At 43.3% G+C, this 72,089-nt stretch overlaps 1 protein-coding gene and 1 non-coding gene across 2 annotated transcripts; one reads left to right on the plus strand and one right to left on the minus strand.

Annotated features, from left to right (window-relative positions):
- The first annotated feature begins 7,337 nt into the window (after window positions 1-7,337).
- LOC128543506 (U1 spliceosomal RNA) lies at window positions 7,338-7,501 on the plus strand. The gene has a single exon (XR_008365733.1). It is a non-coding gene; the product is annotated as a U1 spliceosomal RNA (small nuclear RNA).
- Window positions 7,502-13,323: 5,822 nt separating this feature from the next.
- Window positions 13,324-59,548, minus strand: ccdc102a (coiled-coil domain containing 102A). The gene is made up of 9 exons (XM_053512945.1): window positions 59,422-59,548; window positions 39,673-40,417; window positions 37,317-37,534; window positions 36,725-36,833; window positions 35,888-36,004; window positions 34,344-34,553; window positions 18,133-18,303; window positions 17,576-17,679; window positions 13,324-14,835 (listed from the first exon to the last, which is right to left on the minus strand). Exons 2-9 carry the CDS (start codon window positions 40,324-40,326, stop codon window positions 14,694-14,696), a joined length of 1,725 nt encoding a protein of 574 aa, XP_053368920.1. The 5' UTR covers window positions 40,327-40,417; window positions 59,422-59,548; the 3' UTR covers window positions 13,324-14,693.
- Window positions 59,549-72,089: the final 12,541 nt, after the last annotated feature.

The following is a 72,089-nucleotide window of genomic DNA, read 5'->3' on the forward strand; positions in this document are numbered from 1 at the left end:
TGTTGTGTAAACGGTGTTTAGTTATGAGGGTTGTGTTAATGTGCACATTATTTATAATTTATAATAGACGAGTCGTGGAAATTTCTCGTGTTTCAGACATGAGCGGTTAATGAAAGAAAAACTGCTGCCTGAAGAACTGTAATTATTAGAGATTATCTTTATATAAAATGTACGGTAGGTGTCGTGGTCGAATCCGTACAGACCTACTCTCACCCACGCTGAGACCCGCAGTTAGTGTCATTAACCACTGGACAACACCTGGGACACGCCCACTCATACAGATAGTTACACCTCACAGTGCTGTTACTGTCTATTATCAGCACTGGTGGAATAACGCCTCTTGTCCAATCAGAGCACTAACTGTTTATTAATGCTGTGTTCTCGATCTGGAACTCTAGAGTCGGCATCTCACTGATGTCTCTGATGTCTGATCTCTCGTCTCTGATTTCAGCTTCCGTCTCCGCTCTCTCTGAGCTGATCGTGTTCCATTAGCATCCATTTACAGAGCGTGGGTTAGTGCAAATTTTTTAATGAACTCAAAAACGCCGTAAAATTTCCTTTTTGACCGACACTCTAATCGCCGCGCTCTTAGAGGCACTAAAACCCGCCCCCTCTTCGTTCCCCCTCATGCATCATATCACTTGAGATATCTGCTAGCATTAATGCAGGCTAAGCATGAAGTAAAAGCAGAGCATTTATTGGTTAATGCCTCAGCGCTCTCACACATCAGTCAGAGAAGTTAGCTAACATGTTAGTGTTCAACTTGTCAGATTGTCTTTACACCATTCTCATTTTGAGAATTTGCTGATTGATACAATTAAAAGTAAACTCGAAAATTCTAAACTCAAACCAGTGAGACACTAAACTTTAACACTAAACAAATTGAATAACTTTTTTTTTAAAGACTGATGTCATGACGTACAGCAGCTGTGTGACGGTTCGTGTATTACAGAATATTAAAGATGGAACGTCCCTGTACCTCTGTAAACCCTGAATCAGAAACAGGTCAGGGATTAGCTCCGCCCCCAGAGGGAATAGAATCAGTGCTTAATAACAGACAGTCCCGGGTGTAGAGGTGCAGCTGTGTGCAGGAGGTCAATTAAAAACTAAATCACAAAATATTTCCCAAAAAAACTAAGGAAAACTGTAAGTGCAGACGGAGTCTTTATGACGATCTACGGTGCTGTAGACGGTCAAATCATCTCCAGAAAGGCCCGGTGTGTGTGTGTGTGTGTGTGTGCAGGCTTTCACTCCGACCCAGCAGCAGCCACACCTGATTCCTCCTGGTTCGCTCTCCATGGTGAATAATTTACTGTGTGGCTTTCAGCAGACTATCAGGTGTAACTTCTGTGTGGTCAGAGTGAAATCCTGTACACACACACACACACACACACACTTCTGATCTATAGCTGTAATTGCAAAAACAGTAGAAATTATAGATTGTGGGCGTCAGGGATTACCAGTGAAGTTCATCAACATCTCGTCTCGGGTCAGGTGTTTCCCAGGGCGGCTGAAACCTCGAGCCCTTTAGACTCCCTATAAAGGGCAGTGTGCGTGTGTGTGTGTGTGTTTCTGTAATTTTTTTTAAGTTTTAAGATTAAATTGTAATAATTATGACAACAGATGAATTAAAATTAAAAGGTCTTGAGACAATGGGGGAGGTCTTACATCAGGGGAAGTCAGAGCTGTGGAGAATCTAAAGGTTCAGGTTCAGGACGTGTGTGTACAGTAATGTGTGTGTGTGCGTGTGCGTGTGTGTGTGTGCGTGTTTTCTAAGTTCAGGTAAAAACACCAACCAGAGGGTTCAGTGTGACCGGCGTTAGTTACAACACGAACAAAGTCTTTGACTTTTAACGTTCCTTTATTTTACAAAGTTTTTTGTATCTACATTTTCTTTCTCCATTAAATAATCAATAAAATAAAAAAATTAATAAGGCAAGGTGGTTGAGTACAAAGAGAAAAAGGTAGACTAATTATTAATAAGTGGAAGAGGGGGAGAGGAAGAAATAAATAAATAAGTGAAAATAAATAAAATAGATAAATAAATCAAAGGGCACAAAAACATTTATTTAGCAAATAGCGGGAAAACAAGCTTAGCAATGGGACTTTCAGTAAGTTCAGTAAAACAAATCAATGAAAAGTTTGGAACTAAAAATGGTCGAGTGTGTACAGTACTGAGCTGGTGTATTAGGGCAATGTTTAAAAGGTACCAATAGGTACAGTAATACACATGGTATATAAACCAGCACATAAAAACGAAATAAAATACAGGTAAAAAGGTGATAAAAAGGATCTCACATTTATTTTAAAAGTTGAAAGTTAAAACCTCCTCGTCTATGGAGCATAAAACGTCCCCATGTCCCCCCATCTGGTCAAACTCTGGTAGTCTGTGGGTCATCTTTAGGAAGGCGGACTCAACTTTTGGTCTCTAACCAACGCCATCAGCATTCTCTCAGCATCGTGTTCCCCCCCACGGGTACACCTACGGGCGGTTTGTACCGGGACCTCCAGCGTCCTCGTGGGGATGAGCCTGGCGTCACCGTGAGTCCATTATTCCAGCCAACAAGCCTCTGTGTATTACCTTCACACACGTTCCATACAGCACTTTCTTCGAGGCGGCCTCAAAGGTTGTTGAAACATGAGGGCTCCTTCCTCTTGCTGAAGGTTTTCAGCTGCTGGGCGTATGGATAAAGGTAGGGGAGGCTGCTGATGCTCTCTAGGGCTCTGAGATGGGAGAGCAGTGCTGATATCACCTCGCCAAGAGTCTCTCCATTAGACGGCTGGATTTTAGCCCAGTTTCTGTACACAGTTTGCCGTCCATCTTCCACTCCGTTTCATTCCTCAGATCCTCGATCTTGGTGATTCCTGCTTTTGGGAAGCGGTGTCAAACGAAAGTTGGTGGCAGCATTCTGGTGTTTATGAGCGGGTTGTGGAATAGTGGCTCCTTATCGTTGCTTTTGAAGGGTTGTGTCAGCTCTGCTTGTCTTTATCACTGATGTCCAGGTTTAAGTAACGATTGATAGAAGTGTATAGTGGCTGATAGGTCCATTTCATTGAGGTTAAGCGCAAACAGGTGTGTGTCATAGTTCAGGCCCTCTACCACTAGGAGTACGGCTTTGGCTACGCCTGTCCATGCTAGTCCTTCTCAATGGAAGAGCCTCCGTGCAGCCTGCAGTCTGAAGGTTTTTATTCGGCAGGACAGGTCGATCAAGCCCTGCTCCCCCTACTTGTACAGGTAGATATAGCACCGAGGCTCGGGTCCAGTGTTGGCCCAAAAGAAATTCACCACCTTCCTCTGCACTTCTCCGATTAATGTCTCAGGGGGTTCAAGGACAGTGAGGCGGTGCCAGAGCATGGAGGCAATCAGATTATTGATGACCAGTACTCTCCCCCTGTAGGACAGCTGGGGCAGGACCCAGGTCCATTTTGACAACTTTCACTTACCTTCTCCACCAGTCCCTCCCAGTTTTTTTGCAATATTTTTCATCCCCTAGGTAGATTCCCAGGTATTTAATACCTGTTTTTCCGGAAGTTTGGGAAACAGTTTCCCCTGCCACTGAACTGAACTTTCACATTTGCCCCAATCGACACGTGCAGAAGATGCGGCCTGATACATTTTAATTCTCTTGGAGAGGACCTGAATGTCTTAATGTTTTATTAATAAAAAATAGTATATTGTCTGTGTAAGATGATGCAACTCCTTTGTCTGGTATGTCACATTCTGATGGCTCATTCATGTTTCTCCTTAGTTGGTATAAAAGAGGTTCAATAGCCAAACTGTATAGTTGCTCTGACAGTGGGCACACTTGTCTGATCGCTCATTGTATTTTAAAAGGACATCTAAGTCCTCCTTTAACTTTAAGCATTATACAAGCATCTGTGTATAAAAGCTTGGTCCATGCTATGAACTATGTTCCCATTCCAAATACATTTACAGTGTTGTGTGTGTAAGAACCGGTGTGGTTTTGCGGTGTCAAATTATGCATGCACACACATAACACACACACTCTGCAGCACAAGAGAAAGAAAACACACACACGCACGAATGTTGATTGTGTGTGACGAGCACTAAGACCCAGCAGGGAAGATGATTACCCGCAGCGCAAGAGAGAGAAAAACCGTTGGCTCAGTTGTGATCACGTGACACGTGAGTCAAATCAAGAAGTGCATGCGTGATACATGACACTTGACAATGCTCGGTTTTCAAGTCAAAATTTAGTAAAAATCTTTGCTCGTTTTGCGGAACACTCGCAAATCATCTTACTCGTAATCCGAGGTTTTACTGTAATATATAAAAGAGATTGGTGTGGTCCACTCTATCGAATGCTTTTTCTTGGTCTATAGATAAAAACCCCAGGTCATAAGAATTAATTTTACACAGGTCCATCATATCACTTACAGTAAAAACTTATGTTATGTGGTTATGTTAAAATGCTCTTCGATTACAGCTCTGCATTTAATACCATAATTCCCTCCACACTCACCACCATGCTGGAGCACCTGGGACTTATTTATGTGTCAGTGGATCTCCAACTTCCTAGCTGGCAGACCACAGGCAGTAAGGATGGGCGGACATGTCTTAGCCTCCCTCACTCTCAGCACTGGAGCGCCCCAGGGGTGTGTTCTGAGCCCCCTGCTGTACTCTTTGTACACATATGACTGTGTGGCCACTACCAGCTCCACCACCATCATTACGTTTGCTGATGACACCATCGTGGTGGGCCTGATCTCTGATAACAACGAGACAGCCTACCTGAAGGAGATTAGGAATCTGGAGAACTGGTGCCAGAGGAACAACCTCCTTCTAAACGTCAGTAAGACAAAGGAGTTGATAGTGGACTTCAGCACTAAGCAGAAGAGGAACTACCAGACTTCCGTCATCAACGAGAGCCCAGTGGAGAGAGTGGACAGCTTCAAATACCTCGGTGTTCACATCACGCAGGACCTGTCATGGTCCTGTCACACCATGGTGAAAAAGGCCCGGCAGCGTCTCTACCACCTCAGACGCTTGAGAGACTTCCGACTGCCCTCCAAGGTGCTCAGGAACTTTTACTCCTGCACCATAAAGAGCATCCTGACGGGAAACATCTCAACCTGGTTCGGGAACAGCACCATGCAGGACAGACGAGCTCTACAGAGGGCGGTAAGATCAGCAGAGCGCACCATCTGCACCAAGCTCCCTGACCTGCACTCCATCTACAGCAGGCGGTGCTGGACCAAGGCCAGGAAAGTCGTGAAGGATCTCAGCCATCCCAACAATGGACTGTTCTCTCTGTTGAGGTCAGGAAAGCGATTCCGCTCCCTGAAGGCCAACACAGAGAGACTGAGGAGGAGCTTCTTCCCGCAGGCGATAAGGTCTCTCAATCACACCACCACACAGTACTGACACACACATATGGTTTTTACACACACACACTGGACATTCTGGACATTCGTTTACACTAGTGGCCACTGCACAACTACACCTGGTGGTCATCAATTCACTACATCACAGGTCACTTTAAATAAATCACTTTTAAGCATATTTGCACTGCATAAGTCACTTGAAATATGTGGATTGCACAACCATGGACATTACTATTCTTTCATTACCATTTATTCTAACTCCATTCCACACAAAATTACATAAATATATACCTACTCGTACAGCTGCTCTTATTGTTCTATATTTCTTCATATACTTTCTATATTGTGTATTTTTGTTGTACAGTTATTTTATTTTTAACTTTAATTTTTATATTTAATTTTATTCTTTCCTACTTAAATTTACCCTTTATTTTAATTTTCATATTTATTTCCTATTACTATTCATAGTCTTTTATTTTTAGGTCACGAGCAGTTGTCTAAGCATTTCACTGCATAAAATTTTAATTTGAAATTTGAAAACATTGTCCATTATTGTGCATCCAGGTATAGAATAAGTCTGATGTGTTTAGTCTGTTTGACAAACACTTTGATAGTATTTTGTAGTCTGAACATAAAAGAGCCACAGATCTCCAATTTTTTTAAAAACACCCAAGTCTCCCAAGTTCAGCAGAGATAAGACGGCCCGTGTGCAGCTTGTCGGTAACGTGCCATTGTTTATAGACCAGTTAAAAACCTCGTGTAAATCTGCTCCCAGTGTTTCCCAGAACTGTTAGTAGAATTCGGCTGGAGTCCATCAATTCCCGGTGCTCGCCCAGTAGATAGCCGCTGTACTGCAGTAGCTAGTTCCTGATGTTCGATATCTGTGTCTAATGCTTTTTTTTGTTCTTCTGTTAGCTTTGGTAGTTCCTTTGCGAGTTCCTCTCTGCATTGCGGATCAGTGGCCTCCTCATGGTATGGTTCTTTGTAAAAGTCCACTGCAATTTTTCCTCATTTCTTCACGAGATGTGGTTGTTAGTTTTTCTGTCAGTGGTTTTTATCCATGTGTGTAGTTTTATTCCCTGGTTATTTTCTCTCAAAGGATCTATAAGTCCTCATGTTTTGATTATGTCATTTAGAACTGTAGGATTGAACGTGCGGTTCTTCTGCGTTCCTTTCTACTGTGAAATCCACGGTGTAGTTTCAGTCTCCACCCAGGACTACAATGTGGTTGTTACCATGTTGTGTGACTGCGTCTCTTATTTTGTAAAATGTTTTTAGTCGCTCACTTTCTGTGTTTGAGGCGTAAACATTCATGAAAAAAAACCCTCTTTTCTACCACTGCGTTATAGTGGTTGATTTTTGTACTTTTGCTATTGAATCAAGAAATTTGTCTGTATCTGAGAAGTAATCAGATGCAGCTACAGAACGGCGATACGTTGCATCGAGAAAGTTATTGATTTCTTCTAACGTGTACATTTCAGTGGTTCTGCTAGTCTTCTTCCTCTCTTCTTGGCAGTCGCAGCAGCATTGTTCTCTGACTCGTCTTCCCTCAACACGTTGTCTTCATTATCCTCATCGTCCATGTCCATATCTGTTACATTTACATTACGTCATTTGGCAGACTCTCTTATCCAGAGCGACTTACATTTTTATCTCATTACACATCTGAGCAGTTGAGGGTTAAGGGCCGCGCTCAAGGGCCCAATAGTTACAACCTGGTGGTTGTGGGGTTTTTTAACCTGGGATTTTCCGAACTGTAGTCCAATGCCTTAACCACTGAGCTACCCCTGTCCCTGTTAGCTCCAAATCAGGTTCACCGTCCATACTGGCTTCTTCTGTGGCACTTCTGAGATTCTCTTCAAACATCCGACATGATGTGCCCCAGCTCCGGGTGTCTGCAGTTTAACAGGACTAATTTAAGGCCGCTCGCTAACTTCCCGATGCGAGAGAGCTCACGCTCGATGTCCTCGTTCACTATGAACGGAGCCACGTTAGAGATCGTGACGGGGTGATACCATGATCAAGAAGGTGGTTTGCCCAAGACGAGGCTCAACCATTGCACTTAGGTTGTGCTGACTCTTGCGAATTCCCCAAATGTGGGAATCTCGACTGCATAATTTCTGGTAGTGGGGGACTGCGTTCGCGCTCTCCCCTGATGCTTGCCAAGATGGCGGCGCGGCAGTAGCACGCAGCGGCCGCTCCGGAGCCAAAATGGTGCTACGTTGTTTACGTTGTTTACGTTTTGTGTGTAACGCGGTTATTTTACTCCGTGTATGGATACCGTCGCGACTGGTGTCCGTACATACAACAGCCAGACACTTTTGTTCCTAAATAACCCGGGTAACAACATCCACGATGAGCTGCGGGAAAAGCTACGCGACCTCGGCTTGCTGCGCGAACCAGGCCTCAAAGCCTCGGCGTTGCCTGATGCCGGCGGCCGGAGGAAGGGTCATCGGAAGCGGTGCGCGAGGAAGCAGAAGCGCGGCAAGCGGGCGGGAGTCTGTGCTAGGCTAAAAACAAACCCTAGCCGGCCGGCTCTCCCGTCCATCATCCTATCCAACGTCTGCTCCCTGGACAATAAACTGGACTACATCCGACTCCAGCAGGCTACACAGCGTGAGGTTAGAGACTGCTGTGTCTTTGTTTTCACGGAGACATGGCTCAGCGACAGAGTACCGGACGCCGCTATTCAGCTAGACGGGCTAGCCTCGTTTCGCGCCGACAGAAATGCAGCTCTGTGCGGTAAGACTCGTGGTGGCGGCTTGTGTGTTTACATCAACACGAAATGGTGCAAGAACTCTGTGCTAGTTTCTAGTTATTGCTCATTGCTAGTGGAGTTTGTGATTGTTAGATGCAGACCTTTTTATTTACCACGGGAATTCACCACTGTTTTCATTATCGGAGTGTACATTCCACCTAGCGCTAATGCTAAGGAAGCGCTATGGGAACTGTATACAAAGATCAGTGAACTGCAAAAAACACACCCGGATGGACTGTTTATTGTTGCTGGAGATTTCAACCATGCAAATCTCAAGTCAGTGCTTCCTAGATTCCATCAGTATGTGGACTTTGCAACGAGAGGGAAAAACACGCTGGATCTTGTTTACACAAACATCCCCGGCGCATATCGGGCAGAGCCCCGCCCCCACCTCGGCTACTCAGACCACATCTCTGTTATGCTAATTCCAGCATACAGACCACTCGTCAGGCGCTCAAAACCGGTTCTGAAGAAGGTGAAAACCTGGCCAGCAGGAGCCATCTCTGCTCTTCAGGACTGTTTCGAGAGCACTGACTGGAACATGTTTAGGGAGGCTGCAACTTACGGTGACTTCACTGACTTGGAGGAGTACACGTCATCAGTGACCAGCTACATTAACAAGTGCACCGATGACGTCACTGTCTCCAAGAACATCATCTCACGACCCAACCAGAAACCCTGGATTACTGCGGAGGTGCGTGCACTTCTGAGGACCCGAGACTGTGCCTTCAGAGCGGGAGACAAGGTGGCCCTCAGAACAGCAAGGGCCAAACTATCTCGGGCCATCAGAGAGGCAAAGCGCGCACACGCCCAGAGAATCCACAATCACTTCAGGGACAGCGGCGACACACGGCGCATGTGGCAGGGCTTACAAGCCATCACTCACTACAGGACGACATCACCTGCCTGTGACGGTGACGGCTCCCTCCCAGATGCGCTGAACAACTTCTACGCTCGGTTCGACAGGCAGAACGACGTGGCGGCGAGGAAGTCCACCCCTCCTCCGAACGACCAGGTGCTGTGTCTCACTACAGCTGAGGTGAGGAAAACTCTACGCAGAGTCAACCCACGTAAAGCTGCTGGACCAGACAACATCCCAGGCAGAGTGCTCAGAGAATGTGCTGAACAGCTGGCAGATGTTCTTACCGACATCTTCAACATCTCTTTGAGCAGCGCCGTCGTTCCCACGTGCTTCAAAGCCACCACCATCGTCCCCGTGCCCAAGAAGTCTACTGTGTCCTGTCTCAATGACTATCGTCCCGTTGCACTTACACCCACCATCATGAAGTGCTTCGAGCGGCTCGTCATGAGACACATCAAGAGCCTGCTGCCTCCCTCACTGGACCCACTGAAATTTGCGTATCATCCTAACCGCTCAACGGACGATGCCATCTTCACTACACTCCATTTTGCCCTCACACACTTGGACAAGAAGGACACATACGTTCGAATGCTGTACATAGATTTCAGCTCAGCATTTAACACTATCATCCCCCAACAACTGATCGGGAAGCTGGGCCTGTTGGGCCTGAACACCTCCCTCTGCAACTGGATCCTAGACTTTCTGACCGGAAGGCCTCAGTCAGTACGGATCGGGAACTGCACCTCCAGCACCACCACACTGAGCACTGGGGCCCCACAAGGCTGTGTGCTCAGTCCCCTGCTGTTCACACTGCTGACTCACGACTGTGTAGCAACACACAGTTCAAATCACATCATTAAGTTCGCTGATGACACGACCGTGGTGGGTCTCATTAGCAAGAACGACGAGTCAGCGTACAGAGAGGAAGTGCAGAGGCTAACGGACTGGTGCAACAACAACAACCTGTCTCTGAATGTCGACAAGACAAAAGAGATGGTTGTTGACTTCAGGAGGACACGAGGCGACCATTCTCCGCTGAGCATCAACGGCTCCTCTGTGGAGATTGTCGAAAACACTAAATTCCTGGGTGTCCACCTGGAGAAGGACCTCAACTGGTCCCTCAACACCAGCTCCCTACACAAGAAAGCCCAACAGCGTCTCTTCTTTCTGAGAAGACTGAGAAAGGCCCAGCTTCCGCCACCGATCCTGATCACCTTCTATAGAGGGACTATCGAGAGCATCCTGAGCGGCTGCATCACTGTCTGGTTTGGGAATTGTGCCATATCGGACCGCAAAACCCTACAGCGGATAGTAAGGACAGCGGAGAAGATCATTGGGGTCTCTCTTCCCTCCATTGAAGACATCTACACCACACGCTGCATCCGCAAAGCCAACAGCATTGTGGCTGATCGGACACACCCCTCTCACACACACTTCACACTCCTGCCATCTGGAAAAAGGTACCGAAGCATTCGGGCACACACATCCAGACTGTGCAACAGCTTTTTTCCACAAGCCATCCGTCTTCTCAACAAAAAGGGACTGAACTGATAAACACACACACACACACACACAAACATTATCACTCAGCTTAACTACTACAACTCAACTACATCAATACATCAAAACACTGTGACTGGACTGACAAATCAACACAAGCGCAGACACACTGACCCACACAAACTATCCTACACACATCTGTAAATGCCTCACTGTTTATCTCTTCTGCACAATATTCATTACTTTTTGCACAAATACCAATTCTTGCTGCTATGTTTTTTACTACCTCAACACCATATTTTATGTCTTATGTTTTTTGTTCTGATATGTCGTTGTCGTCGCACTGTCACTTTGTTGTTGCTCGTTTTGCACATTTGCACGTGCACTTTATGTTGTTGTCTGTTGTCTGGAAAAAAGAAACCTGTAGATAGTCTTTTAGTTAGTTAGTCTTTTTTTTTTTTTTTTTATTTATGTTGTAATTTATGTTAGGAATATCTGTCTTGTCTCTGCTAGCCAGCTAACTAGGCCTCCTAGCTAGCTAGTTTAGCTTCTTTGTTAATTTATGTTGTAAGTTTATGTTGCATGTAGCACCTTGGTCCTGGAGGAACGTTGTTTCGTTTCACTGTGTACTAACTGTATATGGTTGAAGTGACAATAAAGCCTACTTGAACTTGAACTTGAACTTGGCGCTCATCGCAGAACCCAGCGGTGAGAAAGGAAAGAAATTTCCACCTACCGAGACCCCGTGTTCTAGAAGTTGATCCACGAGATGTTTTTCTTTTACAAACACGACTACGGCCTTGTTCATCCTTGATGCCGATATGTTTGACATAATCCCACTATCTCTCCTACAGCCACCAGTACCCGCTCCACCAAGACCTCGGGACTCACCTCACAGCGCACACGCGTCAGAATGCCCCGCCCTCTCGCCCCGCCGGGCCTTCTCCCATAAATAGAGGGGAGTTGTTAGCTATTACTTCATTAAATTTTATTTATTTTTATTTATGTATTTAAGTAATGTGTCCCACTGAAAGATAGGAAAAAACTTTAAACAGCTCTCACACCGTCTCCCAGCATGCACCAGTGAGAGAGAGAGAGAGAGAGAGAGAGAGACAGAGAGAGAGAGTTCCCATTGTTCCAGTTCACTTCTCTGTTTTTGAGCTTCATCTCCTTTAACTAGTGTCTCGTGTCCAGGTTTACAGTCGCGCAGGAATTTCTTTTAGAAATACAAATTATAAGGTGATGATTATTTTTTTACTTGATTTGTTCTGGGAAATAACAGCATTAACGTTAATTAAAATAATTAAATGTTATTAGTGTGAGGTGTGTTTCACAGGGCCAGAATGTTCAGCTATTAACCACTTGTCTGTGTTAGTGTGTGTGTTAGTGTGTGTGTTAGTGTGTGTGTTAGTGTGTGTCTGTGTTTTGTATCTGTGAAGTAAAACACTGTTGAAGTTCCTCCTCAAAGTGAAGAGGAGCGGCAGCTCATACAAACATGTTTTGGTTTCGTCTCGCCTGTCCTACACTCCGTGTCTCGAGACGTCACTGAAGCTTGGAGTGAAGGTGTGGAGTCGCGGGCGTCTCTGACGGGGGACCGAAGAGGACAGTTAGAGACAATCAGACAATCTGCAGGACGCCTGACTGCAGCACAGGAGGAGCCGAGACAGAGACGCGACCCGGTCCAACCGGAGGACAAAGCTGCTTTTACACGTCATGACGTTTCTTTAATCTGAAATTTTTTAAACTCAATATTTTTGAGTGTGTGTGTGTGTGTGTGGGCAGGGGGTGTTGAGGAGGGGGGGGGGGGGGGTGAAAAGGTGTCTAAGATATTAGCTTTCAGCAAGATCACATCTCCTGCTGGGCCTAAACGCCAACACACTGCTCGCTCGCTCTCACACACACACACACACACACACACACACACAGCATGTAAAGCAGGTGGAGTGAGTGTGTGAGAGTCCAGGAGCTGGTGTTGATGAGTGTGTAGTCAGAGTGGCGTGCTGTAGGAGAGCAGCGCTGAACAGCGGGCTGTGTTTAACACACCTGAGTCAGCGTGATTATCAGCACACAGCCGAGTCAGCACGCGCACACACACCACATACACACACAGCACATACACACACACACACAGCACATACACACACACACACAGCACATACACACGCTCTCAGCATGAGCCTTAGAATAATCACATGACCAGGCAGTGGCTTAAATACTCCTTTTCAGAGATGTTAGATCTCACTGTCTCACACACACACACACACACACACACACACACAGAAGGTTTAGATTAGTAGTTTGAGATAATAAATATTTACTAACAGTTATTAAGTTCTGAAGTAAGTTACAAAAGTTCTGTTGTAACATTAATATTTAAATTGTGATACAGAAACAGTTTAATATCTGAGTGTAACTTTAAAACTGTTCAGTCTGATTTTACAGTGACATTAATTACAAACATTAATCAGCTGTTTAATTAATTGATTAATTGATTATACAATAATTAGATCTGACCGAGCAATCAGATGATGAGAGACTTTTCATGAGTGCTGATAATACAGTGTAACAGCACTGAGCTCACAGGAGTCACTCCGTGTCACAGGCGTGCTAATCAGAGCAGTTGTGCATGTTTAAGGTCAGGCTAATGCTAACACCAACACTGAGGCTAATGCTAACACCAAGGCTAACACTAAATCTAACACCAACGTTTTTATTTAGTGTGCTGTTTGATGCTCAGGTGAAAACTAAACCCACCTCCAGTTTACACCATTAAACAGACCAAGTAAAAGATCTGTGTGTCTTCTTACACACACACACACACACACACACACACACAATAAAACACACTGAGTCTGTATTTATACACACTTAACATTTATAATGCTAAATACAAAAACTGTAATACAGAATATTTTCACGTTACAAAAGAAATTATAAATATTTGTCAGAAGAGTAAAAACGTCCCGCTGAAGGAGAAGAAGAGAAAAAGTTTGAGAGTCTGATTTGGTCCTCGTTGTTGACGTTTGTCCAGGAGGGGGAACGTTTTTTATCGCTGAAACAGTAAAAGCAGGACAGGGCGGAGCTCGGGGTTCGAGCCGTGACACACCAGGAGAAATAAACACTGACCGGGGCGGAGCACTGATCACATGATCACGTCACATCACCTGTGGAAACAGTGCGCGCGCACACACACACACACACACACACACACACACAGCACATCCTAACGTGTGAAAGGAACGTCACCAGCAGGGGGCGACAGACCAGATCTGTAACTGAGAATAGCGTCACGCGGCCATGATGAGGACACCGGTGGGAGACGAGGGACACTTTCACACGCCAAACACGACCTGTCCCTCAGAGCGAAAAGGGGCGGAGCCAGCAGAGCCCAAAGATTATTACACTCAGGATAAAGACCGAGTTGCTAATCCAAGACGCCACGACACACAACACACACATGAGTAAGAGAGAGACAGAGAGAGTTCTGATTCATAACTCATAACTAACATCATCACGTTCATATATTTAGGAGTCATGATTTAACAGCCAATCAGAGAGCTTGATTTCTCTTCCAACCTAAGACACGCCCCAAACCAATCCCAGACCCACGGTGAGCGAGCTGGGTCAGAACTTTAAAGCCAAAACAGAGTATTTCAGTACCCATAATCCCCCTCTGTCTCTCAGTCCAAGCACGAACACAAACACACACATTACAAAAAAGATGAGTGAAAGCTGAAGAAGTCTGTAGTTATTACACTCTTACACCAGGGCGGTGCGGTGCGGTACGGTACGGTACGGTACACTTACGCTTAATGAAGAGGGACGAGTGGGTGGAGCTAGAAATGGTGCCGAGAGCTGATTGGTTGAATACTGTCTTCACTTATGTCTGATAATCTGTAACTAATCTGAATATTAGGATTAAACACTGAAAGAGATTAGACCCTGCTGTTTACAACAGGAAATGATGTCACCACCTGGTAAGCTCCACCTACTCTCCCAGGTACCTTTACACAGACACCTGTAGTGTACCGGACCGGACCGTACCATGTGGTGGAAAAGCGCCGCTGCTCGGATAAAAGCGAATGAGACGTGTTTGTTGCTGATGTCACTTCCTCCTCCGGTTCCTCTGCTGCGTCTCGGAGACGCGCTTCCACATCAGGACCAGTCCCGTGCCCCGTACGACCCGGATAGGTTAAAGGTCACAGTTCGGATATCACGGGATGCCGTTCAAGGGATCTGAATCTGCAGCTCTTCCTCCTCCTCGTCCGGGTCGCTGGCCGCGTGCTCGGGGTCGTCGGGGCAGAACCGGGACGAGGACGAGGAGGTTCTCATATTCCCGAACAGACCCGGGTTCTGCTGGCGCCTTAGCCTGTCAGAGAACGACAAGAAATCATCAACAGGGGAAACGTCTAAACAGGAACCTTCTGGAAATGTCAGAAAACAGCCCTGGTGTCTGATGATTACGAGTTATTTTACTAAATGTAAGACTTTAATTCTTTATTCATGACTGAGTTTGAAGAAAAGGAACCTCGATAAAGGAAACACTTTCTAGTTAAGAATACCAGTTAAAGAAAGAAAACCAGTTCCTCCAGTGGAGCCCTAACAGTTCCTGATTTCTAGTGAATGTTCCTGCGATGGAACACGAATCTCAGTTCCTGTTTCCTCTGAACGGCACCGACGCCGGCGCTGTTCCTGTTCCTCACGCTGCACTTCTAACTCTATAAACACACACATTTATTTACACACAGCAGGAGTGTGTGGTGGGGCCTGTAGGAGCCACTTGTGTCCAAAAGCAATAAGAAAAGGATTTGATCTGTGTGTGTGTGCGTGTGTGTGTGCGCGTGTGTGTGTGTGCGCGCATGCAGTTACACTGATGTCAACATCATTTTCATGAAACGAAGAGAAAGTAAAGAGACGCTTTAATGCCGGATGCCTGAGGTTCCACCACTGAGAGTCTCTGCTCCGCTGCGGATCTCTAAAGATAGACCAAAATATCTACAGGATGATTTATTACTCTGTGTGTGAGTGTGTGTGTGTGTGTGTGTGTGTGTGTGTGTGTGTGTGTGTGTGTGTGTGTGTGTCTGGTGATGATTCAACTTTAATGTACATTTATAACGCGCCATGTGTTTGTGGAGTTGAGCTAAAATTGTTGTTAGATGAGGAAAATGAAACAGGATACAATAAACACACACACACACACACACACACACACACACACACACACACACACACACACACAAGATTAAGAAATATAATCCAAGAGTAAACTCCTATGATAGAAGATATCCTGGCCCTCTCTGAGGATAGACTCACTCACACATGCACACCACAACCTCTTAGTGTGTGTATACAAACAGATTAACACACCCACTCAATAAACAAATATGACCACACACACACACACACACACACACTGCAGGACAGAAGACTTTACAAATCTTTACAGTCTCTCAGTAACATGTGTAAGGGTCATGGGTAGCTCAGTGGTTGGGATTGGACTACAGTTCAGAAGGTCCCAGGTTCCAATCCCACGACCACCATGTTGTCCCTGTTGGGCCCTTGACTGAGGCCCTTGACTGAGGCCCTGAACCCTCAACTGCTCTATAATCAGATAAAATCTAAACCACCCTGGATAAGGGCGTCTGCCAAATGCCTGGATGTAAGAAGCTGCGGTCTGGTTTTTGCCCCAACACACACCACACAGAGAGTGTGTGTGAGGGGATGAGATAGAGAGAGAGTGTGTGTGTGTGTGTGTGTGTGTGTGTGTGTGTGGCTGCTGGTGACAACAGGAACCACGTCCTCTGACTTTACATTAAAAATAATCAACCGTCACACCGTCCTGTCATTCACTGTATTTTACTGTAACACACACACACACACACACACACACACACACACACAGTGTGTTTATGATGAATTATATAACAGTCCTTCAGTGCTCTGACGGGAATCGTCCGCCGCTAAATGTCGCTAAGTGACACATCACATGGTTCTGAGTGCACTCACGCGCTACAACACTAAAAGCTTTTCAATTGAGGTCACTTAGCGAGGATCTGTGTACTCCAGAGACCGCAAAATACACAGGAATACACTGAGAGAGTGTGTGTGTGTGTGTGTGTGTGTGTGTAAGGGAAGGAGAGACGTTAATCCCACCATGACGCAGGTCTTCAGACAGAGCGCGCTCAGATTCCTGAATATTTTAGCATTTAAACTCTCTTGTTTCTCTCAGAGCCGCGAGGAGAACACCAGCGTTTACGTGCAGGGTTTAGCGCGTTACGCTTCATCACACCGCTACTGATTATACACACACAGATTAAAGACAATAAATATCCGCCGGCTCGTCACAGACTCTTTATTTCGCAGATCAGGTCATGTGACAGAGAGAGACGCGCTTCTTTTTTCATTTAATACCCTGTAAACCTGCTGCTCTCCGGTCACCGTGACAACCACAACCAGAGTTCTCCTCTGCCAGGCCACCCTCGGTTTCCATGACAACCGAGGACACACGCTCCATCTGTCACCAGACTGGCTCCACCCTTTTCTGCACAGCCATGACTACATCGAAGCCTGACCTACCAGCTCTCCGAATGTTCTCCCTCACACTCGTTTACACTGTGGCCCCGTACGTCTCTCTCTCTCTCTCTCTCCTTCTGTTTGTCCTTCACTGTATCTCTCTCTCTCTTTCACTTTCTAATTTCTTTCACAGAGAGTTATAGCAGCTAACACTAAGTAGTTTTATTACATAAATTACTTTTGTAATAATCTTAACAGTTTAAACGACGTGTGTGTGTGTGTGTGTGTGTGTGAGTGTGTGTGTGTGTGTGTGTGTGTGAGTGTCTTGAGTCATCTGCCTGATTGGAGGGGTATCAGGCTTCTTCAGGTCTCCCTGTTACTACGGTAACCTACAGCTAGGAAGCTGAGAGTGTGTGTGTGTGTGTATGTGTGTGTGTGTGTGTGTGTGTGTGTGAGAGAGAGAGCAGTAAAAGAACTAGATACTACACACTGTCAGCTGTGGAGAAAAGAAGAAACCTGAATCACTAATCAAGACAGAAGGCTACAGCAGAGATCTGTGTGTGTGTGTGTGTGTGTGTGTGTGTGTGTGTGTGTACCTGGACTGTAGGTGCTCCAGCTGAACTTGTAGGTTCTCAGATTGCTCCACTTGCTCATCCAGAGATCTCTGCAACTTCCTGCTCTGGTTACGAGCATCATCCAGCTGAAACACACACACACACACACACACACACACACACACACACACACACACACACACTTAGTGATCTATAACAGTACGTCATTATCTCCTAAACAAATCCTGCCGTGTCAGGTGATGGAGAAGTGGGCGTGGCTTATTTTCTCTTTGATTGACAGTTGCGTTGCGAGGTGAAGTAAATATCTGTACATCGAAATATTTGTGATGTTTTTCCTGATTCAGATCTTAGAACAAACACTGGACTCCAAGTCCCAGAATGCACTGCTGCTACACGATGATGTTTAGTCACACATTACATCTCTTTTCCTCAATACCGCCATCAGCATTGCATTGTGGGTAATGTAATGTTTGAAACCAAATAAAAGTAAAGCAACAGGTTAATTAAGGACGAATGTAAATGAATCAGATGCTGCTGAGATTCAGGGGGCGGAGTTTTAACCGTGACGGAGCGCTGACCTCATCCTCGGCCTGACCCAGCTCCTTCTTCAGCTCCTCCACCCTCAGCCTCAACTTCTTCACCTCCGCTTCGTGCTGCTCCACGCGCCGGTTAGCATGAGCTAGCTCCACCGTCTTCTCCTGGTACTGCTTCTTCACCTTCGTGTGGACGTGACGCATGTCTGCTAGCTCCTGCAACACACACACACACACACACAACACACATGCGTCAGAGTTGTTTTCTCACACACATCAACAGAGTTTTGTGGCTTTAAAGTCATTAGCTGTGGTTATGTGTTTCTTTAACCTGATTAAAATCAGTCTGATCAGATCCCAGTGTTACTGTTCACACAGGGCATCTGATCCGATCTGATGTGTGTTCACGTCCAAAGCAGAACAAAACCCGTCTGACTGCTCGCTGTTAAAGCTTTAAGGTCAAATCAGGCTTCCTGTCTTTTCTGATAAATCCCGCCCTCCGCATGATGATTGGTTAGTGTTATCTGTGATTGGTTAGAAGCTTTACTGTGTGTGAAATGTGAGCCAATCAGAGCGAGAGAGAGAGAGAGAGAGAGAGAGAGAGAGAGGGGTTTGTTCATACTAAGTTTACTGATCAGGAACAGAAGCTAAACTCACAGAAACTCGTCACGCCCCCTAGTGTTACCTCCACGTGGGGCAAACACACACAGATAGAACATATTTATTTCAGCGTGAGAGAAACAATCATCCCGCATCTTTACATGGTGAATGTTCACCTACTGAACAGATTATTAAAAGTTTATACCCCCCCCCCCCATTCGGATCAGACTTCCCACGGAGGGGTCACATGACACAGGTTTATGACTGGGTGAGTATTTCTGATATTAGTGAAATTGTGTTTTATGAGAATATAACACATCCTGCTGATTTCACAAACAAACAGCTTTAACACATTTAGCTGTAAAAACTGAAATCTAATCACAAGGTCACACACACACACACGCACAGAGCGCAAAGAACCAGATGTTCGTCACTGAGAAGCTTCCAGAAACTCAGGACGTCACTACAGTCAGTGAGACGCACGCGTGTGCTGCTCTGACGTGTCGCCGCTTCAGTCTGAGGCGAATTCAGACATCAGACAGGAAGGCAGTGCAGGGGTGTTTATTCAGGACAGGGTTTAATATCTCTTCATAGCATAGACACCCACCCCATGAGAGAGGAGTGTGTGTGTGTGTGTGTGTGTGTTTCTCAGACAGCTCTGAGAATGTGAAGCAGCAGGAAAGCGGTGAGTCGAAGGGGAGAAAAACAAAAACACAAAAACTCTGCATCATCAGTAAACATCAGTACTGAATAAAAGCCTGTGGGGTTACGCCTTTATCCGCTCTGCACCACCTGACACACACACACACACACACACACACACACACACACACACACACTCTGCAGCTTCCACCACATCAGCAAACATTATATTTAGAAAAATAATTAATAATAAAAAAAGGCATTAACAGTAAAATACTGTGAGACTTTTGGACTCAATCAAATACTAAAAATATGTTTTAAAATAAAAGCTATTTATATTTAGCACAATACATTAAAAGCAACAAACAACAATAATAATAATACAGCACTGGGAAAATAAAAAAAATATATGGTACATATTCTCTTATGCTCTACATGGGATTGAACCCAGACCCTGGAGGTGCGAGGCCACAGTGGGAACCACGACGCCACTGTGCCGCCTATGCTGCTTAAAAAACACAAAATATTTTACATAAATGATTTAAATAAATAAATAAATAAAAAAACTCCATAATTAGAAAACACTACATTAAAATACTTAATAAATAAATAATATAATAAATACCTACATAAATAACTGCATTACATTTAAAACCCTAAACAATACAGTGAAACCTTGGACGTGTGTATAACGTTTTGACTCTGTGTGTGTGTGTGTGTGTGTGTGTGTGTGTGTGTGCGCGTGTGCGTGCAAAGGATTTTTTTTATATTTTGTGTCCATGTATAGTGACTGCTCTTTAGTACCTGTACTAAAAAAAACAATCCTCGTGAAGAAAAAAAAAAAGTTATTTTCGAAGTTGAAGTGCAGGTTAATTAATTTGTACTTTATGTTTTGTACGAGTGTCTGCGACCTCGTCCGTGTAAAATTTTTAATTGTATAGTTATTGCAAATCGACAGACATACAGGACCTTAACTGACCAATACATTTAAAAATGCAACTGTACACTCGTAAGCACGTTTTAAAATCCGTACAGCGCCATCTGTTGAATTTTGAGATAAACTAATGATTCAGGTCGACTTTTCTTTACGATAAGGGTGTTTTTTGTTTAAAATTAAAAGTAGAATATCTTCTCTTACCGCGGACCGACTGCGATGAAACAAAGACGACATGTTACCTCAAGCCCCATTACAATTGAAGATACAGACAGAAATTCCAAAAACCATCTTGATGTTTTTTATTACTCATCTTACATCCTCAAAATTGTACAAACACGCCCACTTTATGGCTTTATTATATGTGTAGATTCATCATTTTTCTATGAATATTTTTGGATTGTGGAACAAATCATTAGAGTTTTCATTATTTCTTATGGAGAAAATTCACTTTGATATACGAGTGTTTTGGATTACAGCACGCGTAGGGAACAAATCATGCTCACAATCCGAGGTTTAACTGTGGAAAAATGTAAAAAATCCTCCACATTATAAAAATCGTTCCCCACAGAAATAAAGGTAACACTCTGCTGTAAAAACACTGAAAATGCTTCTTCTTAACACTAATATTGAAACTCTCGGGGTTAAGAGCTCTCTCACGTCTCTGCTCACGGCCCGGTTCTGATGGAGCGTTCCTCTTCACCTGGAACTGAGTGTGTTTTATTCTGTTTTTCAGTGTAACATTTCCACTGGCTTCACTAATAAACACGGCTAACAGATTACAACAAGGTGTGTGAGAGTGTGTTTGAGTGTGTGTGAGTGTGTGTAAGTGCAGTAAAACACACACTGAGGGATTTTATTTCACATTACTGAGCCTTTCTCCTTTCACTGAGACAGAAAGCAAGGACACAGGACAAAGGGGCGGGGCTAACAAGGGGCAGTCCTGTCAATCATCCCAGCCTCACCTGCCGCTCATATCAGGGAGAGAAGACGAGCTCCTGGCTGAGACAAGGCCGACTTTTACTTTCCTCACTGTCCGCCTCACCGCTGGATTTCTCTCTTCTGTTCATTAATTAATGAAATTTAATTAAATGTGTAAATCTTGTTATTCTGAGTGATAACTGAGTGATTATTAGAGGATTAACACCGCGCAGGAACACACACTGAACTCACAGGTACGTGTGAAGAAGGGAATGATTTAATCACACACACACACACACACACACACACACACACACACACACACACCACCCTGATGGCCTTCAACAGATGATGAAAGAAGAGAGATGAAAGCGAGCGAAGGAAAGAAGCAGAGCGGATCTTAGTAACACATCAATAATTAAAGAACATAATTAAAGCGGTCATTTCTATCACCGTGTCCTGCATCAGCTTAACAACCAGCTGGGGAGAGAGAGAGAGAGAGCACTGTGTGTGTGTGTGTGTGTGTGTGTGTGTGTGTCATTGATTTTTAGGTCACAGGCAAAAAGAACGAGTTCCAGTTGTGTTTTACTGAAAAGAGCAAAAACACACAGCACAGGATATGAAGCACAGTCATTGTGGTGTGGGTGAGTGTGTGTGTGTGTGTGTGTATGTGTGCGTGTGTAAGTAAGTGGTGTTTTGCAAAATCAGACTGAGTGATTTAGTCTAATCCCACAGGGAGACGGCAAATCTGATCTGAGCTCGTCTGGGACGAAACCAGCTCTTTACATTCAATCTGTTAATTAACTGTCTGGCACGCACTCTGTGTGTGTGTGTGTGTGTGTGCGTGTGTGTGTGTGAGAGAGAGAGAGAGATTCAGTATGGATTAAATAAATCCAGTTAATTTTAAAAGAGTAGAGCCATTATAACAGAAAGTACAGAAACAGCAGCGTGTGACGGGGAAAAACTGCTCAGTGCACGTGAACAGTGTAAATGCACACCACAGGGGGAACACGCATCACACACGTCACAGGAGGAAGGCCACATCACACACGTCACAGGGTGAACACACCAGGGGAACACAGATTTGGAGGAAACACATGCCACATGGGAAACACACGTCTCAAGGGGAACACACGTCAGAACGTCTCAGGAGGAACACACGTCTCAGGGGAGCCAATGTCGCTAAACCATCGTTAAAGAGAAAAGTGTTAAAAATAAACCAAAACACTGAATGTAAATACCAACGCTCAAGCGGAAAGCAGCGTCTTCTACACAAACGACTTAAATATTATTTCTAGAGTTAAACCTGAGTGTAGCGCGAGTGTTTGTTAAGTGCAGACGGAGCGACGATGAATAAAACACGCTGCGGGCTGATGATCCACGATGAGGGAGAAACGAGGGATTAGTCATGAAGCTGGAGCAGAAACGCAGGAAGTGCGGCTTAATGTCTGACACACCTGCAGGTATTTTCAAAAAGTACTTTTTTTTTTCTTGTTATTTCTAAAAAACATTTTCCATTCACAAGAAAACACAAAAACTCTTGAAAGTCTAAACACACCTAACCAGCAGGGGGCGATAACCCCAACCGTAACCCTAAAGCCATGCTGGCCAATCAGAAGCCTGAAAAATAAACAGAACTAAGAAGTGAGAAGCACAAAACAGAAGTTATTTTACCTTACGTATGAGACAATAAAAATATTTAACAATGTGTAATAGGAGGGCTGCACCAAAAGTAACGCACAAGTGAACACGACTCATTATCTCTCGGATTCTTTATAAAAAATAAACTTTGTGGCAGATGATGATCTCCTGCTGCGCTGTACAGAGACGACTCCACTGACGAGAGCGATGTGCACAGATGGATGAAGAAGTTTAAAGAACTGGAAACCAGCACTAAAGACAAACCACACAGTGGGAGACCATCAGCTGTAACAAAGAGGAGTCGAGAGTCGGGTTCGAGGATGGTGCGAACGCACGGCGTGTGATGGAGACCGCGTTGAGTCGTACCGCCGTATAGAGAAAGTGATCTGAACAACCGGAGTCTGTTAATGAAAAAAATTACAGCAACTTTTGCATTTCTTTTGGAACAGCCTTCATAAAGCAAGCGCTGATGTCACAGGGCACGAGGATGAGGGTATAGAACATCAACCGTCCCTCTGACACCGACCCACCTCATTACTGATTCCAAGTCAGAGGCTGCGCGACTGTGCAGGCTACGTTACTCACACATGGTGTAAAGATGGAAATTGAAGTGGACTCCTAAGGGCATGAAGTACTCGAAAATTAGATTATGTCAGGATTTAGAAGAGAGATGCCCTCACTGACTCTGACCCACTGTGACAAAATAAATCACATCAGAACAAATTTAGATAATGGAAGAGAATTAAACTTTTAAGCCGTTGGGGAAATATGAGTATAATAATAATAATAATAGTAATAATAATAATAGCCCCAGAACTCAGCTGTGTAGCTACAGTAAGATGATTACACCCTCACCTGCCTTTAGGGGGCATAATGACACGGCTGAACAGTTTCTTTAGTAAGAGATGAGAGAGAGTGAGTCCTACTGGATCCTACACAACACCGCTCTCTATTAAACTGACGACTGAAGACTGGAGGTAAGCTCCGAGGTGAACCCGAGTTTCAGACGGAGTTCTTCACTGCTGGTGGTATTGCTCGCACACACACACTTCCAATCTTATCATTTTGATTCATACACATTCACATTTCGTACAAACGTCCATATTTCTTTTTATTGTGTGAAGCTACTTTGCGACAATAACAATTCTTTAAAGCGCTACACAAATAAAATAAAATTGAATTTAATTGAACTGTTGAAGTTCTCTAGAAAAGAGGCTCAGTTTACATCCTGTGGAGATTTGGTTCAATTATCCTGTTTAAAACACCCTTTTTGAAAACATCTACACATGAGGAACTGCACTAGACTGAGTCCAATCTCATAAAAACCGTACTGTCGATTTAACAGAAGTTCTGCAGGAACGTCAGACAGACGGCGTCTCGGATTTACAGACTGTCGAACAGCTTGATAAGCGATGATTCAGACAGTGTGAAAGTGCTGTGAGAAGAGAGCGCGGAGACTTTTAACTGGAACATGGAGGAGAAGAAATTAGGCCAAAAGATCATTTACACAAGATAACATTTTACAGAGATATGATGGGCGTTCAAGTCAAAGCGGGACTTTTGATTGTACACAATAACAGAACTCAGTCCTGAAAGTAAAAACTCCCTTTATCTCTCTATATAATCCCCTGATACACTAATGCACTTATCACAGTGTTTCACTTGTTCTTGGACACCATTAAGGGAGAGAGTTCTCTCAGTACACCGGAGCCGTGATCAAACTGCCTGCTTTACGTCTGAAACGCCGGCCTCTCAGGAACTCCTTTAATATCTTTTGTAAACATGTGTACATGTCTTGGAGCGAAGTCAGGACTGTACGGGGGACGTGGCAGTAACTCCCAGCCGAGTTCCTGTAATGTGCAAGTGATGTTGGTAAATGAGTGTGTGTACAGTTCACACACACACAGCTGCGTCTCTTCCACGAGATGACACTAAACCCGACCTCGGCCGGGATCGTCATTCATAAACGTACGATCTTCTTTAGAACGTTTCACTGGATGTTTTACTGCGACTGAGAATCTCCGTATTGTGACTGAAGTCTTCTGTAAATGTCGGTTTTACGCTTCATTCACCAGAAACTTCACCACAAGTCCCGGTTTAATTTGAACGCCGCTCGTATTTAGCACACTTCTATGACACTGCATAGAATAGCCTGGAAATGATAAAATAAAAGTGATAACATAAACAACAACAATAATAATAATAATAATAATAATAATAATAGTAAGAGTGCAAGTTGGTACACTGTATTTTGGAACACTCCCCACAGACGGCGCTGTAAGTCCTGAGTCACGGGTTCGAACGCTGCTGTGTGTTCATTCAGAGACGGGACAAAAATCCCCCGAGCGTTTTTAAAACCTACTCTTTTTGTTATTACGGTGAGAGTAATTACAGCCTCCTGAGTCACACAGAGACACAGAGTTAAAGCTAAAGCTTAAGATTTAAATAAACCAGTAGATACAGTGGTACACAGCGCCTCCTAGGGGTCTACGCTAAACAAGGTGATCTCTTTATACAAAATAGATGAAAACAAGGTGTTGACTGGACTGCTTTTTTTTTTTAAAACATTGATGAATGTAATGTCTGTTTCGTGTAACTATGTGATTTTTCCCCCCCTATTTCTGCAATTAAACTAAAGTCCAATATCTCATGTTTATGACCAGGAGGTAAAAAATTTCTTATGATTGTATGAAGCTGCTTTGCGACAATGACAAGTGTTAACAGCGCTTTACAACTAAAACTAAATAGAACTAAAAATTAATGTGATGTTTTCATTCCTTTTATTTTTTACGTAAAAAAGCTGTTCTTGTTGCTAGCTGTTCGCTAACTGTCTACGTTTTGATTGTGTCGACCAATCAGACGCGCCGTTTCCTCTTTGACCTCAGACTTGTTCAGCGTCAGGATAAAAATATATTTAATCTGAGTTTATTTAATATTTCGACTAAACTGATGTCTTTAACTTTAAGCACTTCTTTTATGTTACTGCTCTTACTTTGCTTTTAAAATTTGGTAAATAAGTAAACATTTAAATATTTATTTACGTTTTTGAAAATTCATTAGAAGTCATATTTTTGAGTGAAATTTTGTTCTATAGTTTTTTATGTTAGTTATCACTTACCTTAAACAACCTCATGCTACATTTTATAGCTGAGATATAAATAAGAGCCAATCAATCTCTCTCACACACACACACACACCTTCACCTCTGCTGCAGCACCTGTAACAGCAGGTATAGAGTCTAACCTTCACTTCGGCAGCTTTAGTTTCCCATTAAAGATTTCAGCGTCCTGACAGCGGTGACCTTTGACCCTGAGGTCAGAAGCCGCACTCTCACTTCACCGTGATTTTTCAGCTACCGTTTTTCCCCCTAAGTCCTGTTTTTTCTATTATTACCCCGAATCAGTTCCTCCTGAGTGGCTCGCTGTCCCTCAGCACGCTCTGCTCGTCTCCTCATGGCAGAGCTTCACCTTCATTTCCCCTCTGCCTTCCTCCTTCTCCTCCTCATACCGCGGCCACTGGGGACGGACTTCCAATTTTTTTTTTTCCTGATTCAAATTGCTAACAATTTTTTTTAACAGGGAACTCAAAATCAAATAAAATGTGACCAGACCAGAGTCGAGTTACAGAGAAAATCAGGTTTATAAAAATAAACTCTTTAAATCCAAATCTATTTGAATAAACGTCTTAAATACGCAGGACATTCTCTCTATGAAGTCAAATCAATCACTATCACTCTATTAAAGGAACAACACACACACACCCACACTCACACACACACGTGAGGCAGTAGATCAGCAGTAATGGCGTGTCACGGGCGCAGGAGAAACTCTGCAGTTTGCTCCAGTGGCTCATAAATAAAGCGCGGCGGCAGCAGGTGATAATGGAGTCGTTCAGAGCGACACCGCGGTGGAACCTGCGCTAATGGGAACGCTTTACACAGGTCAGGGATCAGCGCATGGCAAACACACACACGCATAGATTTATTCCACACGGCCGTGCGTATTTTAATCCAAAGTGAACCGTTTCAATCTTTAATCGTCTTTAAAATTAACACAGGATCTCAGGGGCGTGTCTCTCGGACTGACGGGTTCCTGGGTTTCCCAAAATGCCCTGCTGCAGCCGCGTAGTATGACTTCACCTTCGCTTCTTACGCTAAGATTGCGATGCTGTAGTCTGTCCAAAAGTCTAATAGATTATATAACATAATTTAATCATAGTAATGATACTGAGAAAGACAGGCAAAGAGAGAGACGGAGTAAAAGATGGACACTGAAAGAGAGAGACAGGCAGAGAAAGAGTGTGAGACAGACACAGAAAGAGAGAGAGAGACAGAGTTGAAGACACACAAAGAGAGAGCGAGACACACATGCAGAAAGAGAGACAGAAAAACTCAGAGAGAGAGAGACACACACAAAGAGAGAGAGATAGAGAGAGACAGACAGAGAGAAAGAGCGAGAGAGAGACAGAGAGACTCAGTAAATTAGAATCGGACTCATCAAACTCTCACTGGAGCAGTAGCTGAAAATCTCAGAACCAAAACAATCCATTTCACACTGGCTTTATTCCAGACGGAGCGAGTGCACGGTACAGGAGCTCATTTACACACTCACACACCTCCGAGTCCTAAACCTGTGTGTGTGTGTGTGTGTGTGTGTGCGCGTGTGTGTAGCCAGTCAAGGCCACTAAGCTTGCTTGCACCAGAATGCGACGCGCTGCAGGCGACTCGGCGCAGACGAGCACAGACACGACCTCATTAATCACTCTGACTGGCCCCGCCCCTCCATAAGGAATGCGGGGCGAGGCAACATCTGTGTGGATGGGCTGGACAGATGTTGGCAGGATGCTGATGCGCTACGGAAAAAACACAACTGCGAGCCGATACACTTGATACCCACCTGCAAAAGTTTGTGCACCCCACAGAATCAGGAGAAAATTATTTTAAGAAATGTCTTTACATTTACACAAACTAAACAAAAACAAACAAATAAATAAAGTGTAGAAGGGCGGGTCAGAGAAGGAAATGCTCCTGGGGCTTTAGGGGAGGTTACTGAGATCCTACCATGGATACACACCACAGACACATTATGGTCATGTGACCTGATAATGATGAAGCGTGGCCACGTCCCCAAGAACAAGCCCTTAAGTACAATCAGAATAATCAGTGTGTATTAACCTGTTTTTTTTACACACACACACACACACACATGCACGCGCGCATACACACACACACAAAAAAAGCAAAGAAAGCTGAACCAGAAAGGAAACAAAAGATAAAACACACTCCTTGTGGATTTAAGAACTTGGTGTGAACTACAGTCAGCGAAGTGAGCTTGACCTTCATGTGACCTCTTTGAAGAAGGCTTTGATGTAACAGTTATGGACTTTACACATCAAAGCGGCTCAGATCTGAGGCTGAATTCCAGAAACAAAAACAATATTCTGATCTCTGTTCTGATCTCGGACGTCTCGCGTCTCTCTAGGCTGCTCACTCGCTTTCTGCCTGTTCATCTCTACAGCTATTAACACCCACATCCCTGAGTGTGTGTGTGTGTGTGTGTATGTGTGTGTGTGTGTGTGGTAACGGGTCCAACGGTGAGAGAGCAGAGTGAAAGCAGCAGTGTGATAAAGAGGAAAAAGAGACTGTAAAGACAAAGAGGTTCCTTTATCCTGCAGTGAGATGCTGCCCTGTGTGTGTGTGTGTGTGTGTGTGTGTGTGTGTGTGATGAGGCAGAGCTGCTGTCACTACCTTGGAAAGGACTATTTCTCTCTAACGTCATGTCTCTGAGTGTTTTATTCCTCTTATTCCTTGGCAACTCATTAACATCAGACTTCAGATGTATTCACACCTCCACCAGTACGGACACACACACACACACACACACACACACACACAGACTGTTACACAGCACTGACACTGGAGACTCCTTCATTACACTAATGCTACAGAAACCGTTTTAAATCTGTTGTCATCATCAGGGAGCGCCCGGGGAATGGGCGGTTGCTATGGAAACCATGACGCATAAGAGCGAGCACTTAAATATAAACCCGTCGCTCCGTCAGAGCCGCTTGGAGAGAACTGATCCTTAACGAAAAAGCCGAGGCATTTTATCCAGTTAGTGTCTATTTTTGGCCCTACACACACACACACACACACACACACATACACACACACTTTTGAAAGTAGTGTGAGAGAGAGAGAGAGAGAGAGAGAGTGGGGAAAACAGGAAGAGAAAACAGTGAGTCGGGGTCGAAGCAGCACAATGATCTCAGTATCAATCACAATTTGTTCTAGCCCCTGGTTCCCCGCAGCACCGACATCCCACCCCCCCCATCCAGCCCCGCCCGCACCCCCATCGACCCATTTGCCCCAGCAGCTCTAAAAGAACCTCATCAATCTCTCAGAGCTTCTGTCTGGGGCCTCAGGATAGCTGCTAGCACACGAAAACACTGTTACACCACACACACACACACACTCTACAGAAGCCTCTGCATCTGACGACATCATCGAGTCTGCTGTGATACGACCCGGTCCAAAACGACACGCAGACTCCAGACAGTATCTCTTCAATATCACCACAATATTCTCTTCTTCTTCTACTCAGAACAAACACCAGACAAAATCTACTGCTTAGAGTTACAGCCACAATCATCTTACTTCTCAGTTAAATCATTTACACACACGGTTAAAAAATGCAAAACAAAGTATTCTTTAATGATGGTTTTGCAGATGGGTTTGGTTTCAGTCACCTTTTTTTTTCAAAAAAATAAATCAAGGCATCCTACAAATGTGTGGATCATTACATCGTTCCTGTCTGAGGCATTGAGACAGCAGCTGGTCCAGTGGGCGGAGTTTCTCTAAAGGGCGTGGGGCGAAGACTAGAAGATTCAGTTATTTGTCACATGGACTTTAAATTTTTTCGTACATCTCGGTTATGAAGCCGGAGTCAGAACACAGGGTCAGGCAGGATACAGCGCCCCCTAGAGCAGACAGGGTCAAAGGCTTAACAGTGGCAACTTGCTTCCAATCAGTAACCCAGAGCCTTAACCGTCTGAGCACTCAATGTGTACCCACACACACACACACACACACACACACTTCTTTACGCTTCCTGTCTAATAATCAGGAGAAAAATGACGATGGAGGTTACACACAGAGCAGGACATCACTGAAGATTTAAGAACCTGGTGAGACTCTAAACACACACACACACACACACACACACACACACACACACACAGGGCTATTACACTGAGCTAAGTGAGAGTTTGTACGGGATTGGGCTTCAAAATGAATTAACGATTAACCACCGCGTGTAAAACGTGAGCATGTCTTTAATCTCGTCCCTTTGCTGTGACACTCCTCGTCTCTTCAGGCGGTCTGGGGACGGAGTGGGTGAGGACGCGAGTGAGATGACCCGAGGACGTCTATGAGCTCACGCTGTAAATCTCTGCCAGAGCTAATGGGAGCTCATAAAGGGCTTGGGCTTCCTCTCTTTCACACACACACACACACACACACACACACACACACACACACACTCAATCATAAAAATCCCCAACCCATCACCTGATCAGGTTCATTAACAGCTGAGAGTGTTTCACTATCAGGTCTGAAGGTGGCGTGTCAGAGCTATAGTCCATGTGTGTGTTTAATAAAAAAACTAAACACTAATAACCGAAGCGATGCTCCATGTACATCAGAAATAATCTTTATACACTGACTAGTGCTGTCAAGGGATTAAAACCTTTAATCTACTTAATCAGTCATAGTCTGTGATTAATCACAATAAGCTGCAATTTTAAAATACTGAGATTGACTTGTGTTATAAACGAGCAATATTGAAATAAAGAAACTGGTTTGAGGAAACAGATAATGCAATTTTATTTTTAAAAATCTCCCAAATGGGACCGGCACCGCATGGAGTGTGGCAACCTGTCGACAGCGGGGCTCGAACCCCGTCTTAGATCCAAAGATCAACAAACCTAGAGCCTCAGCCACCTGAGCCACCGCTCCCACATCTCACTCCTAATATATTCGTGATGTTCCCTCAAACATCTTAATATCCGCGCTAAACGTGGCGATTACACTCACAGCCAGTAACCGCGCTGCCATAATGGGAAGCCATTAGGGTCAAACTTGGTCATATGATTAATTAGCCGTAAAAAATCTCACACACACAGAGCCAGGTCCATATATTTTGGAACAAAGGTCAGTGTTTTGGACATCCACCACCAGACTGACTTTATTGTGATGTGAGAAAAGTCATTGCCTTTAATACTTTAATGAAAATCCTTTGGAGTGAGTGAGTGAGTGAGTGAGTGCCTGAAGTCTGGAACCTCCGAATCTAAATTTTTCTTCTCTTTGCTCACCTTGCATTTTGTAAATTTTTAAAAATAAACACACACACAACATGCCTATTTTAGAGCATTTTTCCTTCCATATTGCGAGTAAGAGGAAAAACGTCCTAGACATCGCTCAGCTACGGCTCTGTGCTGAACATCATGTCCATTATCGTTCATTATTAATGTTGTTTAGCAGGGTTATTATGTACAATTTCCCTCCAAAAACAAACAAACAAACAAATAAAACAGCTGGAGGATGGTGTAGTGCATGTTTTCTCCTTCTTCTTATAAGAAGGTTCATTACATATTACACGTGTGGAAGTCTAAAGAACACTTCATACACACATAATGTCATTTATTACAGTGCTGAACCACACCAATACACCACCGAGGAGTCTAGCACCACCAGCAGGATGTATGGTGTTTCCACTAGATTAGATTTTTGAAACATTTAATTTAAAAAATCTTGTTTTATATTTTGCACAAGTTTTGTCCAATTAATACAAGATTTTGATTAAAAGTTTCATAAGATTAGCTAGAACAAACCTTGCCTGTTTTAAACACCCACCCACCCACCCACACACACACACACACACACACACACACACACGATGGTTCATTTATAATAAACCTGATGGGAAAGGAAGGCCGTTTTTTAACAACAATTATCATGATTTTATTTATTGACGCCAGACTTGAAACAAATGTTTAATAATGTGACGTGACTCTAATAAACAAAGCTTTAAGTGCTTTTTCACAGCTCCCTCTCTCTCTGTGTGTGTGGGAACATGCTGATGACCAAAAAAATTTTTTTGATAAAACAACAAACAAAAAAAGTATTTTAATTGCTTAAGGCCTTGTTCACACGGGCGTTAAGTTTTTGGATAAACAAACGCGCTCTGAATGTCCTAGACGTTTATGTTGTGTTTTGTAGCGGCGCTTGATTGACTTCTACGCCGGCGTTGGTTTGTCTCTGTCTAACGTCAACCTGCAGCCCAAATTGTAGTTTGTGTGTTAACCTGTGGGGGCAGTGTGTCGGGAACTGGATATGAAAGCCCGCCGCTACCGGTTTTACTCTCTGACTGCACAACGTCGGATTAAAGGATTACATTTTTTTGTGGTTTATGAAGAAATGCGAAAATTTCCGCATACGTTTTTAAACAATTATAATTTTTTATTTGCCCTTTTCCGCATTTCCCTATGTATAGCATGTAGGATCATGGGATATATCTGGAAGCGTAAAATGAACACGCAGAAAACAAACTAGAAGCAGTTTCCTTGCGTTCGTTGAGTTTTGAGCAAGAAAAAGCTGCATGCAAATTTTTTTTTAATGCCGTATAAGTGCGCAGCCAGACAAATGCAATTCACTAAAGTCCGTGTGAACACTCTCATTGACTCCTATGTGTAGAAAACACTCGCCGCTTGATCCGCGCTCACAGGACGCTACGAACGCAAGAACAACGCTCGATTTTAACGCTCGTGTGAACAAGGCCTAATTGCTGCTACAGATATATTAAAATTAATTATTTCTTACTCCTTTTGCAAAACTTTATAGGAAAAAAAAAGCAAATCGATTAAAAAGAAGAAAAAAAAACAGAAACATTAAAAGGTTTCAGAAATAATTATCTTTATCTGATACGGTTAATGAGAACACCTTCAGTCTGTGGAGCGATCGGAGTCGTTCTGACGCCATGAAATCTCAAATGTACAAATGTAGAAAGGGAACATCCGCGCGGTGACCGGTGTGAGGAAGACTTAACCGGAACTGTGTGTACGGTCACCGAGCTGCAGACGCGCTTAAACGTAGGAATCTGTGTTTGGGCCAAAACCCTCCATCTGTCTCTGTCTGTTTAGTGAAGCAGCGCTGTTACAGAGGAAACGGGGGAACACTGAACCAGTGCCAGAGCGCTGAAACGGATCTGGGAAAGGGGGGGGAGGGGCCGGGCTCGAGGGTCAGGTGAAGATGGGGTCAATCACACAGCACACGCACATACACTTTAACTACAGCTCCTTGACACGCTTTCAAATGTGATACTCAGGATGTCACCTAATAATCACTGTAAAGATCACACACACACACACACACACACACACACACACACACACAAACACACAGTAAAGCACTAGGAAAGAAAACTCCTGCGGCATTTCGCCATCACACAGGAACAAACCAGGACGTTTATTTTTAACGCTAATCACGAGTCACAGATGCGATGACGCAGACGCTAGTGTGCGTGTGCTCGCTTACGGTTCATTTCACCTAGCGCCACCCATAGGGTCATTAATTAGCAACCTATCTGTAAAACCGACGAACTGTTCCAGGTGATTGATAACGGACGTGAGTTCTGCTTAAAAACGCTAAACTGGATGTGTGAGATCTGGAGCGCCGTGCGCAACGTACGCAGTACAGTGTAAATAAAACCGCCAGCTTTTTGGATTAATTAGGTGATTTATTTGTAAAGAAATCACTTCAGGTTTTAGTCTCGGGGTGGGGCGAGTGTGTGACACAGCAGAGCGAGTTTTAACTTTATATGCAAATAAGAAGAGAAACGCTTTGGTGAACAGGAATAAAGAATAATAGTGTGTGTGTGTGTGTGTGTGTGTGTGTGAGTTTTCTATTTCTCATCAAAGAGTAAATCAAGCAGGTGAAATGACGAGGAGCGAAACACTGCCACGCATTTTACACACAAGTGCTTTTAACTTTAACTCCGTGATCACGGGCGCTTTTATATTTGTTCTGTAGCTCGTGAGGATCTTACACTAGCATGGTGCGAACGGTGTAACTATGGCAACCAGCATTAAAGACGGAAGACGCCCATGAGAGCTCTCAAAAAGAAGATTTTCATTTTATGGTTCTGTGTAGAACCTTTGCGTTACCCATAGGGACGAGGTGCAGATGTTTAATCGTTAGCACATCTGCACGGGATTTTCAAATAAAAATGATAAGAGACTGTGACAACAAATGTTCTGATGATTAAACAATTATTATTATTTAATAAAAACGAATGTATAATTTTTCAGTGAACCTTTTGTAGAGAGTATATCCAATTTGGCGGATTTATTTTTGCCTCTCCCGAGCCGATCACCGTCACTGAGGACGTTACATGAGGAGTGTGCGGATGAGGTGTTTGTTGCTGTTTGTTTGTTGCGGCGGTCAGCGTTCTCCATTCCTCACCTTGTTCCTCTCGAACAGCTCGCTCTGGATGCTCTTGAGGTCGGTGTCCAGTGCGCTGGCTGCCTGTCTGCGTTTGCGCGCCAGCTGCTCCTCCAGGTCCTCCATCTGCGCACGCAGCTTCTTATTGTCACGCTCTAGTGCCAGCTTCTCCGTCTCCAGTCGCTCCCGCCTGCCCCACTCCGCCGCGTTCTCCACCTGCAGACGCTCCATCTGCACACACATTAATACCAACCACAGACAAAACTTATATACTTAAAGCCTTTTTAATTATCCCTAACAGGTTCCATATACAGCAGTACCTCTGCATACGAACGCACCGCCTTAACAATTTTCGCCTTAAGAACCAAAATTTCGCAATATGTGCACCATGGGTACCAAGAATGCTTTTAACGACGGTAGTAAGAAGAAAAGGGAGCAACTTTCAGTTTAGTTTTTAAAGCAGCCAGCAAGTTAACTGTTAAAAAAAATAAAAACCAGACTAACTTTACAAATAACTGGTAAAAATCAACAACTCAAGTTTTATACGATTTCAGCACTGCCTAGGCGGGTCTTTGTCTATGATCTGGCAACCCTGGGTTGCGTTATTTAAAAAAAATAAAATAAAAAAAGGCTAAACTTATCCATTTCTTGACGCACTGCATTGCGGAAACAGAAAATATCACATGAGTCTTATGGTTCTGTCTGCCAACATCATGGCGCTGAAAAATGGCTTTAACAAATGTTTCACATTTTTTGGTTGACCCTCTGGAAGAACCTGTAAAGGTGCTACAGCATGTACATGGAGCGATCCCTCATAAAAGCAGATCCTCGTTTGAAAGCTAAAAACCCTTTAAAGGTTAAAGACCCCTGACTCTCACCACTGTAGTGCACTCTCAGTGCCAGTGCCTTGGAACAACAACATAGGATTTTTTTGGTTCTCTCTCTCTCACTCTTTGTTGGTTCTATGTATAACCATTTTGCAAAGGGTTTTCCGGTCAAGATCAGTTCCAGGGAGAACATCTTAAAGTACCAAGATCTGCAAGTTATCCAATGAGCACTTAAAGAACCGTACACAGACCAGTGCTTCTAGAAGCGCAATTACAGTGCCTTCAGTGAGCAAGAAAAAAAATCTCTCTCTCTCTCACACACACACACAAATACACAGAAAACCTTGTCCTAAAACTCAGTGAGATTAAAAACACCATTTCCAGCAGAGACCCTGTGAGGTGTGACCTGATCCCCTCCTGCTGTGTGACCTCACACTGGTGTTTGTCCGCTAATCCGTAAGACTCCACCTGTGGTGTTTACACACTTACACAAAATGGAGGGCTAGATTCTCATTAATTCTAGAAAAAGCTATATAACGATAAAGAAAAGGGGGCGGGACTTTGTTTAAAATCAATTTGTGATGTCACAAAAAAGAAAAGCTCCAATCGTACAGAAAATGCAAATTATTATTGAATATTATTATTTATAACTTTATACCACACTGTTACACTTTTTTTTAACAAAACCAGAAGTGTCACAATTAATGCAACCACGGGACATTTTTTTTTGTGTTTCACCTCTGCCCGAAGCTCGGCTAGTTTCTTGTCCATGCTGGTCCGAGCTCCGAGTTCATCCTCCAGGTCCTCAGACATGCGGCCGAGTTCATCCTGATGCACCTCCTTCAACAAGTTCAGCTGAGAGCGAGAGTGAGAGAGAGACAGACAGATTAGACGGGAACATTATTGTAAACTCACAGCCATCATCCCAAACATGACAGATAACAAGAAGGAGGTTAAATGAATGGGATGACACACATCAGCGTTTCCCATCAGTCATTCTCTATCTGATTTTAGTCCTAAAAAATGTTTTTTCACTTTCTTTGAACATTCTATTACCTAAATAGTCCCGTCACATTAATTTGAACTTTTTTCCAAAAATGACTAAAAAGTCAATTTCTTCACAAGAGGCTGAATCCAGACTTCTCATCATTACACTTCTTCACCTGCATATGTCCTCTCTCTCTTTAATAATTAAATCCAGTCTTCTAGAAGCAAAAAAAAAAAAAAAAACTTCTTGAAAAGCCAGCCTGTTAGAAATCTTAAACAGAACCTGAGCGCCACCTGCTGGTTCATCTCCTGCAGCCTGATCCTAATCCTAATCCTACACAGTCCTTCTCCTTTATTACACTGATATGAACGAGCTGGGAATATGGGGCGTGTCTAAAATTGAATGTTCATTTATGTATACTTGTAGATTCTGTTATTTTAATTGAGATTAAATGAGTGAAAATGTATAAAATATTATTCAACATTGATTTTTTTTTTATAGAATCGTTGTTTCCTGAGGTCTTTCCTAACACGGTTTGGTGAAATCACACCCCGCCCCACCTTTTCCCCTCTCACTCCATCTCCCACCTGCTTGAGAGCTTCCTGTTTGGTCTTATTCAGTTCCTCATGTTTGAGCTTCCACTGGCTCAGCTCGGTCTCCAGCTTCTCAATGCTCCTGCTGAGCGCTAGTTTATCCCTGAAACACACACAATTATTATGTTACAATAAAAGAAAAACACACACATAAAAGGGTGTTTGTCATTTTGTCATCATGTTTAGCTTAACTTGTCTTTTGTGGAATTTTGTGGGTGGGGTTAACAGCTGATTAGTGTTTATCACCTTGTGACCAAGAGTACAAAGAAAATCAGAAACTTTTGTAAATGTGGTGAAAACTTCCTGTTCCGTTTGGACACGTGAATAAACATGGTATTAACAAACACACTCACAGTGTCCTCCTGAGACACCGTCCAGAAACCTCACCACTAACACTGTTATCACAATTAGTGATAAATAATGTTTATGTGCACAAACGGTTCTGCTGTACTCGACTATGTAAAAGCTATTTGGGAAATGTCGCCCTCTCTGGTAGAAAAGTGTTACTGTGAGCTCCTGTAAGTTTGCGTGTTTTAATCTGAAACATCATGAAACTAGAGAAATCCCATAAGCAGAGTTTTCTTACTCGCGCTCCTTCAGCAGGACTTTCTGGGACTCGTCGAGACGCAATTGGAGAACGGTGAGTTTGCTGGAGTCCTCATCCGGGGTTGCCAGATCCTCCCACAGGAGCCTGTTCCGGTCCTGGCGGCTCAGAGCCGAGCGCAGGCTGCTGACGCTACGAGCGTCCCACGAGTCCGGGGTATCGGCCTTCGCCCTCAGCAGAGCCTCTAACAGCTGCAGCTCCTGAGACACAACCAGGAGAAAAATAATCTCAGAGGGAGCGAGACATTCACAGCTAAACACCACTCTCATTACAGCGGGAGGAGAAACAACACAGAAAGGCAAAACATTCAGCAGATTTTATGGATTATTTCATCATTCTTATGTTTTCACAGGAAACAGGAAAAAAGCTTCAGGTCAACCACTTCCTGTTTACGCACAAGCAACTAGGTTGAAAAAAGAAAACACCTAAATAATTACAGCTTTAAAGCAGTTTGTTTTGTTTCTTCTAATTCTAATCTTCATCTCTCTTTACGCTTTTCAAAATACACATCAGCTCCATAAATATTGGCTCCTCAACAAATAATAAGCTAACGAATGAAATGAAGGAAAGAAGATTATTATTTTGAAAAGATTGTTTTAAAATATATATACAGTGGAACCTTGGATTACGAGCATAAATCGTTCCGGAAACGGGCTCGTATTTCAAAACACCCGTAAACCAAATACAATTTTCCCATAAGAAATAATAGAAACTCAAAAAAATAAATACATAAAAATAAATATTACAAAATATAGTAAGTAAAAATAAAACAAATTAACCTGCACTTTACCTTTTAAAAAAAGTAAAAATAAATCCTGACAGATAAGTGTTTCCGTTTATGCACGCAGGCTCTGTGTGTGTGTGTGTGTGTGTTTGGGCCTCTCGCTACTGTATGTGTGTGCGCGCTTAAGGGGAGAAAGAGAGAGGGTGTGTGTAAACCGGCACAGTGTCAAATTACGTGCGGGCACAGGCTGAGGAAGAAAATGGATTTTTAACCTTCTAGTGAGACTTTCTTTTGCTTTACACACACGCACACATGGTCACTGTGTTATAGTAAATAGTACACACAGGCACGGATGTTAATTATACCATTAAGACCCAGCAGGGGAGACGACTACCCACAATTCCGCAAGAGAAAGAAAAAGAAAGAGAAAAAAAGTTGGCTCAGTTGTGATCACATGACGCTAGGCGTCAAAACAAAAAGCGCATGTGTGATACACGATACTTAGTACTCGTAAACTGAGACTTGCTTGTTTCTAAGTCAAAATTCATTAAAAAAAAGTCGTCTTGCGGAACACTCGCAAACTGCGTTACTCGCAATCCAAGGTTTCACTGTAAACATTTTTTAAACATCAAAATTGACACTAAAATTGATTCATTTAATACTTCATTCAATAATCTTAATATTAAGATTTTTTTTCTCAATGTGTTTAATGGTCAAATTGCAATTTCTTTTCAAGAATAAATTCTCTAATTATATACTGGACAAATTATTGACACTCAATTAAAATAATAAAATGATTAAAGAGAAAATAAGTGAAAGTTGTTTTAAAAGATAAAATTATTTACAAACAAAATCACTGATAATCGGTTTAAAGTAGTAGAATTATTATATGACAAAAATGTGGCTCCAACTTCAAACCAAAATCACACCAAATCAAGGGATATTTTCTCTAACAGAGGCTTCAAAACATCCCTCAATGCATCTTTTTATAAGGGTGCTAATATTTCTGGTGTCTGCAGTGTGAAAAGAGACTGAAGTGATAGACACAGGACACAGTGCACACCTCCACCTGAGGAGTGATGAAAAGAAACAGGACACGTAAGTGCATCGCACACTTTTATCCAGCTGGGGGCAGTAGAGGAGTTTCATGATTACTCTCTGGAGCGATATTATGGAGAAGCAAGAATTCAGGAAGTGTGTGTGTGTGTGTGTGTGTGTGTGTGTGTGTGCATACAGACACCACAATTATTATACAGTAATTAAAATCACATTAGGTAAAATCACAGTGTGTGTCTGGAAACAAGGAATGTGAGGGACTGGAGTTCTGCTGAGATTACCTAAGTCTCCCTAACTCTTACCCCAAGCCATGTTTTAATGCCGGTTGGGGAGCTGGACTTTCAGAACCAATCCAGTTCTGATCGTCTGTCGGTGATTGGGTTTCTGGGGGGGTGGAGTCTGACCCGTTTCAGCCTCTAACACTGCGGGGGGGAGACAGCTCTGTCTGTGCACATATGTAGGGTTACGTGTCTAGAAGATGTTGGATCAGCTCAAGCTCCGCCCCCCTGGACTTTCAGTTCTACAGCTAGTGTTCTTTGTCTCGTTTTGAGAACTTACCTTTTGCCTTTCTGGTTTCTCGGTTCCGATGTCTCTGACTGGTTCAGGCTCTGGAGAACCGGGTCCGTCCCCGACGCTCTCGTCCTCGTGGCTGTGCTGTTTGTCAGAATCGACGGTGGACGAGTTGGATATTGGAGAGGAGATGTGGGCGTTCGATGGACAGCTCTGATCGGCTCTCAGTCTCTGGATCTCCAGTTGGAGCTGCTCGTTTTCGGAGGCCAGCTCCTGTCGCTCTCTCCGTGCCCCCGTCAGCTCTTTGGTGAGCGTGTCGAGGCGCTGGCGGAGCTGCCGGACCTCGTCACGTGCTCGGTTCCTCTCGGCACGCACTTTGCTCCATTTCTCCCTCCAGTTGGCCGTGCAGTCGGACCACCAGCGCATCGTCTTCTCCATCTGCGCGGCACGGGCTCGCGCTTCCTCCAGCTCGCGGAGACGCAGTTCCTCGCGGCTCTCCCAGTCCGCTCCCGAACCCATCCCGTCACAGCCCAGACCGGGGGACAGCAGCAGGGGGGGGCTGGCGCTGGGCGTGCCCACCGTGGGGCTCGGCGTGTGGGTCATGCTGTCTGGAGAGCGCACTCGGTCCGGACCCACGCCCAGGCCGCACAGCAGACCCGATTTAGCCGCCTCGGCCATGTGAGGGCTGGGCGTGTGGTTCATAACCAAACCGATGATGAGCGCGGAGACGGGAAAGCTAGCAGGCTAACGGGTCGGTTCTGACTCGGGACATGGGCTGAGTCGCCATGACTTCCTGTAGAGAAAGCGGAGAAGAAAAAAAAAACTGTTTAGATTTCTGTGTGAAATGAAGAAACATAAGCAGAAAAGAACAGATGCAGTTACAGATTATTTAACGAGTCTGTAGCGCTTTGTCCAATCACAAGACAATCAAACTCATAAACCCTACAGGCAGATTAGACCCAAGACAAGCTACAGAGAGAAAGAGAGAGAGAGAGAGAGAGACTCAGACTTCCCCACATTCTTACATCCTTTGATTTGCTTCACTCTTTCTGCTCTGATTAGCAAATTACACACATGTTCTGTTATTTATACAAAGTCTTTAAATGGTTTAAGGTCATCTCATTCTCTCTGTGTGGTAAAAGAGTTGCACACACACACACACACATATACATATTTATACCCCGCACGTCTCCTCATCCAGACACACATTACAGAGCTGGACCTTTCAGTTACACACCAGAGTTACACACACTGTACATGCTGATGTTTATAAAGACGGTTTAAGTGTTCTTCTTCACGCCGGAGAACGCTCGGCCGAAATAACAGCGACGAGACTTTCAGGTTCGTGTTTCGGCTCCACACAGGACACGAGACAGACGGGTCAGAGGTGAGGGTTTACGTAGAGCGCTCTGAATATAAATCTCGAGAGGTAATTGTCCATGTAGAGACTGTAATGTGTCGGACATGTGCAAGCAATCAGCGGGCAAGAAAAAAAAATCCCATGATGCAGTTTTCCTAAACAAACATTAAACCTTAAAATGTTCCTGCTGACTTCATTAATAGCAGAACCACGAGGAGACGTGATGAACGCAACAAGAGAAGGTAAGATACATCAGGATCAAGCGCTGCACTTTTCTCACGCACATAAACACAAACACACACGGTCTGTCACAGAGCTGCTGGGGCCCACAGGAAGTTCCAGGAAGGAAGGCTCTAACTCACAGTTACACAAAGAACACAGCAGGAACCCAGAGAGACGTACATGTGTGTGTGTGTGTGTGTGTGTGTCTGTGTGTGGGAAAAAAAGAGAGACCAATATATATTTGTAGCAAGCAATTATAAAAGATGTTGTTTAAAAAAAAAAAAAAACTTAACACTGCAAAAAAGACGCAACGAGACAAAACAACAACAGGAAAAACACAGCAAATGAGACACAACAAGCCAAAAAACACAACCCAATTATACAAGATGACATCACAAAATACAAGACATAAAAAGACAAGCATCCATTAAAAAAGCTATTAATCAGTTTGATCACAAAATACACAACACAACACTACAGGAGAAAATAAGACCATGACAAGACAAACACACGGCAAACACACGACACAATACGGGCCGATAAAACAAGACCACAAACTCACACTGGGGTAAAATACACAAAGAACACACACGTCCTTACAGAAAACGTACACACGTTTATTAATCTGTTTAACAGGAAAACATGTGGTGTTGTACACGTCCCTGTGAACAAACCATTACCGTTAAAGTATAATATAAACATGCGGGTACTGTCAGAGCCGCCGTTACAGAGAATGAATCAACACCTTCTGACCAATCAGAGTGCAGGACTCAGGGGTACAGTGTGGTGTAGGACAACTAGCAGAGACAGAGAGAGAGACAGAGAGAAAGAGACAGACGGCTATTACAGACTTTAAACAAAGATCGTTTCAAAGACATTGCAAAACTCAAACACAAGAAGAAGAAGCAGGAGGAGGTTGAACAGGGTTCGAGGGCACCATGTTATTTTATACTGCTGAAAGATCTGACATGAAGCTGGCAGACCGTCAGCCCTTCATCATCATCATCATCATTATAATCCGGAGCAGCACCACCACTGATCCAGACATGTACGGGTCACGTGTCCCAGCTCTAGCGACTCATCATGTCCTCTCTGCGGTATGGAAATGAGCACAAGAGGAAAGAGGAAGTCTGTCAGTGTCTGATCTCTGTGGCTTCTAACCGCACGGCTTGAAAAATAACTTAATTTTTTTTCAAAGAAAAAGCACCTTCATGTTCGTTTTCCTCCAGACATGGCTCGAGGTTTCTGTTTTTTTTTTTTTTTTAAAGCATGAGCTCATGTTTTCATCGAAAAACCACAAACTCTCTCTCAAAGTCTGAAATTATATATTCACAAATCAAGTTGTTTTATATTTACACATTTTCAATTCAACAATTAATAACTTAAATAATTTCAATAATAAAAAAAATTCCAAACTTTGTTTATTCGGCCCAGGACCTGATTAAATTAATTATTTTAGTTCTCTGGTATCTGATCCAGAACATCCTACTGATCCCTGGACCAGATCAGTGGAGTCATTACACACATAATAATGATCATTTATTTATTTAAAAAAGAAATAAATCAATAAGCTATAATACAGCTCATCTCATATGTTTGGATAATATACATTCACCTTATACAATGCTCTCTCTCTCTCTCTCTCTCTCTCTCTCATTTTTCCTCTACCTGTCTCTCTGTCGAGCTATACATGTCGCTCCTGAGCTGCCAGTGATCCAGACCTCCTCTCCCCTCTGGACCTGTCTAACTCGTCCTGGAGTCCAGCCTCTGTTTGAAGATCTGGGGATTGTTCCACTTTTCCATGAAGACGGTCCTCTCCTCGACTAAGACACTGTCCACACGAAGCCGGTTCCCTATCCGATCATTTTTTTTTCTTAAACACGGCGTCGTCTAAAGAAATATCTGGGTACACACGAAACCACTGAAAACGGTGTAGTATATATGCCAGACCAGTATGGGGCGCTGTAATTCTGCCATAGAGATACACTATACACGGAGAAGAAGACTTTGAGCATGCGCATAACCTTGCACGCTGTATACGAACCAAGATGGTGTTGTCCATTATCGCTTGTTGCTCATAACAGTTGCATTGGAGCAATAGATTTTGCTGTAATAAACCTAGTAGGCTTTGTAGCAACACGAACACAATCATGTAGTCCGCCATTATTGTTGTCGCTGTTACGTGTGACGCAGCCGACACGTGATGTGATGACATCATCGTTTCACAAAATATACGGATTGGCCGTACACACGAAGACGCAAGGGTGTCGTTTTCAGATTTATCCACTTTGGCACCCGGTTTCAAAAAATAGCGGTTTCAGTCTTCTAAAACGCTGGATCCGTGTGGACGAAACGCCAATACGATAAAAAATTTTATATGTATACAGCGAAACGCGTCTCCGTGTGGACAGGCCCAATGCAGACAGTTGTTCTCTGAGGACCTGTGACTTCAGTCGCTCAATAGTTCAGGACTGGAATTTCCTACAGTCTACCTGAGCCTCCAGGAACAAACTGGACTCCATTTAATTTAACACGTCTCCTGTTATGTTGAACTTCCAGTCTCACATGGTTTAATGCACATCAATCCCTGCTATCTGTTATCACCCAGATGAGGATGGGTTCCCTGTTGAGTCTGGTTCCTCTCAAGGTTTCTTCCTATTACCATCTCTCTTCCTTGCCACTGTCTCCGTCGTCCTCGGCTTGTTTATCAGGGACAATCATATCATTTTGATTCATACACATTCACATTTCATACAAACTTAATTCTTTTGATTGTGTAAAGCTGCTTTGCGACAATGTCAATTGTTTAAAGCGCTATACAAATAAAATTGAATTAAATTCTAGGAGGAAACTAGAGTACCAGGAGGAAACCCACCAAGCACAGGAAGAACACACACACACACACACACACACACACACACACATAGAGGTTCCAGAAACGCTTCAGGAGTGCTGTGTGTTCTGGAAAACAGCAGTTACTTATTCATTTATTATTTTAGCGCAGGCTCTGTGTGATTGTGTAACTGTGAGTTCTACACACGTCGAATCGGTCACTTTGTTTCTGACACGTAAATAAACAAACCGAGTGTGTTTACTGAAGTAAATCATAAAAGCCATAAACACATAAAAAAAAAATTAATTCACTCCATGAGATTAACCAGGCGCCTGCAGCACCGTTTATCCACCAGAGGGCGCAGTATCCTCAAACAGTTGAACGAACCATATAATAAACGATGTTTATAACGGTTATAACGATTATAACATGTTAACCTGAATAAAGCTACAGACCCTGAGTGGAGTTTCAGTTATTATTTCCTGAATTTTATTTCTCGTAGGAGCTACGAGACTCAACCGCGGCTTTGGTCACACTCATTACAAACGGTGCTACCGTCACCATGGTGACAGAGTCAGCCTCCACTCTAAAGAAGTATATTTTCACACTGCTGTTTCTTCATGTTTTTACTGAGATATTACACATTTCACACCGCAGCTGATCAAATACACACTTTCGCAGCAATAAACTGCAGCCCTTGTGTGTGTTTTCTGTTGTGGCGATTTGTGAACACACACACATACACACACACACACACACGAAACACTTGTGTGTGAATAGAGGTATAGATTCTGAGACACTCAGAGTGCGAGCAGACACAGGAGAAGTGACACATTTCCCAGTTACGACGCAGTGAGTCTGAGACCGTCTGTGGACATGGAGAGGGCAGGTTCCACTCCCTTCTCTGAACACTAGGGGTCGATTAAACATTTGAGTAAGCCAATAGATAACAGATCATTAGAATAAATAAATAATTCAGTTATTTGTCACATGGACTTTACAGCACAGTAAAATGTTTTTTTTCACATTTCCTAGCTACGAAGCAGGGGTCAGAGCGCAGGGTCAGCCATAAACCAGGATCCATAACCATCCTTAAATCCACACGCCAGGATAGAGCGCCCTCTAGAGGGAAGAGGGTTTGGGCCTTGCTCAAGGGCTCAATAGTAGAAGCCTGGTGGTCCTGGGGCTTGAACCCCCGACCTTCCGATCAGTAACTTACAGCCGTAAAACCGCCTGAGCCACCACCATCCAGGGAACCAAACAATCATACACTCTGTGTGTTTTCTGAAAATCAGTCTCACCACCAGTCACCACTACTGCACCCAGAGTACATGGCACACAGTAAGTGTGAGAAAGATCACTGACTATAAGGGATGATCGATGGTCAATATTAGGGTCTAATGATTAATCAGTTCATTGCCTTTAAGAAATTAACTGGATGATGATGTATTAACGGGTCATGTTTGCTTGGTGTAGAAGAACATCCTGGACCAAGAGATCTCATTACCTCATCAGGACCTTCTATGAAATAAAGTTTATTTTATGTTTCATGGAAAAATTTGTAAAAATTAAACACATTTCTACTAAATGAGGTTCGTCAAATGTGTTACTTTTTACAAAATGTAATTTACGCTTCATTCTCACAGATTCGTCCATTTGATTCTCTGAGGAAAACTTCACACTGCGTAATGAAAGCTTCGCTCGTGAGCTGAGACTCGGACCGTGGTGTGATCTGTGTGATCTGGACTCTCTGTGACTGATGATGATGATGAACTTATTGAGTAAAACATGACATTTACGAATTATCATTATCATGATGACCTAAAACTGACATAATTTATCATCTTGTAGAACTTTCCTGCAAAAACTGTTTTTTTTTCTTTAAAGTGCTGAACTGGAAAAAAAAACTTTTTCTCATAATATCTGGAGGTGTTGAATAAAAACATCTGCACACTTGCTGAGTAGCGAGTATTTGTTCTTTTTGTACCACGAATAAAATAAATTAAACCTGACAGGAACCTGCTGGGAGGTGGCTCAGACACATGAGAAAAAGAGAAAGAGAGAGAAAGAGGGTGTGGGGGGTTGGGATGGGGGGGCTAGTGACAAACAAAAGAAAATTCAGTACGAGAGGAACGAAGAACAATACAATCTCTGTTAAAAAAAAAAAAATTATTCTTAGGTAGAGCAGCGATTTATCCCACAGTACACACACACACAAACCTGGCCTAAATACACCTGGTCACCATGGTTACAGCAGCCAGCAATGTACCCTGTTCCCTCCTGGTTTTATTGATACTTTACAGTGTTTAAGACCAGAATGTGTGTGCATGTGTTTAAGACCAAAGAGAAAGAGTGTGTGTGTGTGTGTGTGTGTGTGTGTTCCCCTGTGGAGTTTCGAAATGCAAATAAAAGACGCTCATCATTAGCGGTTGGCGTGCTGAAGCGGCGGCGCGGTGCGTGAGAATAACGGAGAAAAAGGTGAAGGTAAAGCGTTCCTGTGCTAACTCACTTCAGACTCAGGAGACAGAAGGAGAGATGGACGAGATAATGGATTGTTCTTGGACTCGCTAACAGAGAGGGGAGCATGAGAAGGCGATATCAAATTCACATCGCCTCTGTCTGAGCTTTAGGAAGCACAGGGGAGAAAGAGGAGCGAGAAGTACATGTTAATGAGGAACTCAATGAAGATCAGGGGTAGCTCAGTGGTTAAGGCATTGGACAGTTCGGAAGATCCCAGGTTCAAACCCCACAACCACCAATACCTCATTTCCACTACACTGGTGCTGGTGCCAGGTCCGCATTTACACTAGACAGGAGTTTAGCGAGAGCTGCATGATAATACGTCACAGGCCACGCCCACTAAACAGAAACGACCATGGCCGATGTCAGTTTACTGGTTACTCTCCAAACTAATATGAAAATGTATTTCAGTATCCAAAAGCAGTTTATTCGACGTGTTATAACCGCTCAAAGTCTTTCTTCAGTTTTTTTTGCTTATTCACTATTTGGTCGGTTGTTCGTGTGAAGCCTGCGACTATTAGTTCTTCTCTTATTTCCTCATACACTTTTTTTTCTTAAAGCACTTTCCAATTTCTGCTGAATCTCGGCGAATGTCCAAAATGCAGAAAAAACGATTTTGTTTCTTCCGCGCTCCACATTAACAGACTTTGGGTCTCCGCCATTTTTTTTAATGCCCCCTATAACTCCACCCACTGCTCGTGATGTCACGGGTTCTTGCAACTAGACCAGCAGAGTTTAGGGGCCGGTTCGGTGCTTATTTTTGGGCACCGGCACCAATTTTTTTCTGTAGAAAAGCGCGGCACTGGTTCCAAAATTGGAGACCGGCACGGGAACCAGAGCAGTGGAAAAGGGGTACAAGTTGCCACTGTTGGGCCCTTGAGCGCGGCCCTTAACTCTCAACTGCTCAGATGTGTAATTGGATAAAAATGTAAGTCGTTCTGGATAAGAGCGTCTGCCAAATGCCCAAAATGTAAATGTAAATGAAGAGGACACGAGGATAAGTTAAAGAAAAGAGGACAAGAGGAGAAGTTAAAGAAAGACCTCTGGAGAAGGTGTTAGACGGCATCGTCCCTGTGTGTGTGTGTGTGTGTAATGTCATTTAAAACCTAAATTAGCCATATAGTTTATAAACACTGCCACAGTGAGGCCTCGCCTCGTCTCCCCCCAGGGATTTATTTTCTGTCCTAGAAAACCAGACTGTGGTCTAACTGAGGAACAGAGAGATTCGGGAACCAAAGGAGAAAAAAAAGGCAAAAGAAAGAGTGAAAAGAAGGAAAAAAGTTTGGACAAACGTGGTGGCAATAACGTGTTTAAGAAAGCACCCAAAGGATCCTGGTGCCAGACAGACAGCCTGTGGAGCCACGCCCTGAGGGGCCAGAGACGCCCCCACAGGAATCTGGATGGCCTTAATATTTTATAATTTTTAAATAATTATTTTAAATGTTATTGCTGATCAGTGTATGATGCAAGAAGAGAAAAGTCAGTTGAAATGCAGAGTGTGAGAAGCGGAGAGATGATTTCTGAAACATCTCGGCCAACAAAGCGATTGGCTCATTGTACTGAAGGGGCGGGACTTGTGCGAGACAGCAGCATTGCAATCTGGTGCAGTTCTTCTTCAACTCACGCAGGACTTTAAGCTCCTCATCTCGATTTAGCTCGACACACCAGTTTATCTGACGCTTGCTGCAGTCTGAGGTTTCAGCATGTAGGTTTCTGTTTACAAAATCATTAGGTTCTTTCAGATCTCGCACTGGCCAAGGTTCAGAGACAGAATGTAAATTTAATCCATGTCTTGTGTGGTGGAGAGAGGGAGAGAGAGAGTGAGAGAGAGAGAGAAGCACACCAGAGAGTGCACACCAGAGTTTGGTCAGAATCAGAAAATGTCTGGTTTGACTTTGTGACCTCGGGGTTTTTCCACTTGTCTCCCTCCCTCGCTTTTTTCCCAAATTTCTTACATCCGCCTCTCATTTTAACTTTCATTTTTCGTGGTCAAGCGAGAGAGCGAGTAGGCGGCCTTCTCAGAGGGGATTTACAACTTTCAACTGCTTGGGAAGCCTCCAGAACCGAGTCGTGTTTCATGTTCGGTCTGAATCTGAGGATATTCACTGAAACTGGAACTCATCGTAACACGATGCAGAAGCAGCTCTGTGTCTGTGTGTGTGTGTGAGATCGTCTGAGACAAGACTTAAGGTCATGTTTTATCTCCAACAAGTATCCAAGTGAAGGTGAGGGTAAAGAACCCCTCACATGTCCTGCGTTCTGCTCAGCTCGGAGTGTTTCAGCCTGATTAACTGATTCATCTTAAAACCAGCACAGTGTTGGGTTGGGTACCGAAATACCAGTACCTACTGTATATAACTGGTATGTACTAGAACCGAATCAGAGTGCAGATTTTGTTGCCTCACTTCGGTGCCACTTAAATGCCTGAGCGATTGATTTAAATAATTGTCTTCTGGTTCTCTGAAATGGACACAAGAAGCATCGTCACCCTCACCACACATGAAGAATAATTTCCTGACCGAGAAAAATGCACATGAAATAATGCAAGTCCAACTAATCTCCGCAGTAACATCCGTCCGTGTTGTTTTCACATTCCGACTTAAAAGCACAACTCGAGAAATGTGATCATCTGTGTGAACGCAGTGATTAAACTTGCTACGGCAGCAGGTAGCGTTAGATCGCTTAAATTAAACTACCTAAAGCTAAACAATCTATAGTGTGGCTGAAGCTCGCAACAAATGATTCTGACACTGTGATACGCAACACATGCTGCACGTAAAAACACGTCAAACCCAATGACACATCTGAGGACACGCGTGGTGACGGTAAAAACAGAGGGACGCACAGTGTTTAACAGCTTGCGGACAATAGCTGACGGTGTGTGTGTGTTGATATGTCAAACACGTCATATTTCTAAAAAAAGAAATGGCTTGTAGCGTACCAAGAAAAACAACTACTTTACTGTTAATAGTGTTAAATTATTGTAGCTGGTTTAGGTAGTATGTAAATTAGTTGTGTTTTGTATTAACTTTTATTTATGTATACTTTAAATTTTAATATTCTTTTAAAAGTCTGCCTGCCAACTAACACACAGTATAAATGCAGATCAATTCCTGCTTTCTGTTTCACCCAGATGAGGATGGGTTCCCTGTTGAGTCTGGTTTCTCTCAAGGTTTCTTCCTATTACCATCTCAGGGAGTTTTCCTTGCCACTGTCACCCTCGGCTTGCTCACCAGGGACAAACTGACCATTTTGATTCATACACATTCAAATTCCATACAAACTTAAATAATTCTTTTGATTGTGTAAAGCCGCTTTGGGTCGCTTTAAATAATTTTAAATGCATTGTTTTCAACAAACAGCCATGTTTTTTTTTATGTTATCCATCACATTTTTTGTGGCTCCTTTTTCTTAAAGTATCAGTTAAGGCACTGTTTAGGCACCGTTACCGTTTTAACAGTATAGATTTGTCACTGGTATTATTAAAAAACCAAACGATACCAACTCTACGGACTTAAGAACTAACTTGGTTTTTCTATGGGCTAGAGAGTCACGCCATCATGTACATTAATAACACTTATTTATACTTCTCAAATGAAATACATCATTCAACGTCATCACAATTCTAACTTTCAAAAACAACGATGGGCTAAAGGGTTTGTGTGTGCGCGTGCGCGCGTGTTTGTGTGCGTGTGTGTTCGTGCGTGCAGGTGCGTTCCACAAAATGCAGTCTCAGAAATATTGTCTGGAAGTTTGTATTAATGTGTTATGGATTTATTTGGTTAAGTGGAATTATGACCCCAGTGAGGTGCGCTGAGACACCTGGGGTCGCCCTCGTCATCATTGGTATTGCTGACTGTATTGTCATCATCAGTACTGTTGGTGTCATCAGCTGTTTTAACAAAACCTGAATATACTACAAATTGGTTTAAATAATTTTTCCACAACTAAATATTTAACACACACAGACACATACCAGAATTATCATGTTCCTTCAGTAGCAAAAATTCATGCGTTTAAGCTACAAAGTAGAAATAAAACACGGAGACCTCTGCGCTCATCAAAACACCACCAAAACTTACAGTTCTGTTTGGTATCTTACTCATTAAAACTCTCTTCGCGCCGAAAATAAAACCCTTGAGGACTGTTTCCTAACTTTATGTTTGTCATTAGAGCCCATTTGCACCCAGTTGGACCCATTAGAATAAAATGAAGGCTAATCATCATCATCATCATCAAATGCTTCGCCTGAGAAGACCACATGATAACAGCATGACAGTGAGAAACTGCAGCACAGAAGAGTTTATAAAGATCACAGCAGGATCAGCTAAAAAACAAATCTAAAGTTTAATATAATTCTGTTACGCCCCCAAAGTGAGCAAAGACACCGTCTGGGTCTGTGCAGAGCAGATCACATCACGATTATTAAAAAGAGAACCGAGGCCTGCTTTTACCATCTCTAGTGCTTAAACGAATGGGGAGAGCAATAAAACTGCATTCCGGTGTTTATGATCTCACACGACAGGAGTTTCTGCGCCAAACATTACTCAGGTCAAGGTCAAACCCACTCATGCTGCACTGAACAGTAGTTACAGATCAATAGCAGAGTAAAAACAGGACTCTTCCACTGGCTCTGGTTTAAATAGAACTTCTTTAAAGTCCCGTGAGCCAGGATGAAATGTTTAAATGATCTACACAACAGCCAATAGCCATTGAGACGAGACATGCCACAAAACTCCGGCCAATCAAAACACACCTGATAGCAATCTAGCTAAATATGGAGAACAGTCAAGAGTTTATAATGAGAGCAGTTTTCTCCAGTCTCCTTTAAAATGAGGACGGTAATCCGTGTCCTGGGTTTTTTGGAGTTTGTGTTCAAGGTGAAGGAGAAGTCGAGGTCGAGCCGGAGATGGAGATGGTGGGGGAAAATGGAATCATATTCTTCATCGTTCTTAGATCAAACAGCTCCAAGTCAGTAAACACACTTAAACAAAACCCCGCCTGTTGCTAAACTTCTGACTAAACTCTAAACATTTATTCTCAGTTGTAAAAGTGAACAGTGTGTGACCAGACGTGCACACCAGCGAGCTGAGATGCAAGAGTAAGACACGCCCACCATGCAAAATCTAGAGCAGGTTTAATTGGACGAACACAGGACGGAGAAAGGATAAGTCACGTTTTGTGTCAAAGTATAAAAAGAGAAAAATATAAAAAGCCCCCGAAACACTTAATTGGATGTTAAACTACATCCTGTGTGTATGCTCTGGCAAAGAAAAGTCCAGTGTTCCTCAAACGTCCTGGTTCTCCTCTGGGCAGAGGTACGAGCTGCACACTCTCTCACAAAGAGGCCCCTAATAACCGCTCATACACTGCACACTCCGGTTCCTCCCTTCCAAAACCGCAGAGCGCTACTCTGGCACATCTGGTGAACTGCTTACGGGTCCAGGACGTGGAGAAATTGGCCCGGAGAAAGCAGAGGATTTCCTGATGATGTAGTGCCCTCGAACCCAGCTCGATCCTCTTTTCCTCCCGGGACAAAAAAAAGTGACGTAAACCTTTTCCACAGCGAGAACTCAAGGGGGGGGGATGGAGGGTTCTTCAGTGACCCAGAAGAACACTTTCCTGCCGAGCTTTAATCCTCATTCCAGCCGACTTCCTTCCTGCGGTTTTCTCTGCACAGCACCACAAATCCTCATCAGTGATTACACACAAAGACCTCGATCCAAGCACAAATTCTCAATGAGCTGCTTTAATATATGTATGTAAAAATAAGTACGCCCTAAACCTGGCAGTGTATTTAAAACTCTTCGGTTTACACGAATCCAAACCCAGTCCTGGGCTCGCGAGCAGCACCGTTTATTGTCCGGGCCTAAATTATTCCCATATCCCTGAAGCGTGCTCTGAGCGCACCCTCTTTATTAAAAAATACAACGGCCATCGTTAGAACATAAATTTATTCCTCAGAGAAGCCGACGTCCTTGTAAACATTCTAATATTTATTTTAAAATACTTTTAAAATTCACAAATACTCCTTTAGAAGAAGCGTAAATCCATATTTGTTTGATTGATTTAATGAAAAATGCATTATGTTGAATAAAGACAATGCCTTTTTTATTAGGGCAAAAGTAATGGCATTCTCTCGTGTGCTCTTAATGTCTTCACTTGGGTGTTGCATTTTAGTGAGGATGAAGGTCACTTTTTATAAATATCTATAAATGTCTCTGATCACAGTGTAAGAAGAGAAATAAAATAGGATATTATTTTCCAAGAGTGCTTTTAATCAGTTCACATTACTAAATAGTCACTTCTTATAAAACGAGGAAGAAGAAGAAGGACAGAGAAACTGGATGGGAAAAATAATAAAAATCAGCCTGACATGAACTTGGGGAGATTTTAAACACTTTCACTAATTCCGTAATCAGGCCACATATTATTTCATACAGCGAGTTTTTATCGTTTAATCATCACCACGGGAACTCGACACTACAGCACTCACACCACGGGAGGTCTCCGCATCTAAAAAAATAATAAATAAATCATCGTGGAAAAACCCTTTAATAACCACAAACTGTTGAGTGTGACTGTGAACTAATAATTTAAAGATTAAGCTAAACGCTACATGATTCTCCTCGAATGTACATCTGGGTTAACTACTCTTTAGGAACCACTGAGATTTGGACCAGAGAGATCTCTCTCTCACACACACACACACACACACACACATAAAAATGTGTATGAACTATGAACATATCTGGCAACCTCTTGGACCACAGTGGACCCAGGGGCCAAGGACACACTGCATAAAAGAAAAAAAAGTGTAAACTTCCTTTGAGAAACATATTATAAGCATTTCAGAGTGGAGAAGTGGCTTGTAGAGAAAGACAGCCTGCAGATTTATTTATGCATTTGTTTGTGTTTTTCCTGCATGCTGAGTCCATGCCCTGGAGACTGCCAGTAATTTGCATACAACAACAACAAAAAAATTAACAAATTTGCATAATAACTTTCCCTTATTTTATTACTTTTGCATTACTTCTCAACTGTGAAAAAGCAAATTCATGTGGTTCAAACCTAAAATCTCATTAAAGGAACATATCTACACCCTCACCCTAAGTTAAATCTAAAAGATATAAACATGCATTATATGCAAATTAAAAGAAGACACGCCCTTCCTGTCCTCATTAACAGCTGTTCGGTCACGGCTTGTAATCTAACTCACGTTAATCCATGCGAGTTACCATGACAACCACCGACTGCTCACCATCTCTTGTGAGCTCAGATGGCACACCACCAATGCTGAGGTTGCCGCAACATCATTATCTGTTTTCGTTTCAAACGCTGTGGAGTTCTTTTTATTTAGTGCTATAACAACCATGTTAATATGTAGCTCCACCCACAAATGAATGGCAGATACGGAGCTTAAACCATCAGTACATCTTTAAGGCTCAGAGTGAGGGGTACTGACTAAAAATATCATCAGATGATCAGGTAATTAATATAAAAATTGTAAAACTTAAACATTATTACATTTTAAAAGCTCTCGAAACATTGAGTTTGTCAAGTTATTGAGTACCGTAGCGAGAGCGCGCCACAGCGAGAGAGAGCTGCAGTCTCAGCTGCGCAATCAGACACGCTTTACTTCGATCACCACCACTCACATTTCACCTCCTCAACATAATTAATCATTTAGCACTGATGAAGTCTACAGTAACGGATTTAATTCATCAGCTGCTGATGTCCCAGGTCTACACAACAAAGTGCAGTTTAACCCTTTACATTTCACAGCAAACTTAAATGTATTATTAGATTTTTATAAGAATGATTATTACATTAATCTGAGCTTTTCTCGTCAGTTAGCACAAACTAAACTCACGCAATAAAATATTTCTCAAAGAGGATATATCCAAGGAGAGACACAATACTAGACATAAGCTTTCAAAAAATAAATAAATAATAATAATAAAAAACTGAGAGAATGATTTATATAAAGATCTCACTACAGTTAAATACACACCCGTATAACTGTACTCCATCCATGTTTAATGTATTTTGGGTTTTTTTTGCAGTCAATTAACCAGACCTCTGACTGGGGCTTGGGTCATATTTGTGTACCACTTTGCAGGATAGAGTCTGTTGTTTAAAAACTGTCCAAAAAAGTAAAAAAAATTAAATAAAATGTTTTTACTGCTCAGTATTGAAGTGTGTGAGTGAAATTCGAGTTCGGACGTCACCTGTGACAAATAAGACGTTTATACAGCTCTAAGTACACGAGTACATAATCCGCATAATAACCTAGAGGTTAGGTTTACACCAAACTGCAAATACAAAAACAGTCAAGACATTGATGTATCATCAAACCGTCTAGCCATATACAAAAAATCTCTAGCACATCTCTACACCAAAACAATTAAAACAATTAATGTTAAAGATTAGCATCAGTATATTCAGAATAATAATTCACTATAAGACAACATATTAAAAGTTAGGATCCGTTGTTATAATCATAACCATAATGGTATAATATTTTAAAAAACATTTCCCTCCTTTTCAGTGTGGTTCATTATGTTACAGTACAGTTCAAAACTCAGTATGGCGTCATGTGTCAGAGAAACATCCACGCACTGCGATATCGGACTCGTCCTCGAGACCTCACCCAAAAATATTACTCAGAACATTCCAGCGCTAAAGATGCTTTACTAATAATTTATTGCTTATATGTGACTTTATAATCATGTAGTGTTCGTCTTACACAACGTTGAGTTATACACTTAATCACACAGAGAGAGAGAGAGAGAGAGAGAGAGAGAGAGAAATACCACATTCCTCTAAACTGATTCAGGGAAGTGGAGTTATGTAAACACACACACACACACACACACACACACACAAGTGAAGGGTGTGGACATGTGGAATGTACTTAACAGAAGTGTGGATACGCTGACGATTTAACACAAACCCCTACAGAAGGACAAACCTGTAATAAACTAACTGCTAAGTTCTGGACCCTGATTGGTTAGAAGGCGTTGATTAATTCTCTCTAACAGCAGCTCAGACAGTGCAGGTTTATATTAACAGCAGAGAGATGCAAATCAGCAGGGGCGACCCGATACAATATCATCACGATACCCAGGTGCCGATTCGATTTGTATTGACACTATAAAATTTTTTTTATTATTTAGATTTTGTTATTATTCTAAACAAACTTAGGGAAATAATTCGCTCCTACCACACAGGACGCTGTGCTGCATGTTGATGTGTTAACATATTAGAGTAGAGGAACGGCAACATTTTACCAAATAATTCTCGAAGGAAGGTCTGATCCTCAAAATCGACCACTCTGCCCCTCGTTCTCTCACACACACAATCCCCTTGCACGCGAGCACTGAGACGTCTGAAAAGGCTGCATCGCCATGGCAACGTGACATTCTCAAGGCGAAAACATGGCCGTCTGAATCTGTTTGCTCTCTCACCCGTCTGGGTTTTTTCATTCTGCACTCGAGACTTAAACATCGAGAACAATCTCAAGAAAATTAAACGATTAAGAAACAAAAAGAAAGAGAGCGAGTCGATAAGAAGCACTGAGAGTTAATTCAGAAATGATGTTGGGTAAAGTAATCAAAAGATTGTCTGCTGTGTTTTTTCGTCGATTCCTCTGTATAATAAATAAATAAACTCTGTTGTGAATTCTCTAGCGGAGTGTGAGATAGGATAAAGATCCTGCAACAACAGACCTGCAATTAAATAAATTGACTTTTTGCAGTGCGGCTCACGGCATCAAATCGGAATCAGATCAGAAATACACACACACAGAAAACATACAGCACTCAAAGAACCGTGTCAGGCCGACGGACGCTGCGTCGCCGCCGATTACACAAAGTTACGGCGCCCAAAACTTAGAATCACTCTACAGCACGAGACTTCTGTCTGTGAGAGCAACATCTTGCTGAAAACCTCAGAAAAACAAACAGACAGGGCTGTTCACTGTGACTAATGAGGAAAGGGTCGTCGTACAACGACCTCACACACACACACATCAAAATTTATTTCCTGCTGAATAAACAACTGAATAACAGAACACAGAGTTACAATTTAAAGCATATTTGATTGTTTCTTACAAAACTTGGCACACAAACTTTGGTCATTAACGCACACACAAATTCTGGTTATAAACACACACACACACACACACACACAAACTCTGGTCATGAACACACAAGCGCACACTCTGTGAGGGTATTAATAGAACCACGAGGGAACAAAAAACAGTGCTGGATGCTGTTACCATAGTGACCAGGTGTATTTAGGGCAGAGGTGTGTGTGTTATAAATCGCTGCTGTACTCAAGGATCAAAACACAAACATACACACAATCCTGTGAGAGGTTGTTGAATATTGTTTATATTTCTATAACAGTTGTTATTGTTGTTTTTTTATTGATTTTGTTGTCAGTCCAAACTGATTTTCTTCTGTTGTCTTTTACCAAAATGCAATATCAAACTCTCGCGCGCTCTCTCAGCAGTTTCCAGTCAGATTTAATTTATTCTTTATTCCTGGCATAAATAGAGCACTCTGACACACACACACACACAGTAAGTGTGCAGATGTTTCTATTCGACACCTCGAGATAATATACTGAGAAAATTTTCTCATGTCTGTGTGTTTTAGTATCAGTGTAGATGCGAGCGCTCCAGCGTTAAACACCAAAGTATTACATTAATGATTAAATAAATATCGTCTCGAGTGTGAGTTCTATAAAACACCAATGTATGAAATGAACATACAGAGATCGCTACTTATAAAACCAGTCAAAGACTCGTTCAGCTCTACATCAGACCATCACAAAACCTCCCAGTTAATCTAGATCAAACTCGATATTGGTGTAAATCTACGACACACTAACACCAAACACCCCGCCTCCACGCTCCCCCGCTCTCCGTCTGGTATTCACTCCCTCGGGCGCATGATTTCCACCACAAATCCTGCAACCAATATATCCAACTCCATCCTGATCTCACAGACAACAGAGAAGCCACCGCAGGAAGGGGACGTGTGCGGCGGGGTTTGGGAGCCACTCGGTGTCGTTCATCATTCCTTCAGGAGGAAACAATACGGCAAGGGAGAAGAGAAAGAAAAGAGAAAATCATGACATCCGTGGGCGACCTGAAGGATCCAGATGTGAATCAGAACATTCTTTCTGGGGGAAAAAAACGAATAGGAAAAAAAAAGAATGGAAAGGAAGTAAAAACATCCATATTTGTTTAGATGGTTATTTGAAGACAGTTGAGCCATGATGTGTATTTACAAAGAAAAGTGAAAAAAGAAATCATAGAACCAAGTATAAATGGAATACAGGAAACTGCAATTATTAAAAAAAAAAGGTACAGAATCTAATAGAACTGGATGTGAATTACGTGAATATTTTGAGAATGAGAATCAGACGCACTGTGTGTTTTGTAGCTTCGTATGCAAGCAGCTGAACTGATCGAAAGCCCCGAGCTGTAGCGCTGCAGGAACGCTGTGTGTTATAGAGAAAACTAAACACACAAACTGTGTAAAACTCACTATTTATATAAACATCTAATAATAAAGCTAACACCGATTAACAGCTCTTTATGTTGGGTGATGGGGAGAATCGATTCAGTTACGCATCAAGATTCATATCTCGCCACACTGGCTTCAAAATCACTTTTTTTTTAAGAATTGTTTCCTCATATACAGTATGTTTGCATTTGAGGTGGGAATCAATCACTGAAAGTTGAAAGAGGTCAGATTAATCAATGAAAGTGTTTTTTGAGGACACACACACACACACACACACCTCTGACTTTATTCAATTAGAGTTTTTATTGTTACGATACAGTCGTACACACATCTCTGTGGTTTCTACGCACATAATTTATAGTGTGCGAATTGATCAGAACTGTACACACACATGTTGGAAAACTAATCCTGTCCAAATAGTACTGTACTGGTAAATAATCACACACACACTACTATAATGTGAGTGTCTTGTGTGTTAGTGTGAGTGTGTGTGTGTGTGTGTGTATATATGAAAGAGGCCTGCGCTCTTTCTTAGTTTTACGGCTGGGTATAAAAGAGGACACCCCGCCTGGAGGAAAACAGATGGTAGGGTTTAGAGAAACCGAGCTCCTGTCATCCAGCACCAGGTCACTCACTCACACACACACACACACACACACTCACTATCACACACTCACTCACTCACTCACTAACACACACACAATTAAAACCAGACTGGGACTGGAGGAAATAACCACTAATGCCTGAGTCCTGCATGTAGAGAAGGAAATTTGGGGGGCAATCCTGCGCATGCGCGTTGGAGACTAACTCCTAGTCACACACACGAGTAACAGTAAACACGGAGAAGTTGACTTTTATTATAAAAAAATAAACCCAACGATGTTCATCTTTAATACAATCCCTTGACTGGCGTTACTGTTTTTTAACCGAGATACACATTTTAGACCAACTAAGCTTAAAATTATGATCACCGCGCGCACAGAAGTGCCACCTGAGTGTTTAACAGTCTGTGTGATTTTTACCTCAGACATCAGGAGCTAACTGGCTAACTAGCGTGTGCAGCTCTGCGCCTTTATCCTCTCCTTAAAAATGCCTTTTCTCTTCCTAAGTCATGTCACCTTTAGCCTGACTAGACGTTTTAATGCACTATAAATATACACCATGATTAATTATTACTACTGTACATTGTAAATCAGAATTAGCGCTGCAGAAGTTTAGCAGGTTAGCATTCCCACAATGAAGCTGTTGCTGAGTGTCACTCTAATCCCGAAAATAAACCCCAGAGAAAGACTACACAAGGCTCGTTTTTGACATAATCCTACCTGCAGCTGTATCAGGTGTAAATCTGTGGTTTTTGGACGCTGCTCCGGGGTTTCCGTCTGATCTTCCCGCAGCTCCAGAGCGCCGCTTCATCCAGCTGTTCCTCCTGCAGGAATTCTCTCATCACTGAGGCGCTGCTGGAGGAGGAGGAGGAGGAGGAGGGCACCGGGGGCGGGGCTTCACACAAAGTGGGCGGTGGTTTCGAGAAAGGAGGCGGGGCCTTTCACAATTTTCCCAAACAGCATTTGCTTTTATCATTAATTTTATTATAATTTAATTTATTATAGCTTTGAATTATCTCGAAAAGTTTAGTTTATGATCATAATTATTTACATAGTCATCATTTCTCTAATTATCTGTAAATAATGCATATGTCAGAGCATACATATAGAGTATTACAAAACATTTAATACTGCCCAGACTTCATATATTCCTGAGTTATAATAGTGATTTAAGTGCATGTTTTGCAGTTTGTTTGGAGCTCACTGAAAGCTCAGGCCTGAAAGGCACAGTTTGCTCCTGCTGTCCTCAGACGCTCCCCCACCAAACTAACCTTCTGTAATCTGCGATTTGTAATTGTGTTAATGGACATCTTATTTCTTCAGTTGTTTTTTGTTGTTGTTGTTGTTGTTGTTGTTGTGCAGTGCTTTGAATGAAGTATAAGAAAATGTCTATAATCAAGTGGCTCACTCTCTCTCACCCCTCATTTGTGGTCCAAACATTTTGTTAATCATTTTGTTATCAGAGATCCACAGAGCTTTAAAAAAGGACTAAATCCTAATAAATCTGCAGGTCATATTTTATTCACCGAAATATTTATTTATTTTATTTTTATCCACAGAAAAAAAACGATTGTAGGAGAACTGCAGCTGTGAAAGCTGTAAATGATATTGTAGCGTTTTTCACCGCTATGCAGACACTTGGAGAGATGGGTGAGCTTCCTTGCTGCCCAATGCAAATGGCTGGGAGTAGTATTTTCCAACAGCACGTAATAACAATAATAGCACATCAATCACTTTATAAACACACATCTAACACACACACACACACACCCCTGGCCAAAACTCAAAACTAACTCAAACACCTTTACCCAACAGGGTGAACACAAAACAATCCCTTCCCCAAAAAGCATGATGGTAGCTAATCAAAACCCCGCCCACGCCACACTGCCCCCACCCGAGCTGTGACCATCCCCGGTCAACATGGCGAACTCAGTCTTGGAGGCGTGCCGGTGGTCGGCGCTGGCGTTGTGAACGCTGGAGTCTTTTTGCGGAGAGAAGAGAGGTGCAGCCGTCCTCCTGAGGCGGACCGGCCTCCACAGAGTTCGATGTTTCGCTGGCGTTGGGCTGATAGGGAGCGAGACGGTCCTGGTGGAGCACGACCACTCGCGACCGCCCTGTTAACCGCACCCGGTAGACTACCTCGGAGAGCTGGGCCAGTACCGTGCAGGGCCCCACCCAGTGAGACTTAAGCTTAGGCGAAAGCCCCCTTTTCCTTCCGGGGGAATACACCCAAACCTGCTCCCCAGTAGCAAAGTCTCGTCCCCGGCTGTGGGTGTCATACACGCGGCGCTGCTTAACACTAGCGCCGCCAAGTGTCTACGCGCTAACTCGTGGACACGGAACAGTTTGTCTTTCAGCGAACAAAAATACTCCAACCCCGGCTTCGTAGGTAAATCCACTTGTGGAGGGGGACCGAACACAAGGTCCACGGGCGTGCGCAATTCGTGATCGAACATTAACGCCGCTGGCGTCAGCTGTGAGGACTCCTGCACTGCTGTGCGATAGGCCCACAGCACGAGGGGCAAATGTTCGTCTCAATCCTTCTGCCGGGCGCTGGTAAGCACGGCGAGCTGGGTGGGGAGTGTCCGGTTGAAACGCTCTACGAGGCCGTCACTCTGCGGGTGGAGGGACGTGGTTCGGGTCTTTTTCACCCCGAGGCGCTCGCACACCGCCGCGAACACCTCCGCCTCGAAGTTACGCCTCTGATCGCTGTGCACCTGCTCCGGGGCGCCAAAACGGCTGAACACCTTATCCACCAGCACTCAAGCCGTGGTGGAAGCGCTCTGGTCAGGAACAGCAAACGACTCCAGCCACTTGGTGAAGCAGTCCATGGCCACCAGCATACTGGTTCCCGCGATCAAAGATGGGAAACGGCCCGAGAATGTCCACGCCCATACGCTCCATAGGTGCCCCCACCCGAAAGTCTTGCAGGGGTGCTCGCGAGCGCTGGGTAGGGCCCTTCTTTGCCGTGCAGACGTCGCATCTGTGCACAAAGAGTTCGTTGTCAGTGTGACAGCCCGGGCAGTAGAACCGAGCGCGCAGCCGCCGCAAAGTTTTCGTTACGCCGAAGTGTCCCGTGCCCGCGTGCCCATGGACCATCCCTAACACACATGCCCACAAAGTCCGCGGCACCAGCAGCAGAAAATACTCGCCAGCGGCGCACGGCCGTTCCCAGAGGCGATAGAGTAGGCCCCCCCGCAACGATAGTCTGTCGAACTGCGAATGGAGCGCTTTTCACGTACACACCCGCGCGATTTCCTAAACGTCCCGACCGGAAGTTAAATCCAGCAGTTGGGGAAACAAAAAGAGGGTGGGTCGAGGCCTAGCCGCGACGGGTAGCCTTGTTCCCGGCTAGGTTCACCTATCGAGTGGCCCTGAGCCACGGGAGATTGCTTGGCTCTTCCGTCGTGGTGTTCAGCCATGATGGGCTCGGCGCGCTCAGCCTCGTGCAGCGCCTCAGCGAGGGAAGCCGGTGCCGCTAACCGGATGTGCTCGCGAAGCCGCAACGGCCGGAACGCGCGACGGGCTAGCTCTTCCTGCTGGGCGTGCTCAAATTCCGGGTAGCCCCTGCGCGCGAGAGATCTCAGACGCCCCCATATCAATATCAATATCAAACGCCCCCAGTGGTTTGGAGGCGCGCCGCTCGCGAGTCGCTAGCCCTTCGCACGCGGCCTCCTTACGGTCAGCCGTGCCAAACCGGAAGTGGAGCGACTCCCGCAGCTTCGCCCAGTCCTTCCGCTCATCAGCCCGTCCTCCAACAGGTCCTCCAACGCCCGGAGCGCGTCGCCTTCCAGCGAGAGGGCAACCCGGACGGCGGTTTCCGCCAAGGACCAGCCCGCGAAGTTGGCGGCTAGCTCCACTTGGGTGAGGAAAACGTTGGGCTCGACGGCATCGTTGTAGGCAGGCAGGCGCAGCTGCATGTCGCCGCTCCTTGCTCGCGCTGGCCCTGTCAGAGAGGGTTTTCTTCCTCCTCAGCCTACCTGAATCCTCCGGAGTTCCTCCGGGGTGCGCTCCAACCCGCTTCTCTCCATCCCACTTCTGACACCAAATGTAGCGTTTTTCATCGCTACGCAGGCACTTGGAGAGACGGGTGAGCTTCCTTGCTGCCCAATGCAAATGGCTGGGAGTATTTTATTGTCCAACAGCACGTAATAACAATAATAGCACATTCAATCACTTTATAAACACACATCTAACACACACACACACACCCCTGGCCGAAACCACCAACCCAAACACCCTCTCCCAACAGGGTGAACACAAAACAATCCCTCCCGCAAAGCATGATGGTAGCCAATCAAAACCCCGCCCACGCCACAATATTATAGAAGCAATGGACTGTAAAATCTACTGTGCAGCACTCGGTACTGACCCGACAAAAGCTTTTACAGTTGACCATGAAATCTAGTCTGGACACTACATGAAGTCGGCCTATTTGACCAAGCTGTAAACCGGTGTAGAAACTACAAAGTGTTCAAGTCCAAGCGGGACTTTTGGTTGTATATACAGTAATAACAGAACTCAGTTCTGAGAGTAAAAACTCCCTTTATCTCTCTGTATAATTCCCTGATACACTAATGCACTTATTACAGTGTTTCAGTAGTGCTTGGACACCATCAAGGTAAAAAGTTCTCTCAGTACACCACAGACATGATTGGACTGGCTGTATAATTCACATTTGAAACGCCGGCCTCCCAGGAACTCCTTTAATGGCCCAAACATGTGTAAATGTCTTGGAGTGAGGTCAGGACTGTACGGGGGACGTGGCAATAACTCCCACCTGAGTTCCTGTGTTGTGTAAGTGTTGGTGAATGAGTGTGTGTACAGTTCACACACAGATGTGTCTTTTCAAAACTCAAACAAAACTCAATCTATCCATGTCACTGGGCTGCCTTTGTCTGTCCTCCCTGTATATCCCTGTATAACTCCATTCTTTGGCCCTAACTATTTAGTAAATAACCTTTGTGACAGTCTAACAAATGCTTCACACCATTGTATGTAGATGAAGGTTAATTATTTATTGTTACTCAGCCCTTTAGAATTTTGCGATGTGCCTTTGATGTTGTTCAGTCACGCTTAGCTCATCTCTGTTAGTGATGCATGTGAACTCACACTGTGTATTTATTTAACTATCTGTGAGTCATATAACTAAAATGCAGTAACACAAATGTCTTTCAAGGCATAAAAGGAATTGAGCCCGAGTACACTTGGGTGGTCAGAATAAATGTAAAGTTTATGTTGAGTATGTAAGCATTCCATAAAAGTCTCTCAGATACAGCCAGGAATGAAGAACAAAGCCTTGGGATTGATACATTCTTTGTGTTTATTTTGGTGTTTACAAAGTATTTTCCTTTTGATGTATGAGGAGTGAAATATGCACTCAAAGTAAAAAAAAAAAATCAATCAATCATGATGTGAGAGAGCATAATAAATGCTTTACATTTATGAATTTCAAAGATTATTTGATTAAAACATCTGTAGACAGGAAATCTACAATGCAGTGTATAACACCAGTATAACCACCAGTATAAGCAGTCCCTGTAACTCCCTGGGCTAGCGGTCTGGTGGCGAAGGTGATAATGAAGCAGGTCAGTGAGGAACAATTTGTGATGTCTGTGTTACTGGGTGAGGCCTGCCCTCACAGAAACACCCATAGTGTTTAAAAATCACCCGAGGGCTTGGTTGCCCTCCATCACACCACACTGGAGTCCTGCATGTTCATGTATGTACCTCTGCTACACCACACTGCTCCACAACCAGGAAGGGAGGCATACATCATCACTAAGGTCATTTTTAAACTTTCTTCAGTCTGAATCAGCAGACAGTTTGAAAACGTGCTCCATTTTCCATTTGCTTCAGTTCATTCGTTTCACTGAGCGAAGAAGGGAGCAAATACTGAGTGTGTACAATAACACGCTGAACTTTAACCCGTTAACTCTAAGATGTATTTAGTAATCATAAAACATTTTCCTGGGCCTGATCGAGGTCGGACCATATTCTCACCACAAATAAACCGCTCCAGGGTTCCTATGAGACTGGCAGGATTCCACATCCAGAACGGGTCTCACGGAGAGTCTTTTGGTCTTTTTTTACGTTTCTTATCTCGTCACACTCTTCACTGCGGAGTGAGGTTCGAGACGTTACTTTCAGGCTGAGAGCAAAACATTGCATGAAGTAAACTGTTAATGAGAAGATCCCTTGAATGATTGGTTTGTCCAAAGCGCTAAACACTCCAACAGGTTCTCTACCGAGCTGCTGACGCTGTGGTTTGTAAACCAAGAACAAAACTCTCGAACCGAGGACATCACTGGGGTTTTCCCCCCTCATCCTTAACAGTGGAAAAAACATTCATTCATTCTTACATTCATTTCTCAATAATCTTAATGCCACCTGAAATATTATTTAAATATCAGTTATAAAATACTTAATTAGACTATAGTCTGTATAAATACTGTATATATAATGTGGACTGAATTAAGGTTCAGGAAACAGAATTACTGCCTGATTTAGCAGGAAGCAGTTTAACATCTAACAGACTTAATTAACTGGCCGACATGTTTTGAAATCTGTTGGACCAAACATTAAAACTTAACGTGTGTTAAAGTAAAAATATGATATTTATTCAAAACTAAAATAAAGATTTGAATAAAAACAGTCTTTTAAATAACGTTAAGCAGGTGTTCAACACATCTACATTAAAACACAGTAAAGTTCTGTATCTTTCACATATTCCAGCTGTGTTAGGAGTCCGGGGTCAAAGTGCAGAGTCAGCCATGATACAGCGCCCCCTGGATCAGACAGGGTAGAGGGCCTTGCTCAACTTGGTGGAGCTGGGGCTAGAACCAGCGACCTTCTGGTCAGAAACTCAGGGCCTTATCACATGACAGGTTCTCACTGCCTTACGAGACCCAAATGATGGGACGTACTGTATGGGCACGGCACGTACAACTGATACGGCAAACGCAAAACTCCCACCACTACAAAAAAACTACGCACTGCTTTGGTTACCGCTCGGAGGTTCAGCTCTGTTTCTTTTCTCTACAAACACTCAGTTTAGTGATTAGTCACGAACACTGAAGGATAGCTTTGGCATTTTATCAAACGTGTTAATAGAAACCAGTACCACGGATCATTTTAATACAAAAGAGGCATCAATAAAAATAAACATTCATAGACCAAGAGAGGCTGGTTATAAATAACACAGATACTCACAGACATCAAAGTGCAACTTGATCTGTAAAAAAAAAAAAAAGCATAAAACCTAAAGGATGTTCTGGCCTTTAATAATCAAATTACAGCTCAGTGTGTTTGGGTTCAGTCCAACCCCGAGTCATGTGATCAGGTGTCAGGTAGGCGCTAAATACACACGGCAGCTCGAGGAGCGTGGAGTGGAGAGTGAACACACCCAGGGAGGTCGGTGGGAGGTGAAGTAAGCAAACTTCACTCCACTCCTCATGGCTTTACATCTCACACACTCATCATTCTACAGTTCTGTACAGCCTCTGGTCCGCCTCTGTGCAGCTTTCAAAAAGTCAGAAGAAAGGAAGACATGCATGAGATCACCGCTCGTCACCGGTCACTGACTGGGCAGGAAGAGCAAAAAACATCTCCCTTTAATCTGATCAGGAAACGTGTGTAGGTCATCTCACCTGCTGTTCACTTCCCTTATACACACAACTTTCAGCAGCTGTGTCTCTGCGTTCCGTCTGTACCTGCCAAATTCGAAACCAATTCAAATTCAAATACGACGTTCTGGAAAAACCTGAAGATGTACCTGATAACTGAGAATAAATGAGTCCAAGCAGAATCATCTGGCTCCTCACACACATCTCACCGAATCGTGTACATCACTGTGACTGTGCTTGTGACGTCTCAGCAGCGGCTGATGCTTTAACACTACAAACAAAAATTAGAAAAGCAGAAATTAATTTAAACTTTTAATTGTAAGATATTCTGTACATACGTACTGCAGAGTGAAATGATTTTCTTCACATAAGCCAGTTTAGGAAGTTAGGAAGAGCGCAGGGTCAGCTGGGATACGGCGCCCCCTGGAGCACACGGGGTTGAGTGCCTTGTTGAGGGGCTTGAACTCCCAACCTTCTGTTCAATAACTCAGAACCTTAACACACTACTTAACGAGTCATCAGTCAAGGTCAAGGTCAGAATCGCATCCTGATTGCTGCCGAATCACCACTCTGAGAGAGGCGTGGCCTGTCCCGTGGCCCCAAACACTTGGCCTTTGATGTCTAGCCATGAGTAAGGATGATGGCATGCCACAGGATGTTCATTATAAATATAGTTCATCATGGTGTTGCGTTACATAACCAGGGTGGTGTGTGGTATTAATGACCTGGACCTTAACCCCAGTGAGAGCCGGAGACGTTTACTGAGCGCTTCGACTCTCTGTTCATCAAAACAAGATCTCAGTCTAAAATTAATAAAACTCTGGGTGGAAATAAACGTCATGATGTTTCATAAGGCTGCTGAAACAATGTCGCAGTGAATGTGAGCTGTAATCAAAGAGAAAGGTAAAGTAGTGAAATATTAGAGTGTGTGAGACTTCCATTTGGCCCGGGTTGTGTACCGACATTACACAACTGAGCAGCGCTCTTACCATTAATACATTATTGATTACTTCTCATTATTTTACATTAGAGAACATTTTTGTAGCTTTTATATATATATATATTTAGTGTATATAGACACGATATACAGTATGTGGGTTGCTGTCTGGAGTCCGACCATCAGAGCCGAGATGAATTAAGAGATTTCTGTTTTGTTTGTGAGGAGATGGTATGAAGTTCTATATAAAGTATGATGTAGAAAGGCAATGCGATCCATCAGCATCACCCGCTCTATAGTCTGATATTAAACAGATGTGAAATCATACAGCATCAGTACTGTGCTGAAGCACGAACAGCGTTTAGAACAACAGCAGGGGTTTTAACTCTCAATCTGTATAACTTTCCCATACGATGGAATGAAAGTGTTTTATTATCATCAGTGAATCTGTTCACGTCCCATAGAGATAAACATTTTAAACATGAACCTGAGACTAAAAGCCTATTCCAGCAGACCCTGAACAGTGTGCCAATACATCACAGGTCACACACACACACACACACACACACACACACACACACACACACACTCATGTGCTCATCCACACACTACAGACAATTTGGGAACACCAGGTAACCTAATCTGCATGTCTATGGACTGTGGGAGGAAACTGGAGTACCCGGAGGAAACCCACCAAGCACGGGGAGAACATGCAAAATCCACACACACACACACACACACACACACACACACACACACACACACACACACACACACACACACGACCCCAAGGCGGGAATCAAACCCAGATGCTAAAGGTGCGAGGCCACAGTGCACTAAACCATCGAGCGACCATAAGAAAAGATGTGATTAGTTAAATGTTTCTTGGGGAATTAAAGTCTTACAGCAGCATGATATCATGAATGTAATGAATATGAACATAGAGAGAGTAAATATTAAAATATAACATAAGTGTGCATCAAGTAATCAGAAGGCTGTCAGGTTATGGACCATTTAATTGCAGTTAACGTCACCTCAGGATATCGATTCAGTTCAGTAGTTGTGAATTTATACTACGGTATGTAAGTAGTAAAGATACTAATAATTTGTATTTAATTATATTGATCGAGGTAAACAGCAAATAACAGCATAGATGATCTCAGTGAGAGGATGTTTACCAATATTCATTTATTACATAAAAATAAACAAACACTCGGCAAAATACATCAATTCCCGACTTAATAGATATTTTTAAGGTCCGTCCACGTGCCATGGGGAGGAAACCTACCACTGAACATGCAGACTAACCCCGACCCCTGTAGGTGCAAAGCCACAGTGCTAACCACTACACTACCACACTGCCAGACAGACACAGAGATGCTTTATTGATTCTGGAGGAAATGACAGATATGCACGTGTTACTTGTAATAAATTGCGTCCTTTCGAGGATTAATTGTTTCATAAATGTGTATAAAATCGCACGGGTTTATATCACCATTTAGATTTTCATGCATTAATTAAATGCACAGCAATGATTTTTTTTTCCTCTAATATTTAAACGATCTACAGAAATATGTTCTTTTCCTGGTGTTACAATTTAATATACAATTTAAATGTGCTCACTATCTAACAAGTCATTTATTTTCAATTTGAAGTAAATAAAAACGTATAATTTCAATAGTAAATGTTGTATAAACGTTGCATCCAAGCGGTTTAACGCAGGACCGGACTGTGTGAGTCTCCTCTAATGAATCTAACAGCAGATCGATCGTGTTATTCAATCTGGGCTGAAAAGTCGCAGGTTTGGTTACCAGGAGGTTCGCTGCGGTTTCCAATGAACATTAAACTGTCAATCAGTTTACACTCGGAGAAGTGAAGTGAAAAAAAGTCAAACTGTGTTCCTGAAAATGTTCCTCATCTCTCACACTCTCCGTGAAAAAAGGAAAAGAAAGAACGATGACAATGAAGAATATCTCGATTTGGATTTAAATCTTCAGTGCTCACTGGATCCAAGTCCACGTTCACAGCAGGTACAGATTACACCTCGGAGACGATAAAGAGCCTGGAGAGGTAACCTCACGTCTTTCCTGTCGGCTCCAGGAACCTGTGTGTGTGTGTGTGTGTGTGTGTGTGTGTGTACAGTGTGGAACTGAGACACTGATGGAGTAAAAGAGGTAATTGAAAGCAGACACAAAACCACAGTTAGATACTGCATTCATTTAGATTTGGGTTGGAACTTAAACACACTACGGAAGTCTTTGAAAGCAGGAGGAACGAGAAGAGAAATGAAACCTGCACCAGAGTTTATCAGCTCCTTCCCCATCCTGTCATTTCAGGAGGAAGCAAAAATATCTAATCCTGGAGGTCTAATGTAAAGTCTAAGACGTACTGTACAACGCATTTATGAATCAAGATAAAGCTGAAGCTCTGAGACCTCGGGGAAACCTCAGGGAGATATCTCGAAACAGAGGTTTTGAAGTTAAAACTAAAATACTGTAATGGTGATGTTAGAGATAAACTCCCGACGTTAAAATCAGAGATTTGTATCTTTTCGTCTTTCTTTCGTCACGTAACAGACACTGACACGGCAACACAACTGACTGCAGATCAGATCAATCCCTGCTCTCCGTTATCACCCAGATGAGGATGGGTTCCCTGGTGAGTCTGGTTCCTCTCAAGGTTTCTTCCTATTACCATCTCAGGGAGTTTTTCCCTCAGCACCGTCACCCTCGGCTCCTTCATCAGGGACGATCTGATCATTCTGATTCACACACACTCACATCTCATACACACTTCCATCAGTTTTCTTTTGACTCTGTGAAGCTGCTTTGCGACCACTATACGGTGACCACTGGTTAAAAATCGCTACAGTTTATAAACCAAATTAAACTGAATTTTACACGAAGTCTCACAAGGTGTTCCAACTGCAGATCAGAAACAGACTGGAACAGGATACGAGTTAGAAATAGAGTTAACTTGATTTAAATGTTCTTTACTGTAAGAGGACGACCCTGGGACACCGTTTGGGGAAATTGATGTAGAACGACTCTGTCAGTAGTTTAGAACTGACGCCATGTGGAATGTGATTTGGGCTTGAACACAATCCAGTGATAAAGATTTGTCCCAATCATCTCTTCGCATATCCTCCATCCCCACACTCATCCTTCTTTGCCTTGTTGGACCACCGCTCTCCCACTTCACCCCATTTCACATGTTACTGAAGGACGCAGAGACACACAGGACACCAGGAGACACAGGACACCAGGAGACACAGGACACCAGGAGTAAGGACGAAATTTACTTGTTTAATTTTTATTCAAGGTTTTTGATTATTTTCTGCTGTGTTGATGATGATTGAGCCTTGGACTTCAAATCCAACTTTCAAGACCCAGGAAGCAAGTGTCCCCTATGCACAGTAGGAGTGTTGTTAGAACTCAACACTGACACCTAGTGGTCGGATGTGATGGCATGTCCCTGATGTCCCTGAGACATTTAATCAAAAGAAACTGTCCAATATTTAAAAAATATCTTTTATCAGCTTTATGTTCTACAGCATTTGACCACCAGACAGGAAGCAGACGTGTCTCCTCCTGATGTGACGTGGGATTTAAACCTGATAAAGATGATTCACAATCACAGTAGATCAGCAACTCAGTAGGCTGACGTTAGTTCCCTTGTGTTAGTGCTCCTAAGAACAGAATTATGAATAAACTGATCATCCTCCAGATTGATGAATGAGAGGCCGTGAGGAGTTTAAAATGATATTTTTTCACCAAAAAAAAGCAGAGCCAGATCAATGTACAATCAACACCTACAGCAGACATTTAACAGCAGCCATACACTGATCATATGAACGAGTGAAACAATAGGGTCAGGACTAAAGGGAAAAGCCAAAGGGCAAAACAGACCAGTGAAAGAAAACATAAAAGAAAGAAAGAAAAAAGAAGGTCAGGACAAGAGTCTTAATTGTTCAAGTAAATCCTACAGGAACCCGAATCCACCAGAATAGTTTAGATTTGTTCTGTAAGTCATCAGTAAGTTTTTCGAAAGAAGAAAGATTAACCACTTGTGCCAACCACATCTTCTGGTTTGGTCCATGAGATGTTGTTGGTCTTTCAGCTGATAATTGATAAGTGATTTAATAAACAGTTTAAATCAGAAGGAAGATCAAGTGATGTTTTACAATTAAACAGGTATAGGGTTTGGAGACAAAGTGAATTTTCTAGCCAGTATGTTCTGAACCAGATCTCAGGAACCAGACCTCATACCACAAGCTTTCATTTTCAGTCCCAGAACAGATGCATTAAAGTTTCTACATTTAAAACACCGTCGATATACGTTAGGGGACATATTACATACAGAGCTGAAATGTGTTCTGTATATGAACTTAAAGTTTTTGTTCATGTACAGAGACTGAAGTTGATTTATTATAGCGAGCCTCGTGCCCTAGGCCCCCTGGGATGGGCTCCAGGCCCCCCGCGACCCTGAATACAGGATAAAGAGCTATAGACGATGAGTGAGTGAGTGAGAGAGTTCATCATCAGTGTGTGATCAGCACATCTCTCTTTCCCAAGCCTTTCAATCCTCCAAGTTTTAAAGAAAAACACCCGAGACTGCAGAGTTATCCAGGGGTCTCTCACTAAACCAGATCAGGTTCTGTGGTTGTTATGGAAACTAAGTGACTAAGATGAGGAAGGTGCTGTGTGTGTGTGTGTGTGTGTGTGTGTAACGCTGCTCACCTGAAGCACCCACTGACTTGTGGTCTCTCTAAGTCTAGAGCCAGCCTGAGGAAACTAAACGACCAGTAGGGGGCGCACTGTGTTCTA

Source organism: Clarias gariepinus, chromosome 15 (genome assembly GCF_024256425.1).
Source record: "Clarias gariepinus isolate MV-2021 ecotype Netherlands chromosome 15, CGAR_prim_01v2, whole genome shotgun sequence".
NCBI classification, from domain to species: Eukaryota; Metazoa; Chordata; class Actinopteri; order Siluriformes; family Clariidae; genus Clarias; species Clarias gariepinus.

What these genes read in the sequence shown, in the direction of transcription:
- ccdc102a (XM_053512945.1), bottom strand. Translation starts at nt 40,326, where the DNA reads ATGAACCACACGCCCAGCCCTCACATGGCCGAGGCGGCTAAATCGGGT. An exon ending in AGAAACCAGAAAGGCAAAAG is followed by an intron (nt 37,535 to 39,672) that starts GTAAGTTCTCAA and finishes GTTGTGTCTCAG; the next exon opens with GAGCTGCAGCTGTTAGAGGC. An exon ending in AGCTGTTCGAGAGGAACAAG is followed by an intron (nt 18,304 to 34,343) that starts GTGAGGAATGGA and finishes TGTGTGTTGCAG; the next exon opens with GAGCTAGCAGACATGCGTCA.